The following is a 69,527-nucleotide window of genomic DNA, read 5'->3' as shown; positions in this document are numbered from 1 at the left end:
GAGTTCCGTAAGTGCGGGGCTGCTCGCTGTCCCGGTTCTGGGCCTGCACTCACAGGTGTCCTTGTTGCAGAGTGGCTTGGGGACATCATGTGTGTGGTGCAGGCGTATGAAACTTGCGCCTGGATGTAGCACTGACTTGGGGGACTTGGTAGGAGAGGTTCATAAATTATTTATGCATTTAAATTTTTTAAGTAAACTCAACATCATTGTAGCTTTTTATAAAAACGTAAGTCTTGACTTGTCCTGGGGTGTTTTCGGTAATTTCAGAGGAGATTTCCCACTTCATGGCGGGTGTTCTGTTTGAGTTACTGTGTTGGTATTGTGTTGGCAATAAGATTCATATCTTCTTCTTTTTCTCCTCTTGGTCCCAGTGTAATATGCAGAATAATTTGATGTTTTCTTAACCTTTTTTTTTTAATTATTTAAAAAATTTTTATTTTAAAATGTTTTGTTTTTTGAGAGAGAGAGAGTGCGGGTGGGAGAGGAACAGAGAGAGAAGGGGACGGAGGATGTGAAGTGGGCTCTGTGCTGACAGACTGACAGCAGTGAGCCCGACGCGGGGCTCGAACTCACAAACTGTGAGATCATGACCTCAGCCGAAGTCGGACGCTCAACCCACCGAGCCACCCAGGCGCCGCAGATACCTTCTTAACCCGTAAAAGCTGGCGTGCAGCAGTGGGGCCGGTGGTTCTGTCCTGGCCCAGGGCGCTCCGCCTGAGGGTTGCTTACGTGGGACGTGCAAACCAGAATCCACCCAGTAGGGCTGGCAGGGGCGGGACTCGGTGGAGAGGGAGCGCCTCGGGACGTCCGCACGTGTCAGGGAAAGCACTTGGACGCACTTCGCCTGCTCCCATTCCCAGTTTGTGGGCATCAGTGCTCGCCACTCCGGGATGCGGGTGTGATGCCAGTCCCCCGAAATATGGTAGGGCAGACCCTCGGGTACTTCACCCGAGTTTTCGTTCTGATCACCGGCCCTGAGGAATTCAGAGTGGGCCTTCGTGAACACTGCCCCTTCCAGGCGACTCTGGTGGCTCAGAGCCTGGGGCAGGCCACGGGTCACAGGTGGTCCCGGTCTTGGCCAAGCATGATGGTGTCTCCCCCATCCCTGTTGTGTTCCTGCCATGCCCAGTGGACCTGAGTTCAGCCAGCGAGGATGACTTTGACAGTGAGGACAGCGAGCAGGAGTTGAAGGGGTACGCCTGCCGCCACTGCTTCACCACCAGTAAGTGGGGGTCTGTGGGAAGGCGGGGGTGGGGGGCGGCGCTTTCGCTGAGGCAGGCCAGGTTCAGGCGCTTCCAGGTTCGGAACGTCTCGTGAGTCCAGTTGAAGACCTGCCAGGGAGTCACTGGCTTGACGTCCGCATTGCGCTTCAGGGTTACTACTTGAGAAAAAGCAGAAGTTCGTATTTGTTGTCACTCCCCTGTCGAGCAGTCAGTGTGGTCGGGGCGGAGGTGGCGGGTATTCCTGAAATCCTCTCCCGCCCTGGGAGAGAGCGGCGGGTGTCTGTCCGAGCCCACGGAGGGGCCCCCCCACCCGCACCCCTCTTGCCTCACGCAGCCTCCAAAGACTGGCACCACGGGGGCCGGGAGAACATCCTCCTGTGCACGGACTGCCGCATCCACTTCAAGAAGTACGGCGAGCTCCCCCCCATCGAGAAGCCTGTGGACCCCCCACCATTCATGTTCAAACCTGTCAAAGAGGAAGACGATGGGCTCAGTGGGAAGCATAGCATGAGGACACGGCGCAGTCGTGGCTCGGTGAGTCCTCGGGCAGGCGACCTGGGCCGCTTCGGGTTACTAGGACGCCCGGGCTTGTGCCTCCCGGGAGGCTGGGAGGTGACCGGTTTTATGTAGAGGACCAGCCTCCTTGAAGGAGTGATTGGCCCAAAAATACTAGTTCTGTCTGTGGGTCTGGGAAGAGCCTCTGTTCTCTCCTTCCCTCCCTCGTGTCGTCCTCGGGGAGTCAGTGGGGTGTGTGTCCTGAACTCAGCGTCAGTTTCTGGCTCAGTGCGTGCTCTCCAAGTCCCTCAGACCTGCCTCTGGCCCCTGAGCCTGACACCTGCAGTGGCCGTGTCTCTGCTGCCTAAACTTGCAGCTGCCTTTTTTTTTTTTTTTTTTAAATAAGTATTTGATCCAGTTTTGGAAACTTTCGGTACATTTTTGTCCTCACTATATAGCCCTTTTCATAAAGAGGTTTTGTTTTCTAGGTTGGAAATGTGTCAGCAGGGCCTTTGGGAGTGAGAGTTCTCACTAGGGATACCGCCAGAGTCTTCCCCCGTGGCCAGCCTCCCCAGCGGCCCTTGCAGGCCTGTAGAGGGCACCGTCCACCTTCCTCTGACCTTAGCATCTTGTCAAGGCTGCCGCGCCCTGGCCACCCAGCACATGGACTGGCGTGAATCATTGTATCCCCATCTCCTCTGAGTCCCATGGCTTTGCAGAAATGAACCGAAGTGCTTGGTGGTTTTAGGAGCTGAGCCACATTATTTGTCGGTTTATCTCTTTGGGTCATTTCCCATCCTGTCAGATGAAATCAGCAGGTGTTTGGTTTGGGCAAGGAAGTGGGCAGTTCCGTGGAACAAACAGGAAGGGTGGGGTGATTTAAAGCAGACCCTGTGTGTGATTGCCATTCTGGAGAACCTGGCGGAGTAAACGGCCCTCGCCAACTTCTGCCCCTCGGAAAACCTCGCTCGTTTCTACCGCACAGCATCCAGGACCATCCCTGGAGATGAGCATTTTAAGTTAAGAACTGCTGTCTCCTCCGTGTGAACCCACCCATTCACCCCTCGTTCCTCCCTTCAGTCCGCATTGACCCCCACACCGTGAGGAAAAGCTGCAGGTGCCTGTCGCTTGCCAGGCACCCTGGTCTGGGATTTGCCATAGGGCAGGTGTTTGGGTCTGCTCCCGAGGCTCCAGCATGTATGCTGGGCCCAGGTGGCCCACAGCAGAGCCTGGGGTCCAGTCTCACCAGCCTCTGGTCTGGGTGGGCAGATGTCTACACTGCGCAGCGGTCGTAAGAAGCAGCCAGCCAGCCCTGATGGTCGTGCCTCGCCGATCAATGAAGACATCCGCTCCAGTGGCCGGAACTCACCCAGCGCTGCCAGCACCTCCAGCAATGACAGTAAAGCAGAGACAGTGAAGAAGTCGGCCAAGGTGAGGTGCCTGTCACCCAGGGTAGCGGGGGCTGCTTGGGCCTGCCCCCTCATTAACACCCCAGGTTGCTGGAGTTGATGTTCAGCTCCCTCAGACATGGGGCTGCGGGTTGTTCCTGGAGCCGCCCTGGGCATCAGCATTGCCTGGCCTAGGGCCGTGGACTGGGGTCTGGGGTCTGGGGTCCGGGGTCCAGGGCCTGGACAAAGGTGGTCCGCTGCAGCTCCCAGCACTGACCTTCAGGAGCCGTCTCTGCCTCAAGTTTCCCAAGGCCTCGGAGGCAAAGGGTAGGGTGTGATTAGAAAGGCTCCCTCCCCCCAAAGCCAAGTTATTTCCACCCCCAGATACTTGTTTTCTTCCGGCCTCAGCTGGTCCCTTCCAGAACTTTCTTGCTTCTGGAGATGGAGCTCAGAATACAGGAGCAAGGTGTCAGCGAACCATTGTCGTCTCTCCCGGGGCTGAGGGACCCCCCTCCCTCGGCCTGATGCCCCTCATGGGCTTTCCCACTGCAGAAAGTGAAGGAGGAAGCCTCATCCCCCCTCAAGAGCACCAAGCGCCAGCGGGAGAAGGTGGCCTCCGATACAGAGGAGGCCGACAGGACCAGCTCCAAGAAGACAAAAACCCAGGTGAGCTGTGCAGCCTAGCCACAGGGACTGTAGCTCAGGGACTGCTAACACCCCCCGAGAAGCCCTGAGCCCAGGGTCTCCCTGGGGCACGGCAGGGCCCTGTCTCCTAGGGAGGGACCTAGAGCGGCCTCTGATGCCAGCCGGACCAAAGGAGGACCTGAGGTCCCCGGGGCCAGGCTCGCCGCCTCATCTGCACGAACCTTTGTTGTGCGCCCGGCACGAGGCAGAGAGAGCCCTTGCCCTCCGAGAGCTTCATCCCTCCCGTCTCCGGCCCTAGGAAATCAGCCGGCCCAACTCGCCATCCGAAGGCGAGGGAGAGAGTTCTGACAGCCGCAGCGTCAACGATGAGGGCAGCAGTGACCCCAAAGACATCGACCAGGACAATCGCAGCACGTCCCCCAGCATCCCCAGCCCCCAGGACAACGAGAGCGACTCGGACTCTTCGGCCCAGCAGCAGATGCTACAGGCCCAGCCACCGGCCTTGCAGGCTCCCAGTGCGGCCACTCCGGCTCCCTCCGCCGCCCCCCCAGGGGCCCCCCAGCTCCCCGCACCGGGACCCGTGCCCTCTGCCACTGCAGGCCCTCCCCAGGGCTCCCCCTCAGCCTCCCAGCCCCCCAGCCAGCCGCAGGCCCCAGCGGCTCCCGCTCCCCATGCGCACATCCAGCAGGCACCTGCCCTGCACCCACAGCGGCTGCCCTCACCCCATCCCCCGCTGCAGCCCCTGACTGCGCCAGCTGGCCAGCCCTCCGCCCCACCCCACGGCCAGCCCCCGCTGCATAGTCAGGGCCCGGGTGGCCCCCACAGCCTCCAGGCCGGGCCCCTGCTGCAGCACCCAGGCCCCCCTCAGCCCTTTGGCCTCCCTCCCCAGGCCCCTCAGGCGTCAGCTCTCCCTCATGCCTCCCTGCAGCCCCCAGCCTCGCAGTCAGCACTGCAGCCCCAGCAGCCTCCGCGGGAGCAGCCCCTGCCGCCGGCCCCCCTGGCCATGCCCCACATCAAGCCCCCACCCACCACGCCCATCCCCCAGCTGCCGGCCCCACAAGCCCACAAGCACCCGCCTCACCTCTCAGGGCCCTCGCCCTTCTCCATGAATGCCAACCTCCCGCCCCCACCGGCACTGAAGCCCCTGAGCTCGCTGTCCACGCATCACCCTCCCTCGGCCCACCCGCCTCCCCTGCAGCTCATGCCGCAGAGCCAGCCCCTGCCCTCCTCCCCTGCCCAGCCCCCAGTGCTGACCCAGAGCCAGAGCCTGCCCCCTGCCGCTCACCCCCCAGCAGGCCTCCACCAGGTGCCTCCCCAGCCCCCATTTGCTCAGCACCCCTTTGTCCCTGGGGGCCCCCCTCCCATCACTCCCCCCGCCTGCTCCTCCACTTCCACCCCACCCGCGGGGCCTGGCCCTTCAGCCCCGCCACCCTGCTCTGCCGCCGTTTCTTCGGGAGGCGGCGTACCCGGGGGGACAGCCTGCCCGCTCCCCACCGTCCAGATCAAGGAAGAGGCTCTGGATGATGCCGAGGAGCCCGAAAGCCCCCCGCCCCCGCCCAGGAGCCCGTCCCCTGAGCCCACTGTGGTGGACACCCCCAGCCATGCCAGCCAGTCGGCCAGGTACCGGCTTCCCCGGAGCGTGGGCACAGCCAGGGCAGGGACAGGCTGGGCGGCTGGGGCAGGCGGAGGCCCCGGCAGGCCCCATCGAGAGATGTGACCCTTCTTCAGGTTCTACAAACACCTGGACCGTGGGTACAACTCGTGTGCGCGGACGGACCTGTATTTCATGCCTCTGGCGGGATCCAAACTGGCCAAGAAGAGGGAGGAGGCCATCGAGAAGGCCAAACGGGAGGCTGAGCAGAAAGCACGCGAGGAACGAGAGCGCGAGAAGGAGAAGGAGAAGGAGCGCGAACGGGAGCGCGAGCGGGAGCGGGAGGCGGAGCGAGCGGCCGTAAGTTGGGGTCCACCGGGCTCGTGGGGTCCCTCTGCAGCCCCGCTCTGGGGCTCAGTGTCTCAGCTACACTCTCGGATGCCCGCGGGCGTTATCTTTTCTCTCAGAGGCACAGCCCCGGCTGGGGCACGAGGGAAGCTGAAAGCGCAGAGCAGGCTGTCCCGGCAGGGTCCAGGCCGCGTGCTTGCGGCCCAAGCCCGTCCCCGGCCGTGGTTGGGGCTGGCCCCTGGTGTTGCGGAGGAGGGACCAGGTTGGCTGGTTGGTACAGGCCGGCAGCTGGCCACCCGCCGCTCACACCCCCGCCCCCTTCCTTCAGCAGAAGGCGTCCAGCTCAGCCCACGAGGGCCGCCTCAGCGACCCCCAGCTCAGTGGTCCCGGCCACATGCGGCCATCCTTCGAGCCGCCACCAACCACCATTGCTGCGGTGCCTCCGTACATCGGGCCCGACACTCCCGCTCTTCGGACTCTGAGCGAGTACGCTCGGCCCCACGTCATGTCGCCCACCAACCGCAACCACCCCTTCTACATGCCCCTCAACCCTACCGACCCCCTGCTGGCCTACCACATGCCCGGCCTCTACAACGTGGACCCCACCATCCGCGAGCGGGAGCTCCGGGAGAGGGAGATCCGGGAGAGGGAGATCCGCGAGCGGGAGCTGCGGGAGAGGATGAAGCCGGGCTTCGAGGTGAAGCCCCCGGAGCTGGATCCCCTGCACCCAGCCACCAACCCCATGGAGCACTTCGCCCGGCACAGCGCCCTCACCATCCCCCCCACTGCGGGCCCCCACCCTTTTGCTTCTTTCCACCCGGGCCTGAACCCCCTGGAGCGGGAGAGACTGGCCCTGGCGGGCCCCCAGCTGCGGCCTGAGATGAGCTACCCTGATAGACTGGCGGCCGAGCGGATCCACGCTGAGCGCATGGCCTCGCTGACCAGCGACCCCCTGGCCCGCCTGCAGATGTTCAACGTGACTCCGCACCACCACCAGCACTCACACATCCACTCGCACCTTCACCTCCACCAGCAGGACCCCCTCCATCAAGGTGGGTGCCCCCCGGGCCGGGCTGTGACAGGGTGCTGTGGGCTGAGCTCTGGTTGACAAGGTACGGACCAGACGGGCAGAGCCGCTGTCCAGAGGCGGAGGCAGTTCTTTCCCGAAGGAATCCTCAATTCCTGACAGACCTGAGGACGTTCAGCATCTGTCTGGGAATCCTCACCTTGCGGTCTCCTGGTTAAAGCTTCGTTTCTTGGTCCTGTGCCTCCGGTGCCAGGGATAGCAGGAAGCAGCCTGTGCTCACTGAGGCGGGTTCAGGGCGGGAGGTGGGGCGTTGGAGCCCAGACGAGGCCATGGGACACCGGGAGGCTCTAGGGAATCTTTGAGTGAGAACTTAAAAAGAACATTCCTTCTGTTCCCTACTGAGGGGCGGGGCCTGGGCTTCTGCTGGCTCATCTGGTCAGGACCACCTGGCTCTCTCTGTCCACCCTGGGAATGAGAGCTCCCCCAGGCCCGCCGACCGGCCAGCTGGGGTGAGGGGAGCTGTGCCTGCACCGGGGCACCGGGGCCTGCCGTGGGCTCTTGTGGCACAGCCCACGTGCAGGACTCCCAAGCGGGTAGACCTGCCTCCGGACTAGGGAGGAGGGTGACAGATGGAGCAGGACCAGAGGTGGGGAGACCTGCACCTTCTTTCTACCTGTGCACCCAGCCCCGATGCAGGGAGCCCGGACTCCGTGCACGAGGATGGTTCTGGGGAAGCCGAGGAGCTGTCACGTTTACCCCATAGTCCTGACGTCTGGAACTTCATTGCCGCCCGGCATGGGCTAAGCTCCGTGGCCGGTGGATGTGTCCTAATGCCGCATGGGGACAGGCAGTCGTTTGTTCATACAGCATTCATCCACTTGGCAGATATTTGAGTGCCTGTGATGTGTCGGGCACAGTTGTCAGTGTTGACAACAGCCCTACGCGCGTTACCTTCCCAGCCTAGAAGCGGTCAGTCAGCGTATCTTGGAGTGTGAAAAGCAGTGCGTGTTCTGGAGGACGGCAGAGCAGGGACAGGGAACAGGGGAGCTGAGGGCAAGGTTGCTGTTAGAGAGGAAAGCTCGCCAAGATGGCAACTTTTGAGCGGGCTCGACGGTGGGCAGGGACGTCTGCAGGGACAGGGCGAGCAGGGGCACCTGGCCTGAGAGGAGAAAGCGGGGCTTAGTGAGTCTCACCCCGCCAGCTTCTGGGCAGAGTGCCAGGGAGGCAGCTCTGGGCAGCGTTGCCAGTCCGGCTGGCAGCTGGGCGAGAAACGCTGGCTGGACCCGAGCGGCCCTCAGGTTCCGGTGGACCTGACAGGTGCAGGGCAAGCCTGGGGTGTTGGGCTGGGTGGGCTCTGATGACATGGGGTCCTCGGCAAGACGGTGGCGGGGGTGGGGTGGGGGGGAGACTGTGCCTCTAGCCATGCTCAGGAGTGAGCGGAGGGGCTGTGTGTGAACAGCCGGCTCTTTACCTCCCTGTTGCTTTCTGGAACTTTACTGCGGGTGGGGGTGAGGGCAGCCACCGTGGGTCAGGACTTTTGGTGGCCCTGGTGGCCGGGAGCCGGCCGTGGTGAGGAGGAAGCCACCGGTAGTCACGGCCAAGGAGGGCAGACACGGAGAGAGCCCCGGCGCCCCGCACCGCCCGCATCTGGACTTCTGCCCCTCTTTTAGGTTCAGCAGGCCCGGTGCACCCGCTGGTTGACCCCCTGACCGCTGGCCCTCACCTGGCTCGCTTTCCCTACCCCCCCGGCACCCTCCCCAACCCTCTGCTTGGACAGCCCCCCCATGAGCACGAGATGCTTCGTCATCCAGTTTTTGGTAAGAACGCACCTGGGGAAGGAGGGGTCCAGGTCCAGTGCGAGAGTTGGGTTGGTATCTGACGTCCCGTTCGTTCATTCCCTCATCCACGTCTTCAGCAAATACCCGATGATGTTTCCCGAGAGCTGGTGGGGGGGGATGGGTAGAGATGCATAAGAGCCAGGACGAGGGCAGTGCGACGTGAAGGAACAACAGAGGCGCTGAATTCACATTGAGGGGTCAGAGCGGACCTCTGTGAAGAAGAGCCTGAGCCACGAGGCCGGAGGACGAGGGAGCGTGTATTCCGTCCGTGTTCCCCCAGCCTCCACCCCTGGGGTCAGGGGATCGCAGGGGCAGTACCTGCTCCCCGGGTCCCGGCGGAGTAAGCAGCCCTCCTGCTCCCCGCCTCGGGAGGCCGTCTCCTGACCTGACCTCCTCGCCAGCCGCGTCCCGGCCGCTCCCTTGGCCCCTCTGTCTCAAAGGCCGTTGTGTGTCTGGCAGGTACCCCCTACCCCCGAGACCTGCCTGGGGCCATCCCACCCCCCATGTCTGCGGCCCACCAGCTGCAGGCCATGCATGCCCAGTCAGCAGAGCTGCAGAGACTGGCCATGGAGCAGCAGTGGCTGCACGGACACCCCCACATGCACGGTGGCCACCTACCAAGTCAGGAAGATTATTACAGGTGAGGCGGGGAGGGGCCGGGAGGGAGGGAGGGCCTCACTGTCTGAGCCCAGGCTCCCACCTGTCCCACCTGTGGCCACTGACCCAGCCTGACGGTCACCCCTCCTGGCCGTGCCCACCGTGTGCTTCGCCCGTTTCCACAAAGGCCACGCTCCCCCGCCCCCCATGGCTCTGCGGGCCCCGGCCTCTTGGCCCTGGAGGGGACTCCCAAGGAGCCATCTTGACGGGAGGGAGACGAGGGGAAGGTCGGCTGCACGAGAGGCCACTCTGGTCACCTGGACCCTCGAGCTGCATGCCTGGTCGCACCTGCCCAGGCCTGGTGCTGAATACTTTCTCCCTTTTTTCCCTTTCTAGTCGACTGAAGAAAGAAGGTGACAAGCAGTTATAAGTTATTTATTTGTTAACGCTGGCTGTGGAAACCCCAATTCTTGGGGGGAGAAACAGGACTTTTTACATACAATACGAGCTACAGAAGCAAAAAGAATATCTTCTAAAGATTTCTTTATATATTTAAAAACCCCACAACTAAAAATGTTATCAGCATAATAGTGTTTGTTTGTAGAGAGAATACCTTGAGACTGGTTTGGGTCTCCCTGCATGACAGTCCCCCAGAAACTTAGTGAGTCCTGGACTGGACTGAACATTCAGAAAACTTTCCCTGCAATCTTGGGGTTTGGCTTTAGTTTTCTTTTCCTTCCTTGATTTCTTGGTAGGTGCTAGAATCCAGTTCACACCCTTCACTGTGTGTGCAGACACACTCAGCCACGTGTGTCCCAGAGCCCACGAGGTCTGCAGATAGGTGGCATAGGAGTTTGGAATCCAAGAGCTATAATTTTTAAAAAAACTTTTATTTTAATACATTGTAGGAAATCTTCATAATTTGAGAAAGTTCTGCAGCATGGCTTTTTACGTCTGTAAATAAATAATTTTAGAACGGCATTTTTTTTCTTCCACAAACTATTCTGATCTATTTTTTCCAGCCATGTCACTAATTGTGAATTCCTACCAGCTGTTGACAGAATACAGAGTTGATTTTTTAATAAAAAGTTATATATAATTATCCCTTTAATTAAAGGGAACAGATGGGCGTTACTAATTACAAACGGGCAGGAGCTTGGGATGAGGTTTGGTCGCAGCAGTGGGCATCCAGGGGTTTGCAGGGACGATGTTACAAACCGTTTCTTTGTTTTGCTGCCTTGATTTTCACTTCTGTCTGTTCCTAGCTTGTGCTTCGCCAGAGGTGCGGATATTTGTTAGATCGAACCTTTTTTATTTTGTACCAGGAGCGCCGGAGTTAAGTGTCCACCTTGTTCTGTCTCCATGGGATAGAAAGCACATGTTTCTGTGTGTCTGACTGTAGATTTCCTTATACATTTCTATGCACACACATTTGGCTGTTCTGGATGAACTGCCTTCTTAAATACTCTGACAATTTCATTAACATTCTGGAAAATTCAACAAGAAAACGATTCCCTACAAATAGCACACGCTTGCCAAAGGAATCTGTTAGAAACTTCCCCTGTTGTGTGTCATCACTAGGATCTTCCTGCACTGAGGCCAGGCCACCCCTGCCGCACGGCTTGAGGCCGCTTTTGCTTGAGGGAGGCCCGGAGTTGGCACGGTTATGGGTGGGGACGCCGTTTGAGTCCCACTCTTGCTCTCGTTCCTGGTCAGAATGGCTTCCTTCTGCCTGGGAGCTGCCCCTCTGAGGGCTCGGGCTGCTCTGCAGGGGGCCCGCCTCTCCTTCCTAGTTGTGGACGTGATGCACTTTCTCCAGAGCGGGGCCGGGCGTGGGGGGTGTCTGCGCCTGTTGATGAAGTGTTCTGTCAGGATGTGACCTTTCCCCGTTCCTCTCCCCTCAGGCTGGGGAGTCACATCCAAGAGCTGTGGGATGACAAGAGCACGTGTGGGTCGGTGGATGTGGGGCGTGTCTAGGGCTGGAGCCGAGTCGAGGGTAGGAAGAGAGGCTGGCGCTTTGACCCAGAAGCCAGCAGGTGTGAGCTCAGATCCAGGTTCCGGATTCAAGCCTGCATCAGGGCCATTTCCAGTTTCTGTTAAAACTACGTCTGGTTTCGGTCGGGACAGATAGAGGATTGTTTTGTCTGTTGGGAATGTTCGTGGTTCTCTCCTTTGATTTTTCTCTCATTCCATTTCTGCCTTAACTTTAGCTCCTTAGAGGGGAGGCGAGCTCAGATGAACCCTGTGTCATCAGACTTGGGGCCGCACGGGCACGAGGCACTTGTTTCCTCTGGGGGGCGGGCCGGCTCTCCTGCAGCCCCTGCCCCGCTGCCTCCACCTTCTCTGCCATCTTTGGTTTCCTCTTGGTGGCACACAGTGCCTGCCATTCAGTTAAACCTTTGCCGCCTCTCTGTGTCCTCCGTTTTTCCAAAGAAGAGACGGAGTGAAGTACTCGGAAGTCTCTACTTGAAAACTGTCTGCAGGCGTTTTCTTGTTCGGTTTTGGTTCTTTCCCCATATCCCAGGGTGAAGCACTGAGATTCTTCCACTTAAAAACCTGCAACCCGAAACCCTCACCTGGTCAGCTGCACTTGGTTTAGGAGGCCCCAGACCTTCACAGTGTCTTTGAAGCCCGACCCCTTGGTTTCCTTTTGGATTTTCCTTCCTTTTGTTTGAAGTTTGGTTTTGCTTTTCTGTGTTTTGTACGTATCTTGTTGAATGTTGTCAAGATTGAGCTTTGTTTCACTGCAGGAGCAGAGTGTACATTCTGATTTGCTACGTTTATATATATCTTGAAGCTAAATGTATATATGAGTAGTTTGCCATGAGATAACACAGTGTAAACAGAGTAGACACCCAGAAATCGTGACTTCTGTGTTCTCTCCATTTTGAGTCTTTTGTAATTTTTTTGAAATATTTGTGGACATAAATAAAACCGAGCTACACTACAACAGCTGGGTGTTGACCGGTGGACTGTGTCTCATTCCTGGGAGCGGGCGGGGAGATTGGCAGTCGCCCTCCACCTAGGTCCCCCAGGGCGGGCAAGGGGCGGAGGGGAGCACCCGGTTCCCCGCCGTTACTGGCACGCGGCTCGCCTGCCCTCCAGAGCAGCTTCCGGAAAGATTCCTGTCTGCCATGCCTGGTAGGAAGGGCAGGGTTTCTCTGGCTGAGTGCTGCCAGGGGCTTGCTTCAGCCTGACTGGCTGCAGTGAGCTCACCCAAGCAGCAGAATGGGTCTGGGGGTGATGGCCCTGGGACCAGGAGCAAGCACCCTCCCAGGTGAAGGGGCGTGTAGCTCCTTCCCCTGCTCAGAGGAGAGGTCTGAGCCACCCACCAGCGCGGTGGCCTCCTACTCCTGTCCCCTCTCCCCCTCTCCTGGAGGCCTGCCAGTGCCCTAGCCCACCCTCAGAGTTGCTCTCTGGGATCACCCCATCGCAGAGGGACGGACAGCAGATGGCCTGCAGGGTGTGGACGTGGCCGTGAGGAGGCAGCAGTCATCAGAATGGATTCGGGCCGGGCCGTGCTTTCAGCGACCGGCAAGGGCATTTTCTTGAAGCTTCCAGACTGTCCCTGGAAATTTATACGCTCACCTCTCCATCTGGAATATGGGTTTCTAGATGTCCTGGGAGATGGAGTGAGAGCAGCCCCGAGCACTTACTGTTGATAAACTGCCCTCAAACCAGGCAGACAGACTCCCGTGGTGGGGAAGGCCTGGGGAACGGCACGTGTCAGAACTACTGACCTTGGACGAGAAAACTTTGCCAACCAGAGGGTCCCGGGTGGCCTGCACATCGGTGGCCCTAGAGACACTTCTGTGTCCTCCCAACAGCAGGAGTCCCGCTCAGCAGCTTGGGTAGTCAGGGGGGACAAAGTTGCGGGGCCCGCAGAGGGGGCACAGGTGACTGTCGTTCCGGGTCAGGGACGAACAGGCAGGATGGGAGCGGCCAGGGGCGTAGAGGGAAGGGGGAAGCAGCTGGAACCCAGGTGCCTTCTTTGCTGGTCTTTTATCCACTGTATTTTATGGAAATACAGTGTTTCGTAGACCTGGATTTATGAATACCAATTTCAAGTAGCTTAAATGATCAGACTTGCGTGTCTGTGAACGGACGTGTGGATTTATGCTGCAGAAAGGACCCTCATCAGAGCTGCACAGGTTGTAGTAGTTTCTCCGGTGTGGACAACTGTGGCCACTGTCCCCACCCTGCCACGCACCCTTTCCGAGGCAGGGGGCCTGCGTCAATGGATTCACGTGAAGGAGAAAGGGTCTGCCGTCCGGCCACTGTGCCCCTGGCCATGCCCTCGTCACTAGCTACGCTCCTCAGATGAGCTGGCGCTGGGGCGCCCCTCTCTCTGCCCGTGGGTCCCTGTGAGTGGATCTTCAGCTTGGCCGTGGTGGCTCAGCAGCCCCTCCCATCCTGCTCCCAACCTGCTGCAAACTAAGGAAGTGATACTTTGTAGGGCTGGGCGCATGGTCGCTGTATCGATAAATGTCTCTGGTGAGCACAGGTGAACGGGGTGCCCCGCGTGGGCACCACCTATGTAAAATGGAGGTCGCTTGTCTGTAGGGTGAGGATGCACAACAGAGAGATGAGCAGTGACCTCCCACATACACATGAAGGTGACGCTCAAATACCAGGAACGCGGAGCTGAACGGTTGTGAATGCAGACGGCCGATGGGTGAGGGTCAGGGCTGGAGCGCTGTGTGGAAGCTCGAGAGACGTTTGGGGACACCCCTCGCCAGTCTCCGGAGACCACGCGGTGAGACCCTGAGCGCCTGAGTGTGATCTGGCACCGACACAGACCAGCTATCACCCTTGGCCTCTCCTGGCCAACCCGGTCGGCTCCGAACTCAAGACCTGTGGAATCCGAGCAGGACCAGTTACACCCGGCACGCGGGGTCAAGCTGACAGGCCCCGGGGCCAGTGGAGGTGTCTGTCCGGCCCTCGACCCCTGAGCAGATCCTTCCCGCTGGCCTGTGGAGACACCAAGGGGACGCTGGCCTCCCTGCCCCCTCCCAGGGAAAATCAGACAGACGAGCTTGCTTGGGGGAGGCGGGCCACAGCGTTGGCCGTGCAGTTGGATTCCTCAGGCTGCAGGAAAAAGCGAGCCTCTGGAGTCCTGGGGCTCCTGTGGAAGGCAGAGCCCGGCAGGAGTTGGGCCATCGGAGCTGCAGGTGCAATCGTGGCCGAAGCCCGTGGCTCAGGAGCGCATGCTTTACCGTGGGGCGCGTGAACCCTCACTGGCTTCTTTGTCCTGCGTTTTTGGTCCTTGGAGGTCTCCGTATCCGAGGTGTCCTTTCCCTGGGTTCTCACTGGGTTCCCAGCTGCCCTGGGGCGCTCTGGCAGCTTGAGTCCTGGGCCCCGGTGCTCTGACCCAAGGCAGCTGCTCCGGTAGCTGCGTTTGCCAGGAACAGCTTCCGAGTCGTAACTGTTTCCTTTTGGCACATCGGGGACCCAGGCTGCGGAAGCTGTGCTTGTGTCCCCCCACCCCAACCCGGCTCCCCTTACCTTGGGCACCTCGTTACCGGACCGGGTCCCAGTGGATGGGAGGCACTTGCTTTGCAAACCTTTGCTGAGTGAATCACCAGGGCCCCCTTGCAGAGGGAGACTCCGTGGTGCACACTGTCCAGATGCGCTGTGGAGCGGTTGGTGGAGGTGAGGTGCCCTTGGGCCCCCTCCGAGGAGCTGGTCGCTACTGTGGCACCTGAAGTGGCCCCCTTTCTCCCTCAAGCCGCTCTCAACCCCGCCTCCCCCTGACCAGCTGTGCCTGCTCTGGGACATCACAGCCCCTCCGGCTCCGGCCCTGGGATTCAGTTGGGGAGGGGGCATCCGCTGGTGGCCTCTGGGGAACCCCTAGGGTGTGGGCACTCAATGTAGTGACTTAATTAAAGATGGGACTTTAAGGCACGTCTTAGAAGACGCTTTCAATCTCATGAGGACAAGCTGTTTAAGGGCTGATGTCTTCTACGTGCCTGGCCACCACATGTCACTCCCAGGTCCCCTCTGCTCCCCTTCTTTGCACGGGCTCAGCTACACGGCAGGGCCACAGAATAGATTGGAAACTCGGTCCTCGCTACCACTCCCGGTCCTGACCGCCAGGTGGCGCCGTCTGTAAAGCCCTGACGCCGCTCATCTGCCGCTCTGGCTGCAGGGACCTGTCGAGGTCCCCGGCCCTGCGATGATGGGGAGAGATGTGTAGGAATGATGTCGAGTATTCTGGAAAAGAACAGACGTTTCCTGGAGTCCGGCAGCCAGGCTGGTGGGTCAGAGGTGAAGGGGCGGGGTGTTCTGGGCAAAGGGTCACCAGAAGAGGTCCCAGGAGCAGGGGCAAGATCTGGGGGCCAAGGGCCAGCATGGATGTTACGATGGGAGGACAGGGGCCGCTTCTCTTGTTCTCAGCCACAGTCCCCACGCTGGGTGTTCAGTAAACCCTCGCTGAGTGGCGATCACCCCGTGGGACGTCCCCAGCAGTGACGATTTCTGGCACGGTGGCCTCCGTAGCCCCCTGAAGAGTCCCCCTGAGCTGCCGCTGCCCCCGAGGGTCCCGTGCCCCAAATGTGCCCCATCTCTGGACGTCTCCTCTCCTCCCGAGTCTTCCAGGAAGAGGGTCCTCCGCTGCCCTCCGCCCTCACAGCCAGGACGGGGGCACGGCACGCACCTGCAGACCCCGTAAACACGACCGGGGGGCAGGAAGGAGCGGAGCGCCTCACCGCACCGCGGGGCCTGGCAGTTGTCAGTTCTGGCACATTCCAGGGAAGCCACCTCCGTTCCCTCGAGACTTGTGGCCCGGTGTGATGGGTGGCGGGGCTGCTGCCTCACCCAGTCCCCGTATCCCAGACCAGGGTCTAGCAGCCTGGGAAGGCAGACACCAGACGGGGAGGCTGTGGTTTCGTGACTGGCCCCTGGCCCCGCGGGCAGAGGCGGTGTGTTCATTCCCAAGCAGCAGCAAGCGACGAGAGTCGATGGCTCAGGTTTGCTGGCGAAGTCAGGAGTGCCTGGGCCTCAGCGGCTCGGACAGGGTCCGTCTCATCGCCGGCCCACAGAGCCAAGGCTTCCTCGCCCTTTCCTCTTACAGCCAGGCCGAGACAGGCTGGGGGGAGGGACCGCGGCGGCCCAACACTTGCTCCAGAAACATCAAGCGGTGTGAGGCCAGAGTCCGAGGCCCCTGGTACCAGGGTGGGACCCTGTGTGACCTGGACCAGGCAGTTAGTGTGCTTGTGTCGGGGTCCAGGTCGGTCTGCGAGACGGAGCGGAACTAGCCCCTGCCCCTCACTGGGGGAGCGGGGGTGGGGGGGGCGATGAAGCCAGAAGACTGAAGAAGCCGCCGAGCTCGCCACACGGCCTGGGCAGGACTCCGGGGCTCGTGAGCAGTGGCCACTGTCCTCGCCGTCCTCACGGCTCCTTTTCGAAGCGAAGAGAGCGATTCTCTGAGATGTGGAAACCCAGCGGGCGTGGCTCTCAGCGGGTCCGGGGCCTCCTCGAGGTTTGGATCCTGTGGCCGCTCCCACTGCCATCTGCTGGGAACAGACCCCAAGGTCAAGGGCAGCGATTCGGGTGCTGGCCTCAGGGCGGCCTGTGCTCTGTGCCGCCCACGGATTGGGGGCAGATTCCCACGTGTAAGAGCAAACCTCTGTTTACTTCGAAAGTTCTAGGAAGAAGGCCCGAGGCCTGGCCAGCCAGGAGTGGGAGGGGAGCCTCTCTGCTTCTCACTCACAGATGTGACCATTCGGGACAAAACCAGCCCAGACCACAGGACAGCCAACCGAAACCACCTATTTTAAAAAATCTAAAGGTCTGGTAAGCAATATAAACGTGGGGGAGGAGGAGTCTGGAGTCTCAGGAAAAGCATGGGACTAACAGGAGGCCCAAAGGAATTGTGTGACTTAGAAAAGTCACCCAGAGACGCCAGCGGGGCTCAGTCGGTTGAGCGTCCAGCTTCGGCTCAGGTCACGATCTCACGGTTTGTGAGTTCGAGCCCCGCGCGTCGGGCTCTGTGCTGACGGCTCAGCCTGGAGCCTGCTTCGGATTCTCTCTCCCTCTCTCTCTGCCCCTCCCCTGTTTGTGCTCTGTCTCTCAAAAAATAAATGCAAAGAAAGAGAAGAAGAAAAGAAAAGTTACCCAAATTCTGTCTGCTTCACCGACACACTGAACAGGGAGGATGAGACCTACCTCACTTAGCTTGTAACTACCAAGGCTAAAATGGCATGTCATGAAGGCACAGAGAGAGGACTCACTGATTCCAACCAGGGTGGGCTGCACAGAGGAGGTGGCGTTTTAGACGGAGCTAAGTCGACTCAGAAATTGATTGGCAGCAAAGAGGTAGAAAGACTTCACCTGCCGGGAGAGCGTGGGCACAGGCACAGAGGACCCCTGTGGCGGAGAGGGTTCTGGGGCCGCAGCACGGGAGGCTGGAGCCGGACAGAGGCGATGGGCTTGGGAAGACGGTCAGGGCCCAGGCGGGGCATGAGGAGTTTAGAGCTGGTTGCTGAGGCTCTGGGAAGCCAGAGAGAGGCAAGGGATACACTCGGGCATGTTTATGGCCCCCCCGGCTACAGGGTGGAGGTTGGGCGGGGAGGGTAGACTGGAGACAAGGAAGCGGGCAGAGATCCTGGGCCAGAACTGGGGCCACGGAGAGGAAGGGCCTGGACTTCTGGGACCCAGAGGAGCCTCCTCAACTCCAGGGGGCAGCAGGCAGGGCACTGAGGGAGGCCTGGGGGAGCCCACGGCCCTCATGGGGAGGTGGGGAAGGTGGCCCGCAGAAGGCTGGGGGTGTCACGCCTACTGTCCCTGCCTCGTCGGAAAGATGACGGGACGCGTTAGCTGCCAGTAAACCCCAGACCCTCCTTGGCTGCCGGCGACGGCCCCAGGACCCCGTTGCTTTGGGGGGACTTGTGGTCCGTGTCTCCTGTGTCCCCCAAACACAGGGAGCGTGCAGTGAGGGTGCGGGGGGGGGGGGGGCGGGCCCAGTTCTGGGGCAGCGGGCCGGTACCACAGGGACTGGCCACGAACCCCCCCCCCCCCGCCCCCGTCCCGGCGCACATAGCTAGCGCTCACGGCCTGGGGAGAAGAGCCCACCCGGCTGCGAAGGGAAGGGGCCCCGGCCGCAGCTGGGGGCGTCGCGTGGTGGAGTGACGGAAGCCACGTGGCGAAGGACCTCGACACTCACAAGAAGACAGATGCGTCCAGGTCCATCGGCTGGAAGACGGTGGGTGCAGGTGAATGCGTCGAGTCAGGGGCGTCTGCCGCTGCACCTTCCCGGGCCTCCCGCCTCACCCGGCATTTTACGGCCCGAGCGCTTTGGAGCCTACGGTCCCTCGAACGCATCAAGCAAGCTCCCACCTCGGATGTCGGATACCTTCCCCTCTTCTCCGGGGCGCTGCTCCCGCGGCATCGCCAGAGAGAACGGCCCCCTCTCCCTAGCTCGGCCCGCTCCCCGACCCCGTCACCCCACCCTCCTACCCTGCTTGCCTTGTCCACAGCACTCACCGCGATCCTGGGGCACAGACCTCAGTGTACGGTCTGCTTCTCTTCCCACATCAGCTCCGTGAGGGTGGAGACTCGCTCACAGCTGGCCCCCAGCACCTACCACTGCCTGAACACCCAGGGCACTCGATGGGCATCTGTAGGGTGGACGGATGGACGGATGGGCGGGTGGGTGGGAGAACGAATGAACGAATGAATGAACATGAGGCCTTCTGACCCGAAAGCATCTGTCCACTCCGACTCCACTCTGGGACGCCACGTAGTTAGATCAGGCTCTTTGCACCTCAGCACTACTGGCACGGGGGGCTGGAAAATTCTTCGTTGTGGGGGCTGTCCTGTGCCCCGTAGGGTGTTTGGGGCATCCCTGGACAGTGGCACCCACCTGGGTGGTGACAACAAAAAGACCTCGAGACAATGTTTTCGGGGGGCGGGGGGCCTGCCAAACCGCTGCCAGCTGAGAATCAGTTACGCCTTTACTGTCCGTGAGCGACTCTCACAGCTCCCTCCCCCAGAGTCCCCATGGAGAGTAGCCCGTCCCACCCCCCCCCCCGCCCCGCCCCGCCCCGGGCGACCTCTCCACCCCTGGGAGAGCCACAACTAGAAACTGTAGGCGTTCCTGCTGCCATTTATTGTTTTGTCACATATTTACATTCCGCAGGAAACCTGTCCCGCGTCCGTCCACCAAGGCCTTTTGGTTCCTCACTGGCCGGACTGCTCCAGACCCCCGGGCGCAGGCTTGAGGCCAAAGCCGGGGGCTTGGGGGTGTCAGACGTTCAGCAGGAGGGGCCGGTGCTCCTCCTCGGTGGCGTCGCTGGGAGGGATTTCGTAAATGACGAACAGGGAGGAGTACACGCAGCCCAGGAAGGACACCAGGCTAGAGAAATACATGACCCCGTTGGTGCTGCCCACGGCCGAGGTCAGCGGCCCCAGCACCAGGGACACCAGGATCTGGGCCAGGAAGTACTGGCAGCTCAGCAGGGAGATGTCCACGCCCATGCCCCGCCTGGTGCCGTCCGCACCGGACCCTGCAAACTGATCCAGAAGGAGAAACACGTCAGCGGGCCACCTGGACAGCAAGGGGACCTCAGCCCCACGTTTCCTGCAGGACAGGGGACCCAGCGGGCTCACATTTTCCAGCGCCGACGTGCGCAGGGAGTTCAGCCAAGAGTTTAATAATATTTGTGTTCAGAGAGATGACGGCAACGAAAAGAATCCGTGACTAACAGGAGTGGAAGGGCCGTGTTCCCACAGGCCCGGGCGGCACAGAGGCTCCCTCTGGCTTGGGGATCTGGCCTTCCCCGGCCTCTCCCTGGAGAGACGGGCACTCCACGTCCCTGCCCGGCCCCCTCCCCAACCTCTGGCCGCCACGATGCCTATGCCACGCTCGGAAACACCCTCTCACGGTCGCCGTGCCTGGTCCTTTGGCCCGGCGCTTAGAGGCCCCGTGGCCTCCACGGTGGGCACGTCTCCCTGCCTCCCACCCGTGCCCCCCCTCCCCTGCCCCGGTGCGGGGAAAACGCACTCCTTGAGCAGGTCTGCAAGGGTGACGGTGGGAGGGGACAGGGTGGGTCCCCCCGCTGCTCCCCCAGCACAGGCCACCCTCACCCACTGAGGGCAGATGACGCCCCCCCCCCCCCCACAGACCGCCGTGTGTGCACCGCCGGGGGGGGGGGGGGGGGGCGGGGCCAGCGTGCCGGGCCCGCCTCCTGATGCGGCCGTGGTTGCCTCTGGGATATTGCCAAGCCCCCTCCCCGGGCAAGGCTGTGTCCTCAAGGGGCTGTGGAGGGGCCCCTCGTGTGTCCTGGGGAAACTGTGGCTCCCCGTGGCTACACACGGTTGGCAAGGCCACCGTGGTGGGGAGGTCACGGGTTAGCTCCGAACCTGCAACGGAGCAGAGACTGACAGGACTGTGAGCATCTAGGAGACCCTAGAGCCAGAGTCCCAAGGCTTTGAGCAGCGCGAGGGTGGCCCGAGGCTCTGGGCATCCCTTGCCGCCGGGTGGGGCAGCCTGGCGCCGGCCCATCTGCCTTCCCAGTCAGGGGGTCTCCCTCCCCTCTTGGTCCCTTGGGTGCCATTGGCGCCGGCTGTGGCGGCTCTGCAGGTGCCGGCTGGATGTTCGGGTCGTGCACGGGGCTCACTCTCCAGCGGTCACAGCCTCAGCCCTGCCCTGGGGGAGAGTGCAGACGGGCCACTGCCTGTCCGCGTAGCTGGGAGTCCAGCTGCTGGCGGAGAAGGGGCTGGGAGGGGCCACCGCGGCTACCACCCAGAGGCCCCGGGTCTGGCCCCTTGTAGTGCCTGGGTCTCTGGGCCGATTGGACTTCTCACAAAAAATACTGTGCTCAGAGCCGGCCCCCACTGAGTTCATCAGAGACTTCAAACTCTTTACAACAACTCAGGATGCCTCCTGGGCCGGGCCTGGGGGAGGCGGCAGAGGCCCTGAATGAAAAGGGGGTGCGAAGAAACCCAGGTATCAAGGTGATCTTTTAATGCAGCATTTTAAAATCTCGAAGTTACCGCAAAAAAATCTTGGATGGGAGCATTGTCGGCCCTAAGAAGGAGTGACGGACACACTGACAGGCCACGCACCTTGAGAACCTGATGCTGAGTGACAGAAGCCAGACAGAGGCCCCGTGTGCGCGATTTCGTTTACATGAAACATCCCGGACAGGCGAGTGCACAGGGGGCACAAAGTCGACTTGTGGGCGGGGCGGGGCGGGGGGGGGGGGGTTGCCGTGGAAGGAACGGGGATGGCTAATGGGTGTGGGGTTTCTCTCGGGGGCGACGAAAATGTTCTGAATCGATTGTGGTGACATGGGTGGTACATGGTACATACGTGGGTACATGGTATGCCTGAAAGGGGCGGACTGTATTGTGTGGTGGGTTCTAGCTCAGTAAGGCTGTTAAAGGAAAATCCACGCTGAACACAACGTCAACATTTTATACAAAGGCAGGGCTCGGCTTCCTTCTTTATCCTTCTGCCTCAGACTCCACCGTGGCTCGGCACGGTGCCGCGACTTACCCAGTCTCTGCTTAAAGTCCTGCTACCGCGTTCAGTGCAGGGTTTTGGCACCAATTCCCGTCTTTTGAAATACTGCATTCTCCTATCATTGACCTTGATCCCTGAGTTTTGTGTGTCCAAGGCGAGCCCCTGCTTGCCTCACCTGAGGCCCCGGGCGAACGGGTGACCCCGAAGCCTGACACTGGAGGACACAAAGGGGCGGGCCTCCCCTTCCTCCCTCCATACCGCCCAAGTACCGCCACGAACAGGGCGGCTACGCGCTCAGGTCTGTGCCCTCTGCTGCCGGCCACTTGACATTCTCAACGTGTGAACAGGCCCCTCGCTTTCGTGGTGTAGCTGCTCTCAGGCTCATTTGTCGGGGTGTTCAGGGGGTTTCTCCAAGAAGCTGGGGGGTGGGGAGGGTGTGGAGGCCAGGCCCAGGCCGGCCTTTTCAGGACCCGAAGCAGAAAAATGGAAGCACTTACCTTTTTGTTCTGGTAGTAATCGCACAGAAGCGAGTAGGGCAGGGTGCACAGGGTGGAAAATAAAATCCCGTAGGTTATGCAGAGCGACAGGACCACGTACAGGTTCCTGGACAGGGTGGCGAGCCCGGTCCCCAGGCCAAAGGCCAGGTAGGCAATGAAGTACAGTGTGCGGATGCTGAGGTATTCTTCTAGCTTCTCGAGAATAGCTGCGGGCCAGAAAGGAGGGTGAGCAGGGGCACCGGCCGGTGGTCCCGGGGACTCCGCTTCCCTGGGCCACCTGCCCCCGGCTGGCCCTCCGGCTGGCAGGCAGCTTGCCCCAGGCCAGAAAGCCCGCGTAGGGGGCCAAGGTGTCAACAGGGTGGTCTCGAGCCCCCCAGCGCTGCTGCAGGGGCAGGGGTCTTGGGCCGAAGCCCCACGGGGGCCCGGGGTGCGGGACAGGGAAGTAAAACCATTCTGGGGACGAGCCCGGCCGGCGGCCCGCCTGGCACCGCCTGTAGCTAAGAATGGTTTTTGTATTTGCAAATGGTTTTAAAAACAATCGAAAGGAGACAGATATTTTGTGACACGTAAAAATCATATGAAATTCCAATTCCCGTGAGCGCAAAGGAAGTTTTACCGGATCTCGGCCGTGAACACTGGTGAGACAGAAACATCTCGTCTGAGGCGGCTCCGAGCCACAGGGGCGGAGCCCAGGGGCTCCCCAGGGGCCACGTGGCCCGCAAGGCTGACCTCGCCCACCATCTGGGCCTTGACGGAACACGTGGGCCCGCGTGGGCCGACGTTGAGATGGAATTCGCCCAGGCCCCCCGCTGGGATGGTACCCGGCACCCTGCAGGGACCCAACCTGGCTTCCTACGTCCCCTGTGTCCACCAACGCGAGCCTCGGGGTCATCTCGGCCTCTGGCCTCGGCTCTCCCCACCTGCCCTCTGTTCTCTCCTGCCTCTCCCCTCCCTCTGGACCGGTCGCCCCGAGACTCCACGTGGGAAGGGTGGGGGCGGCAGACAGCACGCCCGTCTGGGGGCGACGTCGATGTTGGGGCCTGGCCCCCACTCTGCCCTCGCTTGCGGGCCTGGCCTGTCCGCCCGCTGGCTTCCTCGGGTCTCGGTGGACACCCGGGCCCTGCCCCGCCGCCCGGCCGACCCCGACGGCTGTTCCACGACTGTGTCCCCCACACCCGGAAGCCACGCCTGCCGTTGCAAAGGCACCACCCTCCCTCCACTCGGCGGACGACCCCGCTAAAGCCATAACTCCCATGGGGGGGGCCCCCACCCCGCTTCTCCCCCCCCCCACACCGGGCGGCAGGTACCTGAGTAGAAGGCGGCGCTGAAGGCGTAAATGCACATCCCCCAGCAGCCCATGGTGACGCCGCTGTTGTATTTCTGATATTGTTCTGACGTGTGCGGGGCTTTGGGGTCTCCCTGAAACACCACCTCACCCATGAAGTCCGTGTAGAAGAGCAGCATTCCCTCGAACGACAGCCACCCTGGGAGGAGGGAGGGGCTCGTGACCACCGGCCCGGACGCTGGCGTGGCCCCATCTTTCCCCAACGGGGTTTTACTGATCGTCAAAGGAACACAGTGCCTTCATCGCTTGGAAACTTAAAGAAGAAATTACCTATAGCCTTGCCACCCAGAGGTCACTTGACCTCTGTTAAGATTTTATAAGTTCCCTTCTAGCCTTTTTGAAAGCAAATACGCATCCTTATAAAAACACAAGCTCTGGGGAGCCCGGGTGGCTCAGTCGGTTGAGCGTCTGGCTTCGGCTCAGGTCATGATCTTGCGGTTCATGGGATCGAGCCCCGCGTCGGGCTCTGTGCTGACAGCTCGGAGCCTAGAACCTGCTCAGGATTCTGTGTCTCCCTCTCTCTCTGCCCCTCCCCTGCTCACACTCTGTCTCTCTGTCTCTCTCTCAAAAATAAACATTAAAAAAAAATTTAATTATTAAAAAAACACAGCTCTGTTGCTTGAAAGATGCTAGTCTGTTCTTTCTCTAAACATTATTGCCACAAGGAAAGCGAGTCCCTCACTCCCTCTAAATGCCTCATCCTGTTCCCCACTCGCCTCTCTGCAAGGGAGACAAGAAAATGCCTGTGGAACCGCAGCCACAGGCATGCGAGGGGGGGCATTTCACTGAGAGAAACGCGTCAGGAAGCGCAAATGTCGATACGGGCCCACTATCGCCGAGGAGACTGAGGGCTCCTTCAGTTTCACCTTCAGTAGCACAAGGGGGGTGGCATTTATTGGACCTCTTGAACCCCAATAATTATCATGCACAACTTCCTATGCTATTAAAATTCTTCAATAGCCCCATATTAATGGCAGCAAAATATTGCACAAGGCGGACACGCCATTAATACATTTAACCCCTCTCCTCTCCTGTTGTTCGTTTATACTTCCCGCACTCCCTGCCCCTGCTTCCCAGCTTCTGACCATTATAAATCATGCTGTAATTAATACCTGGGACATAGATTATTTTTTTCTCAAGGAGACTTCACGCCCAGCACGGAGCCCAACGCAGGGCTCCAACCCACAACCCTGAGATCAAGACCTGGGCTGAGATCAAGAGTCAGACGCTTAACCAACCGAGTCACCCAGGTGCCCCTGGAACATACATTCTTGATAAAATTTCTGATGATGTTCGTGCAAAGAATACCAAGCAGGGCCACTGGGATAAAGGTTATGGGCATTCTCAACATTCTTGGCCGTTGCCGGGGCGCCTGGGTGGCTCAGTCGGTGAAGCGTCCGACTTCGGCTTAGGTCATGATCTCATGGTTTGCAGGTTCGAGCCCCGCGTCGGGCTCTGTGCTGACAGCTTGGAGCCTGGAGCCTGCTTCTGATTCTGTGTCTCCCTCTCTCTCTGCCCCTCCCCCACTTGGGTTCTGTCTCTGTCTCTCTCTCTCAAAAATAAACAAACATTAAAAAAAAAAAGATTCTTGCCTGATGCCAAATTGCCATCTAGAAAGTCATCCTGATTTATGGCCCACGATGTTTGAGAGCCTAGAGCATCTCAAATGCTTAATCAGCCTCAGAGGTTCAACGGCCCTACAGCAAGGAGGTACCACATGGAATGAGGTGAGAGCCAGGGCTTTTTCCGTGGCGATCGGAATGCCAAGGCCGGTGGGTTCAAGGCCGGTGCCGGGCACAGGCGGGCACGTGTGAGTGTCGGCACACATGTCCATCCCGGCTCTAAGAGCAGGACAGCAGTGAGGCTCAAACGGGCATAAGACACAAGTCCCTCCAGTGGCTCCACTTCACTGTGAATTGTCCCAGGAGCTTTTGGTAACGAGAATCCGGGCTCCGTGGAGACCCCGCGTCCCGCTCGGGGGAAGGGGTGCGCCTCGATTCGGGGCTACCTGGCCCTTCCTGGAGAAAAGCCCTCTCGGGCAGCCCCACACCACGTCCTGCCCTTGGTGGGGTCTCAGGAGTCCCTGAACTCATGGGAGATGACCCCCAGCCCGGGACGTGGCTCTCTGGGAGGCCGGCGGGGGAGGGAGCGGCCCGGGTCAGAGGGCCGCGTCCCCGCCGCAGAGCGAGGCGGGGACACGGAGGCACCGGGAGGTTTGCCAAGAGCTCACCCAGGAAGTGGTTGACGCAGAGATTGCGAAGCGCCTTGGGCATGTTGCAGATGGTGACACACAGGTGCCTCATGGACAGAGGCTGCCCCGACGGCTCGCTGGAGCCCGCCAGCTCACTCTCGTACTTGACGCCGTTCAGTAAAATATTTGCCACCTGTGGAGGAAGCCACACAAACCTCCTCAACGGAGCAGCAAGTCGCGGCCGCCACGCCGAGGCGCGGATGTCGCCGCGACGAGAAAGTGAACGAGAGAGACACGCGCGCGGGGGCCACGAAGGTCCGCCTTCCCGGGCGGGGCCAGCCGAGCGCCGAGCGCCGCCCTGAACGACAGGGCCCACGTCAGGTCATCTCTTCTGGGACGTGGCGCAGCTGGGAACAGAGCCCCGTGTCGGGCGTGCCCCCGCCTAGGCCCCAGGGCGGGAGATCCGTGCCACGGAGCGCGAGGGAACACCTCGTCGGACGTGAAACACACTTGAAATACAAGAAATATGGGTCAGTTCAAATCCAGATGGTACAGAAGTCCCTTCTCTTCCGCAACAGCGGGGGGTAGAAGACTTCGTGCCCGGTGACCGGGGAATCTGTTTAAAACTCTCTATCCACACGGAGGCCAAGTGAGCAGGTGCAGGGAGCGGACACGCTTACCTCGGCCCTCGGGGGGGCGGGGTGGGGGGTGGTCTAGATTTCTCTCTGGGGCCCGGGAGCACCGCTCCCCCCGGCAAACGGCAAACGCGCTCGCTGATCCGGTTTGCGAAGTCCTCCTGGGACGAGAAGGTGTCAACGCCACGGTCACCCTGCCTGGGCCGCTGGTGTAGACACCAGCCGGGTGACCTAACGGTTGTGCGAGCAGTGAGGGGCAGGAAGAGACGCCCCCCCCCCCCCGGCTCCGGGCGGGACCTCGTGCTGCGGTCAGCTCCCGGACATTCCAAGTGGGGACGCCGAGGAGGCCAACAGCCCATGGCACCGGCCCCCCGGGCAGCCATGCCCACCGAGCTTGTCACCCGTTTCTGCCGGAGGAAGACCACTCACATCACACTCGTGCCCGCTTGAGGCTGGGCGTGTTTATATTTAGCTCAGGATTCTTCCTCTCCTCAAAGAGCTGACTCACAAATTGTACTACACCGAGCACGGAAATAGAAGGGACTCAAGTGAGATTTTCAACCATAACTAAAGAGCTGTATCTAGAAGGCGGTTTGAATTTTTTTGTTTTGGAACAGCATAGGCTGGTCGGGATCGACAAAAGGTCTGACCGATTGCTCCGATGTCATCATTGAACGAAGAGAATGCCCTTGACCTGAGCGATTAGAGAAATCTCTCTCTTCTGACAATAAGGGGATGTCCTGACTTCGGGTTCTTCAAACCTTTCCCAGATCTGGACCCTGGAGATGTGCTCGGTGCTGCCCACGGGGGAGCCTCGAGACCTCCCCTCAAGGAGGCCACGCACCTGCCCAGCACCCTGCCTCGGGGCGAGAGGACGGTCGCCCTTACGAGACGATGGAGACCCACGAAGACTGACTAAGCCCTAGCGCCCCGGAGAAAAGCAGACCAGACCCACAGGCGCACTCGAGGACAGAACAACGAAGAGAAAAGGAACAGCCGCCTCGACACATGTCTCCAGTCCACCTCCCCCCGAGTCAGGGAGTCCGTCGGTCCTCCCGGGCGCACAGAGGGGCCGCCTGGCCGGGGGACAGCCCCGTGTGGGTGCACTTCACGGGGACATGCAGCCCTGCCGTCAGGCAGACATGTCAGCAGGCCACGCTTCCGAGCCACCCGGCCTTCAGGACGGCCCGCCTCCCGTGCGCCCGTGCGGGCTGAACACGGTTGTACGGGGCTCCTGCCCGGGAAACTCCGAGTTCTTACTGACATTCTCGCTCACCCTTGGCACAGGCGGGCCGCGGAACTATTATGGGTCCTGCAACTGACGAAATACCTTCCTGATATTTCAAGCAGCCTCCTCAAGACAACGGAGTCCGACGGCGGTTAAAATCCCGCCTTATCAGCCGGTGGCCCTGCAGCCGATCCGACGTGTACTGAGTACAACGCAAACAGCCTTCCGGAAGGTTCTCGGCCTGCACAGACCCTGCCGTGCGCTGCCTTTTAGAATGCAGAGTCCTGAGAGCTTCTGGGGTGGCCGGCGGAGGCCGGACGCCGGGAGAGGGACGCGGGGAGGGCCCGGAAACGCCTGCCAGATTTTCCGTTCGGTGTCCACCTTTGCGGGAGACTGGCGGGCAGCAGGTTCGCGCTGCCAAGGTGGGGGGTGGGTGTGGGGCGGGGAGCGGGAGGGGCTGCAAATGCAGATGCTTGCAACAGGCTCGCTGCAGCCTCGTCCTGGCCTGGGTGGCCTTCGGGCAAACGTGGCCGCATCTCAAAGGAGTGTCCCTTTAATGGTGGCCCATGTATTAAGCCATCGATGGGCCCGTGACAGACACCCTGAACTCCCTCATGGGGGGGGGGGGGGCGGTCTCTTCACCGACGCGTGGGGCTTGTCTATTTAGATCCGCAGACCTTCTGATCCCCCCCAGCAGGAAGGGCTCCGGATGTCTTTCCAGAGCGACAAGCCCTCTCCATCTAACTGGGGGCTGGGGGGTGGTGGACAACACACAGTGGCAACACACGCTGACCCGTGGTCCCCCTCACCCTGACTTTTACCTGCTGACTGAAGGTCACGTTCCTCCTCCGGCTGGTTTCGGGGCCCCCTCCTCCGGCCGCATCCGGGATGGCCAGGGTCTGGGGTCTCTTCAGGATCCCGGCCGATCGCGGTTTGGGGGCGTCCAGGGAGCCCACCCTCAGCGTGTCCCCGTCGGGGCCGGCGGCCAGCGCCACCTCCCGCCTGTCCCCGAGGCCGCGGTCCTGGCGGTAGAAGCCGTCGGGGGCCCGGGGGAAGCTGAGGCTAATGGCCTGTGGCGGGGCGCTGCTGGGGATGGCCAGGTAGTTGTCGTGGCCGCCCGTGAAGCAGTCGATGAGCACGCTGTCGATGTTGGAGGTGGCGAAGGACGAGGCGAACTCGTTGATGCCGGTCAGGGAGCCGTCCCTGCTGGTGAAGCTGCCGTACTTGGGCGTCAGGGGGCTGAGCGGGGAGATGGGGCTGGAGAAGCTGGCGTACAGGCTGGTGGCCGGGTGGCAGGGGAGGGGCTCGCCGGCCCCCTCCTCGCACAGCATGGGAGGGGAGGGCGGTAGGGGGAGGCTGGGGCTCTTCATGGTGGCCTTCTTCTCGCCGGGGGGCCGCAGGGGTCTCTCGGGGATGCTGACCAGTGTGAGGACGGTGGTGATGCTCAGGGTGACCGCCGTGAAGATGTAAATGACCCTCAGCTGCCCGCCCAGGGCTCTCCCGAAGCTGGTTTTGTCCCAGTGGATGCCCCCGACCACGTACCCGAATCCTCCTCCGAGGCCTGCGGAGAGAAGCGGGGTTAGGTCCCCGGGGCCGGGAAGGCCCTCAACGGTCACGGTTCCAGACCATCATTCTGGAAGAGTAAGGACCGTGGTTCTTACTCAGGTTGCTTACTCAAGTGTGTGTGTGTGTGTGTGTGTGTGTGTGGTGGGGGAGGGGGGACCAGGTGGCCACCCTGTGTCTTGCTCGCCCGATGCCAGCATCCTCATACACGGCCACCATTGAGTCACCCCTAATGGTGACCGAGGACGGCCACCCTGGTGACTAGCTCTCCGGGTCAGCGGGCCACCGGGACACAACAGGGCTGCGGGAATCCGGTCCTTTCCTCTGCTTGCTGTATCCCAAGGCCTCCAGGAACAGGTAAAGGGCAAACTGATTTGTGCAGCACAACGTTAAAATGCAGGCAATGCCGCGTTGCAGCCGGCCCCCGGCACAACATATACTCACCTCCAGAAAGTGCTGCTCCCCCTACCCCCCAGCTCCCCCCACGTCCCAGCGCCCCCCCACCCCAGGCCCCTTCGCCGCTACACTGTGGGTCTCGTGTGTTATCTGGAGCCCGTCTACTGGTTGGGAGGCGAGTCTGTTTACTTCTGCTGCTGAAGAGGAACCTGCTTCCCCGAAGCGTGTGGGCTCTCTGGCTGCCCTCCGCTTTGGGGGCAAGCAGCCACTGTTAAATAGTAACTCTTTTTTAAAAAAAAAATTATTGGGGCGCCTGGGTGGCGCAGTCGGTTAAGCGTCCGACTTCAGCCAGGTCACGATCTCGCGGTCTGTGAGTTCGAGCCCCGCGTCGGGCTCTGGGCTGATGGCTCGGAGCCTGGAGCCTGTTTCCGATTCTGTGTCTCCCTCTCTCTCTGCCCCTCCCCCGTTCATGCTCTGTCTCTGTCTCAAACATAAATAAACGTTAAAAAAAAATTTTTTTTTAAATAAAAAAAATTATTAATTTTTCAGAGAGAGCAGGGGAGGGGCAGACAGAGACAGGGACAGAGGATCCGAAGCGGGCTCTGTGCTGACAGCTCAGAGCCTGGAGCCTGCTTCTGATTCTGCCTCCCCCAGTCACGTTCTGTCTCTCTCAAAAATAAACATTAAAAAGAAATTAAAAAAAAGAAGAAACACAGAGAAGGAACTATTAAAAAACTGGACAAAGGACTCGCATGTCTATTTAATGTCTGTTTCTCCAAAGAAGACATACAAATGGCCAATAAGCACATGGAAGGACGCTCAACTTCACGAGCGTTTAGGGGAATGCAGATCAAAACACAACGAGATTCCACTTTGCACCCATCAGGATGGGTCGTATCAGAAAAAAAAAAGAAAAGAAAAAAAACAGAACATGACAAGGGCTGGCCGGGAGATGTGGTGACATCGGAGCCTTTGTGCTTTGCTGGTAGGAGGCAAAATGATACAGCTGCCACGGGGCACAGTGTGGAGGTTCCTCAAGAAATTTAAAAGAGAAATACCGTAAGATCCAGTAATTCTACTTCCGGGTTCATACCCCAAAGAATCGAAAGCAGGGTCTTGGAGAGTTATCTGCACACCCGTGTTCGTGGCAGCAATATTCACAGCAGCCGAAACGTGGAAGCTACCCCTGTGTCCATCAACGGGTGAGCGGATAAGCGAGATACGATCTGTACGCACAACGGGATGTTATTCAGCCTGAAACAGGAAGGAAATTCTGACACCCGCTACGACATGGATGGACATTACCGGAAGTGAGATAAGCCCACACCCCGCACTGGTCCTGCCGAGACCCCTCCAGAAGTTCCCTGGACCCACAGCCACACGGGAGTATGAATAGAGTCCGGCAGTGGCATTTTCTAGAAGAAGCGACAGAGGCCCGGACAGCCTGAGCCGTCTGCCCCCGTGTCGCACAACAAACAGAAGGACACCGATTCAGGCCTCCCGCCCCTCCGTCCGGGTCCCGCACGACCCCGTCTTGTCACGTCTTTCCCTTGACGTTGACAAACACCTTCCACCTCTATTTTAAGTGGGATTGTCTTAGTCCGTTTTATGTTGTAACAGGATACAAGTTTTATACTGAGAAAGTTGGGAGTCCTGATTGGTATGGGATAGTTTGATAACCAAAGAGCACCCTGAATTCTCTTACTGCTCTGCGGTGAGTTCTCTGGAAGTTTTCACCCGCCCCGTCGCTGAGCCCATTGGTGATAACCCTCAAAGCAACAACTTTGAGTGGCTGGACCCACCAAGGTCCCAGCTGAGGCTGAACAAGGCGAAACTCCGCCTTCTTATTTCAACCCTCAGGTGTGAACAACCGACCTTTTTGTAGTCTAGATGGTGTCATGATTTTGCAGGGTTTTTTGCTCTGTTTTGTGTGTGTGTGTGTGTGTGTGAGAGAGAGAGAGAGAGAGACGTCACCATTTAAAATGGCCCCCACGTGTAGCGTTGATGTACTGCTGTCTCTTGTTGGTAAGTTCGAGAAAGCTGTGATGTATCTTATGAAGATGTGAGATGAGCTTTGTTCAGGGACGTGTTACAGGGCTGTCGGCCATGCGCTCAACGGCACTGAATCTGTAATATACATTCCAAGGGTGTATTTAAATAGAAACACATAAAACAAGTTTAGGTATTGATTGGTCGATGAAAATGTGACCAGAGGTTCACAGGGAGCTAACCCTGTACTTTTCCTTGGGGCAGTGACTCGGTATTGGCTAATTCAGGCTTCCTGGCGACTCTGTAGAACGTAACTACTCGAACGATGAGAATAAACTATACATAAGGCTATATACACAGTTACGCACACACATTTATAGCTACATCTATAGTTCATACACATATACGCATGTATCAGCATTATATATTATTACTAAAATATATCATCTGAGATATATATTTTCTTCTTTTTAAGTATACTTTATTTTATTTTTGAGAGAGAGAAAGAAGGAGTGGGGGAGGGCCAGAGAGAGAAGGAGGGAGGGAATCCCAAGCGGGCTCCGTGCTGTCAGCATAGAACCCGATGCGGATTCGAACCCACGAACCGTGAGATCGTGACCGGAGCCGAAACCAAGAGTCGGCCTCGTAACCCACTGGGCCCCCAGGCGCCTCTGAGACATAGTCACCTCAGTGGTCATCTGTATGTGCGAGTTCAGCCCCCCGTGCCCCCGCGCTGTGGACACCTACCCGCCAGGAGGGCGTGGATGTTGAGGCCGCGGTCCTGGTCGGCGGGGCCGCACACGTCCATCATGTAGGCGTGGCTGGGGTTGTCTGCCGAGTCCGCACTGAAGTCCACCAGCACGACCCCGCACACCGTGAGCAGGAGGCCCCACTTGTGGTTGTCAGCCGAGTCGGCCAGCGCCGCGCCCAGGTCCCTGCCGTTGAGCAGGAGCGAGAGGCCCAGCAGCGCCCCTGCGGACAGAGAACCGACGTGACCGGAGGAAACGCGGAGCAGCCCGGGGCTTGAGTCGAGCATCTTTAGGGCCCCGGAGAATTCCTCTGTAATCAAACTTCAAGCAGAGCCCATCGGAAAAGTCACCCGCAGACTCACCATATACATATATATATATATACTTTTTTTTTCAGCTTGGGTCGGGGTTTTTTATTTTGTCAAGCAGAGCAGGAACGACATACACGTTATTAACTCACTCTTAAAAAATCAAAGTGATGTATTCTCACAGTGACCTCGGGCCAGGCTAGGGGTGCGCCCTGCCCCCACACCCGAGAAATGATCTGTATATCCCTGCTTCGGTCACCAATGGTCTAGGTTTTGCTAAGAGGAAGCATTTGGGGCCTTTTTTCCTTTCCTTTCCTTTTTCTTTCTTTCTTTTTTTTTTTTTTCCACTTTATTTCAATTCCAAAACGACAGACCTATAGCCAGGACAAGAATGAAAGGGCGTCTCCTTCCAAACCTTGAGGTACATCGGTCACTCCAAGCACCCAACAGTGGCTGCAGTAGGAATCCTGAAACAGAGCAGGCCAGTGGTCATTGCGGGGATCCCCACGGCACCCTGGGCTGGACAGTGAGGGAGACTCATCACATCCCTCAAACACCTGCACCCCTGCGTCCCGGGGCAGCAAAAGAACAGACAGTAAAACTCAGAGTACACAGTCCTAAGCTCGGAAAACAAAAGACAGAGTCTTGGGAAAGCTCAGCTTCCCCCCCTACATTTTCTAGTCAGGCCCCCCCTAAGGCCCTAAGCAGCCATGACCTTCCTTGGGAATCCAAGAAATTCCAGGACCTCCCAGCCCCAAACCACAGGAAGCTTTATCGCTTGGATCCTCCAATGACAGCTCCGTGTAAGATGGTGGGAATCCTCGGGGTCTGCGAAATTCCTGTTCTGTAGTCTGGTTTCGACAGAGTCCCTTAAAATATGGGGTGTGACGACGACCATACCTGTGTTTTCCCACAGACCCAAACTAACGAGTGGAACTTAACTCTCGTTCCTCCCTTGGCCCCTGGGGCCCCTCTAGCTGCTTCGACTCAGGCTTCCGGAAGCTTCCAGAGGTTTCCGGAGGCCATCCGCCATCGGGGCTGAGCTGGGGCTCACCGAGGATGGGGCTGATGAACCACACCAGACTGTAGAGCTGGTCGGGCAAGCCCATCTGTAGGAGCACGGGGGTCACATACGCTGTCTCCATGGCATAGCTGAACTCGATGCCGAAGAGAATACAGCCATTGAAAAGCAGCTCCCGGAAGGACCTCTGAGGGTGCAGGTCCCCAAAGTCCACCAGCTCGATGGGACATGGGGTGTTGGGGGGCGGGGGCGGGGAGGGACGAATGTACTTCCTCCTCTTGGGGTGTCGTTTGAAGTTGTTGGCTCGGTGGCTGATGTGCCGGGTCACGGACCCCGTGTAGCCGGAGATCTGAGACCTCCAGAAGTCCTGAGGAGCCAAAGTGGGGAGCAGAGCCTCTCCCGGAGGGGTGCCGCTCGCCGGGGGGATCATCGTAGGGGGGGCCGGTGCGAGTGCCTGCGGGGAAAGCCCGTTTGGGGGCGACGGTGACTCACCAGGGCCTCCACCACGAGAGTTGATTTTTCCAGGTGGATCCCTCCCACCACCGCCCCCCCCCCCCAAGCTGGCACCTGCTCGTCCTTCTCATTTGAGAACGGATGAGTTCACGGTGCAGAACCCTTAGAGTCAAACGCTGTGCCCCCCAAAGTAGAGCCTACTGCTTGTGGGTGATGTCACCGGGCCTCAGTTTTGACTCAGTGCAGCTCCTGCTCAGGAGACCAAAGCTGACGCTGTCCCCCTGCCCAGAGGGAGGACCCCAGCCCTCAGGTCCCTGCGCTGAAGTTCAAGGGGACCGACCCCGCCCCCTTGGCTCCACGAGGAGGAGTGGAAGCAGCCAGGCTATTTTAGGACCTGCAGCCCATTCTGGGAACTATTTTTGCCTTTCCCTGCAGGTCTCAGGGGAGCCCCGCGGCAGGGACAGGCTTGGGGCAGGACCCACCGACACACACCCTGAGTGCACGGTCAGGGGACAGTCCTTCCTTCGTGCGATGGAAAGTCGCAGCGGTCACCTTGCCTAACGCTTACGTCTACTCTCCCCAGGAGGCTGGGGCCCTTGCCTAAAAGCAGATGCATGAATTTAATTCAAGGCCTTTCCTTACAGCACCAACGGGTGAGTGAATTTGTAGTCAAGTCAGGAGAATGGAGACTTTTAGCGTGTTTGAAAATGCTCTCTTTAAAGAAATAAACCAAACGCCCTGAATAGGAATACCATTTACAAAAAAAAAAAGTGAGGAACAAAAAGAAGCAGGGGGGTGAGAAATGGATCCCCACCCCCCGCCGCCCCCACCCATCCTCAAATCACTTTTTGGAGCAATCTTCACAACGCCCAAGCCCCAGGTAGGAAGTTAGCAAGGGCGCAGCCTTCTTCCCGCTCCCTGGGGTCAGTAGCAATCTGCCACGCGGACACCTGCTCCTGGTCATGCAACTGCCCTTCACTGCTTTGGGATAAATCTAGATTGTCCTTGAAAGAATGGATTCCAGTATGTTGACCTGCGCATTTTGGCCAACGTCGATTTTACTAAGCCTAGGGAGAGGAAGGCTACCAAGGTCGGAGGGAAAGAGGCAGATAAAAACACAAGAGGGGCACCTTCTAGGATTACGCCTGGCCTCTGGGACAGCTCACCCCATCTGCCTCGCAGAAGAGCAACTGCCTACATTTCCTTTGAAGTCCTTCCTGAGAAGCAGGTCCCAAACTCAAGACAACACCCCCCAACATTGGCCAACTTCCCGCCAAGGACACTTGTTATTTACCAAGATAAATATTATAAGCTTTTTTTTTTCAAAATTACTTTTTAAAAAATGTTTTTATTCATTTGAGAAAGAGAGAGAGAGAGAGAGAGAGAATGAGCAAGGGAGGGGCACAGAGAGAGGGACAGAGGATCCAAAACAGACTCTGGGCTGTCATCACAGAGCCTGACACGGGATTCGATCTCACCAACAATGAGATCATGACCTGAGCCAAAATCAAGAGTCGGACACTTGACTGAGTCACCCAGGCACCCCTTTCAAAATTACTCTTAAGCTTTAAAAATGAGGCCCTTATTTCTGACGTTAACTCACCGCCTTCCATCACACCGTCACTAATCCAGAACTTCCTTAGGAACCTCTTCAAAATGCCTCATCACTCCAGATTTGTATCCTAGACTCCACCCCCTACCCCACCTGCTCAGGGATTATCTCCCTTCTGTTCAGAAGACACGAACAGCGGAAGTGATTTTCTTTAGAGACACCCTGGCAGGAGCCAGAGCACCGTGTTAACCCACCAACCCATCCACCCACCTACTTTTCCACCCAACCATCCACATGCACACCACACATCCACCCCATGATCTTCTAATCCACGCACCCACCTTTCCAACATGCATGCATGCATGCATCCACCCTTCCAAACATCCACTCTGATCCATCCATCCGTCCAAGCATCCATCCATGCATCCATCTACCCACCCCTCTACCCATCCCCCACTCATCTACTACCCATCCATTCATTCACCAACCTACCCGTCTTCCCATTTGGCTGGGTACTAAGTACCAAGACACTGAGATCAGAGAGACAAAAGAAAGACAAAGTTCCTGCCCCTGAGTTGGGTGGGAAGTGGAGGGAAGGGGTTCTAAGCAGTGGGAACCACCTGTGTAAAGGAGAAGTGTGTGCAACAGTTGGGCACCGTGTCAGCATGGTGGGAGATGAGGCCACCGGGAAGGGATCAGCTGACGATGCGGGGCCTTGTGGCCCTGCTAGGAGATGCATTTCACACCGGGATGACGGGGACAGATATACCCAGAGACCCAGTCTACTCTTGCCTCTGTGGCTTATCTTATGGCCTCAGAAAAATCCCACACTATGTCCAAAACAAAAGCAGATATACCTAAGAACTATGTAGGCAGGTAGTACTTCATTAAAAACACGATCCACTTGTGACGATTAAGTCAAGCTTTTTTTGTTTTTAAAGCCAAACTTCTTGATTGTGCTCTTCCTATTCTAGCTCAGGCCCTTGGACATAGTAAATATTCCAGAAAAATCTGTCCTTTGGCCAGTCTTGCCTTTAAAAACCCGGGTGGCCGTTAGCATTCTCCGGAGCGTCACCCTCTCGTTAAAACCACAGAAACCAAGAGCCCATTGGAACACCACTTAATCAGACCATCTCCTTGAAAGTCAGAAGGAAGACCTTTGGCACAAGTGTGTGGGGAGCTTGACCTGACCCCACCCGCCCGGTCATAGCCCCACATCCACGGCAGTGACTAACTCCCTCTCTGCCTCTCCGCCATTGCTCTTTCCTATAAGCATGTTACCCCCATAGAGTGAACTTAAGTGCACGGGCATTAGAAACCTTGCCTTTCATTTTGGAATGAAGAACCATGGGCCACCCTGGAAGAATTTCAGATTCAAACCGCATATAGTGGAAGCATATTTTTGAAAAGCGGAGACTGTTCAACCTTCCTTAGAATGAACTCTGTGGATAACCCATGTCTCTACCTGTGATGTGACCACTTCACCATCACCTGCCCGCCACCCCCAGCTTTAAAACACAGCCTGCAGCCTGTCCTAGTGAAAGGCACACCCTAACACCCCTGCCTTACTGCCCACCCCCCGGCATCTAAACCAGAAATGAAACCTGGACTTGAAGAAGTCTTCCCTGATTTTCAAATTTTGGGGCCAACGTTACTATTTTCCTTTCAAAAATACATTTACTAAACGCTGTCCACGAAAGTTCATTCTAAGAAGAATGTTTGAAATTAATTTTTGAATGTTATAAGAAATGAAAGTGAAATTTAAAATAATGAAATAGAATTCTGATACACGAATACCAATATTTCCAATCTTGCCATGTTGATCACATTATATGAGCATTCAGTCCAAAAAAAATCTATATGTCTATACTTATATCTATATGTCTATGTCTATATCTCTATCTGTATCTCTGTCTATATCTATATCTATATCATCTCCCTGGACCCACAAAAGTTATATGCTGGGCCCACTGTGCTTCTAGAATACAAAGGATGTTTCAAGTAATGAATCCCTCAAACTGTGAAATGGGAAGATTAAGTGGCAAATGATTCATAAACATAAAAATGCCCATGCCATTTGAATGCTCAAAGTTACCCTACTATGAGCCAAATGATTTCCTCATTTCTTTCTCCTCTTCTTTATATGACACAGGTTTCCCGCCTGGGGTCACACGGGGCCACATCCCTTCCCCGCTCTCCCTTCCGCCAGTTCTCAAAGTTAATACTTGAAGGAACCATCCCCAGGCCAGCAAAGGGCTGCGGGGACCGAGGGGGTGTATTTAACGAGCTGGTTACTGAATTGCGGCCATTCCTCACTTTTGCTCTCTGGAATTCGGCCCCTCCCTGACAACCACCTGATCCAGAAACCCCTGGTCAGGTGCACACCGAACTTGGGTTTCGTTAGCACCTGATTCTCCTTCCCTATAAAGGCTGAAAAACATAAACATTATGGTAACCCCAGAAATAACCCGAGAAGTTTATTGATGAGGTTGGAATGAACTGAATTGCTGTAAGCCTCCTGTTTCAACCGTGGCAAGAAAGCAGAAACCCTGGGCCGTAAACTCATCATAAACTCAATCCTGGGATGCTGACAGAGGTCCTACCACAACCCCCTGCCAGCAGGAGGGTTCAGCCTCAGGCGGGAGGCAAACCGGAAGCTGATGACACCTGCCCAGGTGACCCGGGATCAGGCCTCCGGCACCAATAGGCACCGCGCAAGCCTGGGGCAGGTCCCAGTGTGTGCCAGGGTGGAATCAATCCTGTCACCCGGCGGCCGCCCTCCTCTGGGCCGAGGGTTCCGCACCCAGGGCGGGGGCGAGGCCGGGACTCCCTTTACAGGTCAATCAATTAGGCATCAAGGAAGAACAAAGGTCTCCGTGCCAACCTCCAGCCCCAGTCGTGGCACTGTGACTACCCGGGGGTCGGGGGGGAGGGGGTGGCCTACGCCGCGGTCGCTCCGGCGCAAAGCCCGGCAGCTGTGCGGGGGGGGGGGGGGGGGGGGGGGGGCGCGGGAGGAGATGGGGGTACCTGCGGCTCGAGACAGGAGGCATCCCCTTCCGAGGCCGGGCTCCCGCCTGGCCCGCGCGCAGCTCGGGTCCCCGCCCGGCAGCCCCCGGCCCGCCGCTGCGGCTGCAGCATCACCCCGCGGGGCGGGGCCGTGACGTCACCCTGCATCCCGCGCCGCCCGCGGCCCCGGTACCCGCAGCGCATCCTTAAAGCGGCACCGCCCCGCCTCGGCCCGCACCCCTCCCGCCGCCGGGAAAGCCCCCGGCCCTCCACGCGGGAGAGTACGATTTCAGTTTAGGAACGGGTTGGTGGAAGACGGAGATGTTAACACGATGTGCTGCAATATCTTCCTAGGCCCACGAGGTCTCCTTTTTATTATCATTACTGTTACTCATTATTATTTTATAAAACACACACTCATGTTGGCTGATCCTTGAAACCACCGGGTGCTCCAGGCACTGTGCCCACTGCACAGAACGGGTAAGTCGGTCCCGCCTACAACTTCTGTACTGCATTCCCCTAGGCCCTTAACTTGTACCAGGGCCTTCTCCGCGTCGCTGTTCTAGGGACTGGGGTCATAGCAATGGCCAAAACAGACCAAAGTTCCTGCCCCTGTGGCGCAACATCGTAGACAGGGAGGGCCACATCAGTCAAGACAAATATCACACGTCCGTGATGTGCCAGAAGATGGTTGCTCCCCAGAGAAGGAGCGGGGACTGTGGGGCTGGGGAGGGGGCCCTGTTGCGGTTTGCTTTTGTTTTAAGTTTTACATATAATTGGCCGTCAAGTTAGCTAACATGCAGGGTATACAGTGTGCTCTTGGCTTCGGAGTAGACTCTCCCGACTCACTGCTGACATAACACCCAGTGCTCATTCCAGCAAGTACCCTCCTCAGTGCTCTTCCCCCATTTTCCCCGCCCCCCCAAACCCCGCCCCCCCATCAACCCTCAGTTTGCTCTCTGTGTTAAAGAGTCTCTTATGGTTTGCCTCCCCCTCTGTTTGTAACTGTCTTCCCCCGCCCCCCCCCCCCTTTCCTTTCCTCCATGGTTTTCCGTTAAGTTTCTCAAATTCCACATATGAGTGAAAATATATGATATCTTTCTGTGACTCACTTTTTTTGCTTAGCATGACACCCTCCAGTTCCATCCACATCGTTGCAAGTGGCAACATTTTTTTTCATCGCCGAGTAGTATTCCACTATATATATATAATATATATATATATATATATATATATATATCATCTTATTTTTTAAAAAATTTTTAACGTTTATTTTTGAGAGGCAAAGAGAGACAGATCATGAGCGGGGTAGGGGCAGCGAGAGAGGGGGACCCAGAATCCGAAGCAGGTTCCGGGCTCTGAGCTCTCAGCACAGAACCTGATGCAGGGCCCGAACTCACAAACCGTGAGATCATGACCTGAGCCGAAGTCAGACGCTTAACCGACTAAGCCACCCAGGTGCCCCTTTATACCACATCTTCTTTATCCACTCATCAGCTGATGGACATTTGGGCTCTTTCCATAATTTGGCTATTATTGATAGCGCTGGGGTTTTATATAAGGTTGTTCATGAGTCCTTACCTAGAAAGTGACATTTGAGGGGAGACCAGGAGGAAGCAAAGGGGATATTAATGCTGGCATCTGGGGAGAAGGTCATGCCAGGCAGAGGAAAGAGCGGGTGCAAAGGGCCTGGGGTAGAAGCGAGGTAGGCTGAGTCAAATAATGAGAGAGCAAATAATTACACAGCCTGTAGTGAAATTATAACCACAGAAAATACTATAAGGGGAAGCATGTGGCCCTATGAAAGTTTTTAATAGGGAGAATTTGACCTCATTGGGAGGCTCGGGTCTTCCTTGAGGACAAGTGACACTTGGGACGCACGTTAAAGCCGAGTAAAGAGGGCAGCGTGTTCCAGGCAGAGGGGTCAGCCTGTGCTGAGCTCTTGTGACAGGAGAGGGCATGGTGACTGAAGGAACCGGCGGGGCTGGAACGCAGAGGCCAGGGTTGATGGGGGCTGGAGAGGCAGACTGGGCCCAGCCTGTGGGCCCCGTGGGCTGCCGTCCTATTTTAAGAACAAGGAGAAGCTTAGAAGTGTTTGATGCAGGGAAGTGGATGGCCTCAACCGTGCTCATATTTTGCGCAGATCATAGAGCTCGGATTGGAAAGTGGGTCAGAGGGGACCCGGAGACCAGGGGGGAGGTTCTAGAATGGTCCAGGTGGGAGAGGATGGGGTTGACGGCAGAGGGACCGAGGTGTGGGTTGGTTGGGCACTTGGGAGGTAAAACAACGGGCAGACTGATAGATTGAGGGGAGGGAGTGCGGGAAGGAGGGAGGGAGGTGCCGGGAAGTTTCCGGCTCAAGCATCTGGACCAACTGCAGGTTGGCGGGTGGGGTGAGAGTCGCGGGTTGGCCTTGGGACAGAATGAGTGGGAGGCATCCAAGCCGCTAGAGGTAGGGGGTCTGGAGCTCAGAGACGGGTCCTTGGAGAGTCACCTGCCTACCAGCCGTGGACCATAACTGGCTCTACCTTTTTTTCCCCCTCTAAGTGGGAGTAATGGTTTGGAAAAACACCACCGTGTTTTGCTAGCTTGCATTTACACCCAAATGACCCGCTCTCTCATTAGCAGAAAGCTCACAGCTGCGACTGACAAACCTCAACGTCTCAGGGGCTTTGCCCGACAGACGCTTAGGTGGGGCTCATGTGAAGGCCACAGGGGTGTTCCTGATGGGTGGGGGACGTCCACGCCGTCATTCAGGGACCCAGGCTCCTTCCATCTTGGCTCTGCCCGAGACAGGCTTGCAAGAGGGCCACATTCCATTCACATGCCGTTGTCAGCCACTCAGTCAGTGATGGGACACACCCACCAGCGCGGGAGGCCAGGATGCGTGGCCCCTGCCGGGGTGGGGAGGAAGTGGGTGTGGGGGGAAGCTGGCAGGCAGCTGCTTTTCTGGCCTTTTATCAGCTGGAGGAGGGTGGGGGAGAGGGGAGGAGGCGGGAGGAGAGAGGAGGGAGGAGGGGGAGGGCGGGGCCGCTAGGAGAACAAAAGTTGATGGCTCGTTTCTGAGGTTCAAAATAGGGATTTTGCGGCAAGAGAAAAGGCTTGGAATCTAGGCATTGTGGAGGGGAGAAAAGACTTTAAGAATATCCCTTTGACCATTTTTAACCTTCCAAAGTTAGAACCTTCCAAGATTAGAACCCTCCTTCCTTACCCCTCCAAGGGCCAGACTGAACTGTGGTGTTTCTCCCCTTGCGTGGATGAGAAGCCCCCTCTTGTCAGGAGGTCAAGACGGGAGGCCAGAGAGGCAGGAGAGGGGGGCGGGAGGGGGGTGGTTGGAGGAAGCACAGAAGCCCACCCCCTGGTCCCTGGGCAGAGCCAGGAGGCCTTGTGTCTAGGGGACCCCGAGGGTAAAGCCTGGATCCTACCCCGTCCCGGGAGGAGCTTGTTCTGGGCTGAGCTGCCCCACAGCGACGTGGTGGCCACAGCCTGGCTGGGGTGGGGTAGGAAGTGGGGGGACTGCCAAGCAGGGCACCCGCCCCCCCCCCCGGACTGCCAGGGAAATCCGGGGTCCCTGGAGTGCACAGGGGTGACGGCCAGTGGCCGCGAGCCCCGCCCACCAGCCCAGGAGGTCACGTGCGCCCCGCCCCTACCCCAGCAGCATCCTAGACGGGATTCGGGATTAGGACGGACCCGAAAAGGCTGTCGGTATCCTAAAAAGACCAACCAAGTCAGACCCAAAGGGGACTGTTCCAACGAGCCCACTGGATTCAACGTTATACCAGGTCTGACCAAGTTCGTGCCTGCCTGTCACGCCCAACCCTCCAAGGCGCACGACCGGTGGGTGACGGCTCTTGAAAAAGCCCCCCGATCAGTAACATAAATCAGTGAACGCGGGTTCCTCTGCCCTCCTGACAGGGGTGTGAACAACTGCGCAGACCTACCGTTCAGCCAGTAGAGGAGGCTGGTGAGCCGACCTCAGGTGGCTGCGGGACCCGCGGCTCACCTGCCATGCCCGGGGGGTCCACCAGGCGGTGGAAGAGCCCCACCTTGGAGACTCAGCCACCGCCGGGAGCGCCCGGAACCGGGACCGGTATAAATCCGGCGCTTTTCTGGCACAAAAGGGACGAAGAGATGGTCCTTTTCAAGCATTTTCTGACGCTTCAAGGATTCGCGGTTCCAAGACTGGATTGTTCTTTTTACTTTGTGAACGCGTTTTTGCTGCAAAGCGCACCGCCACGCGGTTTTTGGTGAATAACATCATTTTTCACACCAGATCTCGTGCCGGGCCCTGCGTTAAGGCTTTTGGGTATTTTAAACCTCTTTTACTCACATCCTACCTTTCTGAAACGGGTATTGTAGCCACCGTGTGTTTTTTTTGATCCGGAAACCCGAGGCTCCCTGAGAAGGCCTCGCCACAGTCAGGGTGGGAGCAGGGACTGGAACCCCGGACCGGGTGATCCCAGGCCCACCGTGTGCCTCGGGCCTCAACAGAAGGGCCCCGGATGCAGTTTGCAGTCTTGGTCAGGGGCATTCATGTGGGTTCCCAGTGACTGTTTTGTTGGGCACCTGCCTTCCACCGGCACAGGGACGGGAGGCAGGGAGTCCACAAAACCAGCCCGGCTACTCCCCCTTCCCTGTCCCCCAGGGCTGCGGCGTCCGTCCTCTCTGACCACCCCGCCCCCCTGCCCACCCACAAACGGCTTGCCAGGAGAGCTGCTCTCTGGCTCCCAGTTCAAAAGATCTAGGTAGTTTCAGAGCCTCAGGCGTGCGTGCGCTCGCACACATGCGTGAACAGGAACGTTGGAGAGGAAGGTGTCTGCTCTTAAATTCTGTGTCCGTAACTTGGGATTCGTGTCCTCCGGTCAATATCGGTTTTCACTCTTCAGGGAAGCTGCTACTGACCCGCCGTGCCCTACGCTCACCCACACGCACACACATACACATGTAGGCACACACTTGCCTGCACACACACCTACACAATTTGCGTGCGGGCACACTCAGTGCGCGCTGATAAGCACACCGGTGCGTGAACGTGCGCACGCGATTCCAATTGCTGGAGCTCCTCTGGCTGGGGGACCAGCAGCCACCCCGAGACTCTGCATTTGAACCTAGCACGTAGGTTTCCGTAAAGAAAAAGTCACAAAATTACGGTCCTCTAATTACACGGCGTAGCAAACGCTAGGAGTACGGGACAACTCAATCCCTTGTTGTCCTGTCCCCAAACGACTGGCAGAAGGCCACACACAGGCTTGCAAACGTATTTATTTGAGCTACGTACAACGGGATCGATTGCAGTTGTGTTGTTGAACCTGTGTCCACAAGGGTATATTATGGGCTAAAACAGATTGATGTGGGGGGGCTCCTGGGAGGCTCGGTTGAGCATCCAACTCTTGGCTGAGGTCATGATCTCACCACGGTGGGATCGAGCCCTGCGTCAGGCTCCGTGCTGGGCATAGAGTCGGCCTGGGATTCTCTCTCTCCCTCTCCTTCTGCCCCTCTCCCCCACTTGCAAACACTCTCTCAAAAAAAAAAAAAAAAAAAGGTGTGGGGAGAGAACCAGATTGTTACTGGCTGGCTTGGGCACTTGATTATACTGTTTCTGGAGGAAAATGAATTCTTATTTGTAAACATATGCCCTCCTTGTAGAGCCTGTAGAACCGGACCCTGCCCGTGGGACCGTCCAAATTGCAGCGATGGGACTACAGGATTATAGTTGGAGGCCCAGCTGAGCCAGAACAAGAACCCGGGGTCTGGATACCAGGCAGTGCTAGAGTGGAGGGTGTTGGACCCGGCAAGGCAGTGGGACCGGGGTGGCTGCGGACTCCTTGTCTGTGAGCCGGGATCAGAGGCTCATCTGGACACAGGGCAAATGCAGGATGCCCGGTTAAATTCGAATTTCAGATAAATGTAATTTTTACATATAAACACGTCCCAGGCAATATTTGGCATCCTGCATTTTGGTACGTGTATTTTTAATAGGCTCCATCCACAGCGCTGCCGGGACAGCTCCTGGAACCCGGCAGAAGAGGCCACCCTGGGAGCCCGAGGCCCCGCCAGTGAGACCGCCCGGTGATCTGGACCCCCAGCCTCCAGCCGCTTGCTGGTGCCTGGGAAACTTCCTCTGCCAGGCTCAGCTTTGATGTGCTGTTTCCCTGAGAGAAGAGTGAGCCCAGCATTCATCGAGAAGTCCCAGCCGACCTCTGGATGGTTCTTGAGGGAAGAAACTTCTGGATAGTACATCTCTGGGATTTTTTAAGTTCCAGTGGTTTTTGTGTTTTATCGCTTTGTCTAGTTGTCCAATTTATTACAGTCCTGAATAGTTGAATACAGTCTGCTGAATAGAAATTTCTGACATGTAACCACTGTATCTACAACGAATATATGTAAAACATAAACATTTCAAATTATTTAATTAATTTATTTTATTTGTTTATTTTTTTTGAGAGAGAGAGACAGAGTGTGAGCAGGAGAGGGGCCGAGAGAGAGGGAGACAGAATCTGAAGCAGGTTCCAGGCTCCGAGCCATCAGCACAGAGCCCTATGCGGGGCTCGAACCCACAGACTGTGAGATCATGACCTGAGCCGAAGTCGAAATCCCAACCGACTGAGCCACCCAGGCGCCCCCCAAAATTTCAGATTATTTTAACCTTTTATTTCAAGAATGCCCACGAACTAGTAAACTTCTATATCATAAAATCTAACGCAGAAAAACGCATGAAACAAAATGAACAGCTCAGTGATTTATCACACACATGTAACCATAGGCAGGTCTAGAGCAGGCTCTTTGCCAGAAATCCTTCTCCTGCCTTCTGTGTCACTGCCCCCTTCTCCTCTGAACTCCTGCCAAGAGATAATCACCATTTCAACATTTTTTTTATCTATTTATTTTGAGAGAGAGCGAGAGAGAGAGAGAGAGAGAACACAGGCAGGGAGGAGAGAGGGAGAGAGAGGGAGAGAGAGAATCCCAAGCAGGCTCCTTGTTATCAGCACAGAGCCCAACACAGGGCTTGAACTCACGGACCGTGAGATCATGACCTGTGCTGAAATCAAGAGTCGGACGCTTACCAACTGAGCCACCCAGGTGCCCCCATTTTGACTTCTGTGTTCATTGCTTTCTGGCTTATTTCTGTAGCTGTAACATCTACACATGGGTCATTTTTTGTTCCCCCAAAGCCGGTAGTCTACTGGGGAGGTGGTCCCAGCAAGCAGGAACGAGATGAGAGGGGGAGAAAAACTAATACCAAAGATGTGAATGACCGGGGAGGTCACCGACGTAGGCGACTGGGGCTCAGTCCCGTTGGGGCCTCTGGGAAGCCCTGTGGTCGTCCTCCTGGAGGATGGGAGCTGGGACATTTATTTACCCATTCCCTGTCCCCCCCGTTTGCGGGATGCTCCGCTTGGGGGCATTAACTGCCCTGCACGGTGGCTGCACCTTTTGGAGGAAAAGCAAGTCCTCAGGAAATCCCAGCAGCTTGAGCTGGGAGCTGTCTGCTTGGCTACACGCGAACCCAGGTGAGCCTAGGAGATGCACAGCCGGGCTGTTGTGGAGCTGGCTGAGGTCAGCCTGAAGTCAAGGCCCTGCCTCCTCAGCTGGACGTCTTTCTACCAAAAAAAAAAAAAAAAAAAAAAAAAAAAAAAAGGCAGCTGAACTAAGCCACGCATTTAGTGACACCCCGGTGCAATCTCCTTGACCTTGGTGGGCTGGAAACAGCTTGTAGACCAGCACCCCTGAGTAGCTCCGTGCTGCAGCGCCCATCTGTAGGAGCTACAGTTTCGCTCAGTCTTTCCGTTTGTCTGGTTTTGTGTGTTAGAATCAGAAGCGTGTGCCCTTTCGTGTCTGGCTTTTGCTGTTCACTCTGATTTTGAGAGACGTCTGTGTTTTGCATGTGGTTCTGGCTCCTTTTCAGAGCTGTATGTGTCGAATGAATGCCTCCGAAGAGACTCGTCCGTCCTTCTGTTGACATTTGGGCTGTTTCTGTTTCAGGGTTGTCATAATAATGCCACTATGGACGTCGTAATGCTTGTTTTTGGTATATGTCCGTGGACATTTCTGTTGAGTATATATCCAGAAGTGGCATTTTGGGGGGTGGAAATATATGGTTGCTTTGGTAGATGGTTTTAAACGGTTTTCCAAAAGGTTGCACAGACTTACCCTCCTCCTAACAGCAGTGTGTGTTGTTCACACAGTGGGGTGTGATTTGCCTTTTAGTTTTTTGCCATCTGATAGGTGTATACACGTGTCTAATGGTAGTGATAATTTACCTTTTTCCTGCGGCTAATGAGGGTGGGCATCTCTTTGTATGTGCGTCAGTCATCTTGGGATCTCCTTTGTCAAGTGCCCGATGGAGACTTTTCCCGACGTTTCTGTTGGGTCATCTGTCTTTCTTACTGACGTCCACTTAGATCGCCCATGTTTTGGCCACTCCTCTTGCCCAAGGTAAGCGTTCAAAGTTACACGCTTTTCTTGGAGCATGACTTCCGATGCACGCCAAATTTTGATACGGTCTTTTCATTATTTGAATGAGACATTTTGGCAAGATATCCAAGTGACAAAAATATGACCCATGGGCTTGGGGCTTCTCCATGCTTGGAGATGGATTTTGAGTAAGGGGACAGGAATACTTCCCGGTTCCAGTCGGCCGCTAACCAGTGGGACCGGAGCAGGGCAGGCTGATCAGGTCCCTTGATGCACTAAGTGCCATGTAACTACTGTCCGTTCACCCATGAGCCCTTGGTTGTATCTCCCTCTTCTCTAGACTATACCCCACTGCCCACCTTATCTCTCCACTCAGACGCACAACTAAATAGGCATCTCAAACTTTCCAAGTCCAAAACCCAAACTTCCTCCCGTAGCTCTGCTTGTTGCCTGATTAACTACCACGGAAACCTTAGAAGGCATTGAGGAGCCCACCGAGATCTGGGACAGAAGTGTTACTTGCTTTCGCAGGGGCGCCCCTCAGTCAGAAGACGATCTGTTCCCCACAGCACAGGTGGACTCACACGTCTAAAGACCCGTGGCCATTTGCCACATTGCGAAGCCTCAACTTTCTGCCTAATTTTCCGGGCCCTCCCTCGTCTCTCTCCTCGACCTGCACTCCCTTAACCCTGGCCTACGCTTGTCTGCAAATATCCCGAGCTGTTTCCCAGCTCCCTGCCAGTGGCCAAATGCTACCGATCCTTGATGTTTTGCCTTATCCCTCTCGCATCTGTCTCCTCCGGGTTTGCTGTCTATCCCACCTGACTTAGTGCCTCGTAACACCATGGCTTCCGCTGCTCCACAAAGCTTTAGTTCTGCTTGTCTTTTGTCCCTGAGCAAATCTGTTGGTCCCGTGACCCTTAGCACATGCTCATTCTGCCCTCGGTCAATACTCTTTGCTTGTTAAGCGACAGGGACTGATTTACAACATCAAAAAATGAGTTGTTCTGGCTCCAGAAATCCTCACGTCCTGTGCAGGGGAGGCCTCGTCCCTGCACGTGGTTTCTGTGTGTGTGCCGTGGCTGGCCAAGGCCATGAGACCTCCCGTCCTTTGGTCTACGTGTCTTCTTTGCCACGGGCTGCCTTGAAATAAGCCCCAGGGAACAGAGACAGGCTTATTTCTGTCTTCTTCTCTTCTGTGCCCTTGGACAGTGGTTTCCACACTGTGGCGTGACTAACGTCTTACCTGGGGTGCCCTTAAAAATGCTTGTTATGGGGGCACCTGCGTGGCTCAGTCGGCGAAGCGCCCAACCCTTGACTTTGGCTCAGGTCACGAATTCACAGTTCATGGGTTCGAGCCCTGTGTTGTGCTCTGCACTGACTGCTTGGAGCCTGCTTGGAATTCTCTCTCTCTCTCTCTCTCTCCTTCTCTTTCTGCTCGCCCCCCCCCACCCCAATCAATAAGCTTAAATTTTTCTTCTTAAAAAAAAAAAATGCTTGTTATGATTCCCCCAGAGATTCTGACCCGGCAGGCCTGGGGTGGCAAGTTGGACAAACATCCTGGTGCTTCTGGGCAGATAGAGCTGTGACCCCACCCGAGAAACCAAGCTCCTGCGAGTTTTGAATGGGCTTGACGACTAAACCTTCTTTGATTCTTTTCACACGCAGTGTCTTCTGCCCGAGTTGTAAATGAACTTGCTGCGCTGTATTTCCTTATAAGTTTCCCGCAAACATCATCAAAAGCTTGACCTGGTTTGGAACAGCCACGTCTGTGCTCCCGGGCCCGCCCTGCAGGGGCGAGTCAGCACCTACGACCCAGGCCTACCTGGGCTCCTGGAGACCATGCGTGCTTTCTCTCCGTGGCTGATCCGGCTACGAGATTCCAACCAGGTTGGGGTCCTGGCTGTGTAGCCACGATGACCTCCACAGCTGTGGGGCTGAAAAGAAGCTCAAACGTGGCTCCAACCCCGGGCCCTGGCATTCGGCACAGTACTTCCCCACGGGAGGAAGCGTTCTGGTTTAGATCATGGTTCACACCAGCACTCAGTTATCAAATGGAGCTCAAGAGAAAAGAGTGCTTTAATGTTGGCCTTAGATTTATATCTAGAAGCTTCGGGGAAGAAAGAGGTACACGTTTACACAGTTTGTGTATGTAAAGAAAAGGTCTGGAATGACACCCTCTGAACTACTCTAGTGTCGACCCTTCGCAGTGGTATCCGTGTGGGACAGGTAGCATTGACCTTTTAATTCGGCCACCTCGCTACTCCTCGTGGGCGCCGCCATTATTCCTCAGTGGGCACGTGCTACTCTTCAATGATAATAAGTTAAAGAGCAGAAAATCCAGCAGTCTCCTTCCATAAATATCCAACAGAAATCCTTGATGTTCTGCATAACACAGCGTATCAGACACTCTCTCTTTGAGTTACTGCACTCACCAATGACTGGGGTGTCTTCAAAAGGGGCTGTGACTCAGAACCGAGTCCCAAATCCCCTCATGTTGGAGGAAGGATCTTGGAAGTAGTTATGAGCGTGGGAGGGTCCTACCAAATGATTCTGGTTGTCCAGGAAGGGACTCCTGCAGTGACTTATAGGGCAGTCGCATTCAAAGACTTCTGGGTGACTCTGGGCTCTTACTACTTTTTTTGCACACGTTTAAGGCATTGTCTCCTCCTGACTTCTCATTTTCCCAACAACCTCACATCGGTGCTTTTGAACTTGGGTGGGACAGAAGGTGGAGCTCTCGCTGGCTCAGTCTGAACGCCGAGGGTTTTGTCTTCGTTTATACTTGACCAGCGAGGTCATGGGGAGACTCCCGCCCCCAGATCACCACTCTGCCCTCCCACCACGATGTTCCTTCTGTCCGTGAGGCGTTTGGTATTAATTAACCCGCTTTGTCTTCCCCTCAGCGAATCCGCCTCCTACCATACTCACTGGCCCTCACTCGGCCGACAGTTCAGTTGCCAACAGACAGACACCTCATTATTTACCGGGCTTGAATCGGGACTCTTTTTCTGTTTCTTGGAAACCTCCCTCAAGAACTCCATAATCTTTTCTCTGATGAAAACAGTTGCTCCTGCTGAGCGAAATTCCGCTTACGGCCCCAACACAGCCTACGTTGTTCTCTTTCTTGAAGAGATTTTTTTTTACTCCATTTAACTTGTTTTTCAACTAAGCTCAATGGATCAGACTCACCCATTCAGGAGGGACCTGGTCAACAGCACTTGTCTCTTTCAAATAAAATCAGATTCTTGACACAAGGGCCTACATTTTGGAAGCTGCCAACTTAATAACCTTGACGTTGCCCTTGGCCACCTATGGGGTGTTGATGAGTCCCGCTCAGTTTGGGTGGGTTCCCCACACAGGCCAAGGCTCTATATGCTTCACGGAGCCCTGAGGACACTGCCCCCTGTCACTTCCTCTAACAAATACCTCTGGGGACAGTGTGACACAATTTGCTGGCTCCTTTGCAGCTAGAGAAGACACCAGAAACCTCTGAAGGTGGTGAGGACTTTTGTTAAATGATCTGGGGAGCTGAGGGGACTCACCTTGTCAGGCAGGAGGGGAGAGAGGATTCTTTGTCACGCAAACAATTAGATTTGTCATCTCAGGGTAATTCTACAGGTGTAAATATTCTTCAAACACTCTGCTCATTTATTGTGAAAAGTCTTTCTCTCTTGGGAGACAAAGAGCATTCTAGGCCTTTGGTGAAAAACTGAGAACGTGAACTTATCGGGAATATTTCTCAAGAGCTCCGGGGTGCCTAGGGGGCTCAGTCGGTTGAGCCTCTGACTTCCGCTCAGGTCACGGTCTCACAGTTCGTGAGTTCGAGTTCAAACCCCGCATCGGGCTATGTGCTGTCAGCCTGTCAGCACAGAGCCCGCTTTGGGTCCTCTGCCCCCCTGTGTCTGCCCCTCCCCTGCTGGCACTCTCCCCAAAATAAATGCATATTTTTGCAAAAGAGGGCTGGCTGATGCATCATATTTAACATTTTTCATTGCTTCCGGGTCCACTTGTAACTATATTCCAATCGTGATCGAGGGCTTTGGGGCTTGTAGGGAACCTCGCCTGTCCCAAATGGGAAGATTCCACACGATGTAGAAAAATCTTGACGCTTCACAACAAGGACACCGAGGCATGGGGAGAGGCAGAGTCACTAGCCCAGAGTCACTCAGCTATTTTTTTTTTAATTTTTTTTTTTCAACGTTTATTTATTTTTGGGATAGAGAGAGACAGAGCATGAACGGGGGAGGGGCAGAGAGAGAGGGAGACACAGAATCGGAAACAGGCTCCAGGCTCCGAGCCATCAGCCCAGAGCCTGACGCGGGGCTCGAACTCACGGACCGCGAGATCATGACCTGGCTGAAGTCGGACGCTTAACCGACTGCGCCACCCAGGCGCCCCCAGAGTCACTCAGCTATTAAATAGCAAGGCCAGTAAGACTCGCCGAGCCGTCTTCGACCTCTGTTCCAGGCCACCAGTGATCCTCAGCCTCTCAACCCAAACAGACCCAATGTCACTTTATTCTGATGATACATATGGATAATAGAACTAATACCAAGCAGTCAGCATAATACCCTAATTCTACCATAGTCATACAGCATGTACTATAGGGGGGGAACGAAACAAGGCCATTTCCTCAACCATCAAGTCCCTAGTCACAAAATCACCACGACGCCATCCCTAAGCATATCCGGGTGTCCCTGGCACCGGGTCCCTCTCTCCCATGAGCTCAGGGGATTATGTGTGCTTTGCTACATCTGTACTGAAAAACGTTCTCCCAGCCTACCAAGCGCATTTACAGGTGCAGTAATGTCTGCCTCGCGTGCAAAGACCCCCCCAGGACACAGCACCCTCACCGAGAGCGCCCCAGGGCACCTTGCCTGCTGCTGGATTCTCTCCTAAAACTGGATGGGTCTCTATACACATGATTGCTGGAACCAGGGGGACCAGCCCAGTGAATTGACCTGACTTCTGCATTCAGGGCACAGGAATACCATCCGCTGGTTGGGCTGTGACCACGTCCTCCTTCCAAACTCTTATCTTCTCCTGTGTAAGTACCTGCAGCCAGCCCCCAGTTCTTTCCCTGGTATAAAAAATATTTGGCTAAATGAATCATCTTTGTAGGAGTTTATGCAAATCTCTCGCTTCACTTGCCACCAGCCCTTTCCTTCCGTCAACTGTGCTTTGAGATTAAATGGTGAGCTCACGATGTCATAAATGTGCCAACGTTTTAACATAATTGGCATGATTTTGTGGACCAAGTATTGAGTGATGCTTGTATTGAGTGTTGTATTGAGTGATGTTTTTATTTTATTTTTTTTTTGTTTATTAAAAAAAATTTTTTTTTACTGTTTATTTATTTTTGAGAGAGACAGAGACAGAGTGCGAGCAGGGGAGGGACAGAGAGAAAGGGAAACAGAATCCGGAACAGGCTCCAGGCTCTGAGCTGTCGGCACAGAGCCTGACGCAGGGCTCGAACTCACAAGTCGCGAGATTATGACCTGAGCGGAAGTTGGACACCCAACCGACTGAGCCACCCGGGCGCCCTTTACTTTTTATTTTTTAAAGTTTATTTGTTTTGAGAGAGAGAGAGTAGGGGAAGGGCAGAGAGAGGGAGAGAGAGAGAATCCCAAGCAGGCTCCGCGCTGTCAGGGCAGAGCCTGATGCAGGGCTTGAACCCACAAACCGTGAGATCACGGCCTGAGCCGAAATCAAGAGTTGGACGCTTAACAGACTGAGCCACCCAGGCGCCCCATTTTCTTCTCCAGCTTCAGGCCCCTCCAGGGAGCAGAGAAGTGTGCACATGTGCATGCGTGCACACACACACACACACACACACACACACATGCTCTGGGGCCAGGTTTATGACTATCAATCAGCATAATCCCATCAATGAACAAATACTTTCATTCCAAGGGTGCGTTTTCATTAAGCATGTGTTTTTTTTTATAATTTTTTTTTTTAACGTTTATTTATTTTTTTGGGACAGAGAGAGACAGAGCATGAACGGGGGAGGGGCAGAGAGAGAGGGAGACACAGAATCAGAAACAGGCTCCAGGCTCTGAGCCATCAGCCCAGAGCCCGACGCGGGGCTCGAACTCACAGACCGCGAGATCGTGACCTGGCTGAAGTCGGACGCTTAACCGACTGCGCCACCCAGGCGCCCCAAGCATGTGTTTTTTTTAATGTTTATTTATTTTTGAGAGAGACAGAGACAGAATGCGAGTGGGTTAGGGGCAGAGAGAGAGGGAGACACAGAATCGGAAGCAGGCTCCAGGCTCCGAGCCGTCAGCACAGAGCCCAACATGGGGCTTGAACTCACGAACCGTGAGATCCTGACCTGAGCGGAAGTAGGACGCTCCACCGACTGAGCCCCCCAGGTGCCCCAAGCATGCGTTTTTATTGCAGGGTATTTGTTTAGACATTTGTAAGAATTAGCAGAATTTACAGAATTTTTTTTTTCTGTATCCAACTTCCAAGCTTTATAGGGCAGTTAATTACTGCAAACATTCTGCTTCTTCGGGGCGCTGGGGAACCCCTTGTGGCACGCGCTCCCCCGTTCCCTTAGCCAGTGGGATGTCCACGTATACACGTGCAAGTCACAGCGCCCCCTCTGCTGCTCGTGGTCCTGTAAACACAGTCTTGAGTCATTTGTACCTGTGTGGGACCAAACCTCTTGCTCTGGGTCAGACTTAGAAAGAGGCAATTGTGTAAGCAGAGGACTGGTTAGTGGAAAGTTTTCATCCACAAAGGATCCAGGCTTCTTCTTGAGCAGACTTGTCTTATGGTGCAAAGCGAGTTGATCCTACAAAGGTTTGTGTGTCTCCTGATCGGTCTTAGTACAATTAAATACTAACATGACTGTTTTCTACATACATGGAGCCTAGAGAATGTTTTCCATATATATATTTAAATGTTTTTTAAAAGTTTACTCATTTGTTTATTTATTTATTTATTTTTTAATGTTTATTTTTGACAGAGAGAGAGAGAGAGAGAGAGAGAGAGAGCATGAGTGGGGGAGGGGCAGAGAGAGAGAGAGGGAAACACAGAATCCGAAGCAAGCTCCAGGCTCCGAGCCATCAGCACAGAGCCCGATGAGGGGCTCCAGCTCACAGACCAAGAGATCATGACCTGAGCCGAAGTCAGACGCTTAACCAACTGAGCCACCCAGGCGCCCCTTCATTTACTTTTGAGAGAGAGAGAGAGAGAGAGAGAGAGAATGAGTGGGGAGGGGCAGAGAAAGAGAGAGAGAAAACCCAAGCGGGCTCTGCTCTGTCAGCACAGACCCTGACATGGGGCTCGAACCCACAAACTGTGGGGTCATGACCTGAGCCAAAGTCAGACGCTTAACCGACTGAGCCACCCAGACACCCCTATATTTTTTAAAGTTTATTTATTTATTTTGAGAGAGAGAAAGGGTGAGAGTAGGGGAGGGGCAGAGAGAGAGTGAATCCCTAGTAGGCTTTGCACTGTCTGCACAGAGCCCGATGCAGGGCTTGATGCAGGGCTCGAACTCACAAACCACGCGATCATGACCTGAGCCAACATCAGGAGAGGGACGTGTAACCCACTGAGCCACCCAGGCCCTCCTAGAGAATGTTTTCTACTCACTACACCACTTCCTCTTACTGGGCGCCTACGAAGACTGGGGTTTGAGGCACCCCTTGGGTTAGGGTGGGGTCATGTGACTGCGTTCTTGCTGATGGGCCTGTGGGTGGGAGGGGTTGGCCGCTACCAGTTCAAAGCTGTTAAGAGCAGATGTGAGCTCCCCACACTCTTGTGCTCTCATTCAAGGGCTGTCAGCAAAGAACTTCTGGATGGCAGAGATACAAGACGGAAGCAGATGAGATCCCTGAGTCACAGTTGGAGGAGAGCCACCCAGCTGTCTGGCCTGTTTCTTCATTGTCGTGCTTGACCCCTGAGCTCTGGGAGTTACTGGCGACCTTAGCCTACACTACTCTAACGTCTCACACTTTCAAGATTAATACATCCAGAGGGGTTAAAGGGACCTTAGATGTCTGAGCCTTGAGTTATATCACTAGAGACCTATTCTAGATTGTCATCAGGCTATAGTAACCAATAACCAATGAGTGCAATCATTCTTGGAGCCCTTGCGCTAGCGTGTGTGGTTAGGATCCATTTCTTGGTTGGTTAAGAGCTCTCCCTGTGACTCGGTCAGTAGGCAGGCACTGAGGACCCGTCTTTGCCAGCGCACGGAGCTCATTTCAGATCTGAACGGGGGTGAGAGGGAAGATCGAGTTCTACCACACTTCGAGCGCCAAAAACAATGAAGAGACCTTGCTTTCCACCGTGCTTGAGAAGTTTTGAGCCCTATGTGACTAATCAGCCCTTTTTTGTTATATGGCACGGACCAAAGCAAGAGAGGCTCAGGTGAACATACCATTCCTTCTCCAAACACACTAATCAAGAACTCACCCCTTGCCCTGTGGGGCCATCCTATGTTCTGTCCCCAAATACCAGGTTGCTGCTCTCCCGGGGGAGCTTCAGGACCACTGGAGAGTCCTGAGATCTACTGCAGGAGATCTGGCCTTGGCAGACTCAGACTCTCGCACTCAGAAGGTGGCATTATAGATAGACACTCTTGCCATTTTGTAGAGTGTAGACATTTGAAACATTTTGCAGAGTGTAGACGTTTGAAACGGTGGCACCACCATACACAGTGAGACAGTGTCTTCTCCCCCACAGTCAATAATAATTTCTTAGGCCTTTGTAGGAGGAGCCTCCTCTCCTCGACATGGCGTAGGGCCCATGCAGCTCAACCCACCCACTTGGAGGGCCTCTTTGGGCCGTCGCCCCCAGCTCAGTTATTCCTCCCCGCAGAGTGGGCCCCCATTTCCCCATCCATCCACCTGGATGAGCTCCTTGAACTTTAGGAGCAGATCTGGTGCACCTGTGTCCCCAGGACTCAGAACGGTGTGCTCGACGTGCGGTGAATGAATGAGCCCGCCTGAAGTGATTCAGCTCCCTTGTTTCCTGGTCCTCATGTCCTTGCCCCACGAAACCAGCTCTAAGTGGGGGAAGGGCTACCCCTCCGTCCTTACTACACTCCAGCCTCCTCTCTCCGTCTTCACTGTTCCGTGACCTGGACTGGTCCAATCCATCCTGCCTCCTTCATCCGCTGTCCCCACACTTCCTATAAATTCTGTCACTTTCTCATACCAGACTTTTCTGGAAAAGGACAAAGCAGGGGAACCGCTGCTTTGGAAGTAAAGTGGTATGAGAAGGCAAGGCAACCAAATCATGATAGACTTCAAGTCCAGGGGCGCCTGGGTGGCTCAGTTGGTTGGGTGTCCGACTCTTGATTTCGGCTCAGGTCATGATCCCAGGGTGATGAGATCGAGCCCCGAGTCAGGCTCTGTGCTGACAGTGTGGAGCCTGCTTGGGATTCTCTCTTCCTCTCTCTTTGCCCGCCCCCCTCCCAAATAAATAAACTTAAGACAAAGAATTCCCGTCCACCTGCCCCCCCCCAGAATGCTGGCTTCTCTCATCGAACTTCATGTCTTGCCAGCTGAGAGCGCTGTTATTCCCTGTAGGAAGGACCGGGGAGAACCTCTGTGACGAGATTTTATCTGTTACTACGGTCAGAATTCCAGTGTGGAGCCAACCAAACCCCGCTCCGGCCCTGTCGCTCTCTCTAGACAAACTTGTAAACACCCCTCGTCTTCAGAAGGGCCCTGTTGCCAGCCTGACACAGACTTTCTGACTCCCTTCTAAGCCACATCGCTGCCAATTTCCAGCTTAAAAAGAGGGGGCATGATGAAAGGCTTCATTTCCATGTGCCCTGTGGAGGAGGATGGAACATGCGGTGAGTCGGAAGCCATGAACAAAATAAGTTCATAAAAATTCCAAACAGAGCAGCACCTCAGGCCTAACGTGGCCAAGCTGCCAGCCCTGCGTGGGCTGCTGTGACAGGAAAAGGCTCGGCTGGGACGACGGCAGGACAAGGCTGGGGACACACGTGGACACAGGAGAGGATGCTCTGGGGCACGAGAGAGCAGAGCCTCCAAACGATTAAAGGGGGAGAGCTCAGCACGCCATCGCCCTACTCCCCTCTGCTGTCCACACACCGGGAACAATCAAGAAAGTGGATGCAAACGGGTCATTTCTATTTCCATTCCATCTTGTATATTGTTAGAAGGCATTCAGGACACACCCCCCCCCCGAAATGTGCCACGTTGGGACAGTGACTATTTGGGGCTGTAGGCACTTGACAAGCAGCAACCGCAGGGAGAGGCTTTCTCTGAGCCACCCTCACCCCCACCCGGCCTGAAGACAGGTCCTCCTAAGGGACTCGGCCGTCGCGTCCCCTCCGGGAGCCCATCAACCGGGGAGGATGGACTCTTGTCCCAGGAGAGAGGAGACCTGACGTGGACACCAGACAGACCCTGTCACAAACCATCCCACCTCCCATCTAGTCTCCCAAGGGCCCCTTCATCTTTCCTGAAAATCATTTATTCCCTCCTGAAAGGCCTACGTCCCTGCTCCCCCTTCCCTACTAAGATGCTGTACACACTTTTGCATCTTACCTCCTATTTGGGTATTTACTTTTTTTTCTGTGATGCCCTGTGTGCATAATATTAAAAGTTAATAAATTTACATGCCTTTTCTCCTGTTAATCTGCCTGTCGTCTGTTTATTTCACAGATCCCAGCTCTGGAGCTTTGGAGGGGAGCGGGAGGGTCGTTTCTCCCCTCCATTACCTACATGTGGGATTTACACGCACACGCACGCACACACACACACACACACACACAAGACAACCGATTTTATAAAAGAAGATTAGAGGCCCGTCTCACATATAAATGAATATACAGAAACCCTAAATAAAATCAACTGACACAATAATGTATTGAAAATATCCAAGGAATGTAAGGGTTTTTCTCTTCAAAATTTTCAGTTGAGATGTAATTCACAGACCACGAAAGTCACCTATGGGTGGCTCAGTTGATTGTCTGACTCTTGGTTTCGGCTCAGGTCATGATCCTTGGGTCGTGGGATTGAGCCCCGTGTTGGGCTCTGTGCTGATCATGGAGCCTGCTTGGGATTCTCTCTCTCTCTGTCTCTCTCTCTCTCTCTCTCTCTCTCTCTCTCTCTCTCGTTACTGGAGGGGTTGTGGGAGAGGGGGATGGGCTAAATGCGTAAGGGGCATTAAGGAATCTACTCCCGAAATCATTGTTGCACTATATGCTAACTAATTTGGGTGTACATTTTTTTAAAAAATTAAAGAAGAAAAAAAGATTCTCTTTCTCTCCCCCCCAACTCTGTTCCTCCCCCCCCCGCTCATGCTCTTTCTCTCTAAAATGAAAAAGAAACACAATAAAGTGTATAATTCAGTGGTTTTAGTGTATTTGCAAGGTTGTGCAATCCACAACCACTATCTAATTACAGAAAACGTTCTTTTTTTAATGCATTTTTTAAATATTTATTTTTGAGAGAGAAAGAGAGGGAGCATGGGGGAGGGGCAGAGAGGGAAGGGGACAGAGGATCTGAAGCAGACTCTGTGCTGACAGCAGAGAGCCAGATGCGGGGCTCCAGCTCACGAGCTGTGAGATCATGACCCGAGCTGAAGTCAGATGCTTAACTGACTGAGCCTCCCAGGCGCCCCCAAAACATTTTCATCGTCCCCCAAAGAAATCCCATCCCCATTAGCAGTCCCTCCTCCTTCTTCGTTCTCCTCACCCCCTGGCGACCACTAATCTGCCCTTTGTCTCTAAGGATTTGCCTAGTCTGAACATTTTGTATCAGTGTAATCATAGCACGCGTGGCCTTTTGTGGCTGGCTTCTTTCACTTAGTGTAATGTTTCCAAAACTCATCCACGTGTGGTCCACATTTCTGCTCTGTGGCTGCTACAATAATGCTGCTGTGAACATTTGTGTACGAGTTTTTGTGCGGACGTACGTTTTCAGTTCTCTTGGCTGTGCACTCAAGGGTGGAATCGATGGGCCGTGTGGCAACTCTTAACTTTTGACTCCTAAATGGAGCAGACTCCCTTCTAAAGGGGCTGCACCATTTAACATTCCCACCAGCGGTGTGTGAGGGTCCCAATTTCTCCACGTTCTCATCGATACTTCGGAGTTGTTTTCTGTTTTAAAAATTATAGCCATCCTTGGGGCACCTGGGTGGCTCAGTCGGTTGAGCATCCAAATTCTGCTCAGGTCACGATCTCGCAGTTCGTGGGTTCGAGCCCCGCGTCGGGCTCTGTGCTGACAGCTCGGAGCCTGGAGCCTGTTTCAGATTCCGTGTCTCCCCCTCTCTCTGCCCCTCCCCTGCTTGTGCTCTCTTTCTGCCTCTCAAAAATAAATAAGTGTTAAAAAAAAAAAGTAACAGTAATAATACCAGTAACATTACTAATGACAGTAAACAGGGACGTTGAATTTATTTATTTACTTTCTAATGTTTATTTATTTTGAGGGGGGAGGGGCAGAGAGAGAGAGAGAATCTAACTAGAAAAAGTTAGAAAAAGAATAAAATATTACCCCCCCCCAAAGACGTAAATAATAAATGTAAGGACAAACATTAATGAAATAGAATCAGCAAATCTCAAGCTGATTCTTGAAAAGATTCACGTGGGAGGAATTATCGAGAAGAAAAGAGAGAATGACCAAGTAACCAACATCTGGAAGGAAACAGAGGCCATCACTATAGTTTCTACAGATGTCGAAAAGATAAAAATATACAACTTTGTGCCAAAAACTTGGAAATTCAGATAAAAATTCCTAGGGAAAGAAAATACCCCAAATAAAGGTAGTCTACAGCTCTCAGAGAAAGTGAGCCCATCATTTTAAATCTTCCCACAGAAAAACTTCAGGCCCAGATGGCTTCATCAGTAAATTCTTCTGAACATTTGGGGAAGGCGAAACACCAACAGAAAAAGAAAGAACATTGCCCAACTCATTTTTCCAGCATCAACTCAATGCTACAGCCTGACAAGGGTGTTAAAAGAAAGAAAAATCTCTCTTGTGATTATTGTTCATAAAGTCCTAAACAATGATCCTAAACCAAAACTAATTTCAGTGATTATACATAAAGGTTAATATACTACGATCTGGGGCGCCTGGGTGGCTCAGTCACTTAAGTGTCTGACTCCGGCTCAGGTCATGATCTCAGGGTCCGTGAGTTTGAGCCCCACATTGAGTTCTGTGCTGAGCCAGCTCAGAGCCTGGAGCTTGCTTAGGATTCTGTGTCTCCCTCCCTTTCTGCCCCTTTCCCGCTCACACTTTGTCTGTCTCTCTCTCAAAAATAAATAAAAACAAACAAACAAAATTATACCATGACCAAACTGGACTTGTTTCAGGAATTCGGTGTTAGTTTGCTATTCAAATTCACTGCCTTATCAGAATAGGAAAAATCATAGGATCATCTCAATATATGCAGGAAAATCATTTGATAAAATTTAATGCCCACTCATGATGAACGTTTTTAGCAAATTAGTAACAGAAGGGAAACTTACTTAATATTATAAATGGTATATACTTAACACAAATACAAATATTTTGTATAATACTTAATACAAAAACTCTACAGTAAATGTTATAGATCCTAGCCAGTTCAGTAAACCAAGGAAAAAGAGATACGAAGAGTCAAAAGCAGAAAATAGAGTGTCATTCATTATTCACAGACCTCATGATTGGTTGGGTAGAAAAAATTTTTTAATTTCTTTTTTTTTTAATTTCTATTTAGTTTTGAGGGAGAGAGAGAGAGACAGAGTGCAAGCAGGGGAGGGGCAGAGAGCGAGGGAGACACAGAATCGGAAGCAGGCTCCAGTCTCCGAGCTGTCCGCACAGAGCCTGACGCGGGGCTTGAACCCATGAATCGCTAGATCATGACCTGAGCCGAAGTCGGTCGCTTAACCGACTGAGCCACCCAGGCGCCCTAGAAAAAAAAAATTTTAAATACACCAATAAACTGGATTTAGCCAGGGCACTGAATGCAAGATCAGGGTAAAAAGTCATATTTCTCTTAAGCCCCTCGCAACTAGAAAGTGAAATTTAAAAATAAGATCGCATTTACGAGGTTTCAAAGAACATCAAAAATACAGGTTGGGGCGCCTGGGTGGCGCAGTCGGTTAAGCGTCCGACTTCAGCTCAGGTCACGATCTCGCGGTCTGTGAGTTTGAGCCCTGCGTCAGGCTCTGGGCTGATGGCTCAGAGCCTGGAGCCTGTTTCCGATTCTGTGTCTCCCTCTCTCTCTGCCCCTCCCCCATTCATGCTCTGTCTCTCTCTGTCCCAAAAATAAATAAACGTTGAAAAAAAAAATTTTTAAAAAAATACAGGAGAAAATCTGATGAAAGAAGTTCATGATCTCCATACAGAAAACTACAGAATGTTATCAAGATTAATGAAAGAAGACCTAACTAAATAAATGTTCATGGATGAGGGACACAATTTTGTAAAGATGTCAGTTCTGCCCAAATTGATCTGCAGATTCAGTGTCATCCCAATGCAAATCTCAGCGTGCGCACACACACACACACACACACACACACACACTTGTGCAAACTGAAAAACAGGTTAAAAGATGTATATAGGCGTGCCTGGGTGGTTTTCTTAGCTAAGGGTCCAACTCTTGATTTCGGCTGAGGTCATGATCTCACAGTTCGTGGGTGGAGCCCTGCATCAGGCTCTGTGGTAGTGGCTCAGAGCCGGCTCAGGATTCCCTCTCTCTTTCTGCCCCTATCCTGCTTGAGCTCTCTCTCTTCTCTCAAAATAAATACACAAATAAACATTGTTTAAAAAATGTGTATAAAAATGCGAAGATCTAAGAATCTTCGACATAATTCCGGAACAAAAAAGTTGGAGGACTTTATCACATATTGAGATACTTGAGTTTTTCCAGTCCTTGAGTTTTTCCAGTCTTTTGCTATTACACAGAGTACTGTATTGAATTGGTCCCACATCTATCATTTTGACATCTTGGCAGTGTTATCTCTGCAGGGATACAGGGAAGCCTGAGTGTCTTTTCCTGTGGCTAAAAGCCACGTGCATTTTAGTTTGTCAATTGTGTGTCCATATCTCTAGTGGCTCTTCTATGTGGATAGTGCCCATTTTCTGTATAGAAGTTTTTTACATATTAGGTATTGAATTGAACTATATGAAATTGCTATGTTGTCGGGTCAAAATGGTTAAATACCAGTGATTTCAGATGGCTTAACCTGGATGTATTCATCCAGTTGTCTGCAGTAAAAATTGTAAATGTTTCCTCCACTTTGTTGTTTGTGTTTTTACTTGGCTGATGGTGCTTTTGGCCATGCAAATTTTATAACTTTTGTGTAAACACATTAATCAATGTTTTTCCTTATTGCTTCTGGGATTTGAGTCAGTTAGGAAAGTTTCTTGGTTATAGCTCCTAGTTTATAAAGAAACTTCCCCATGTTTTCTTCATTTTACATCTAAATTGAAAAAAATTCTTAATGTTTATTTATTTTGGAGAGAGAAAGAGAGACAGAGCACAAGCAGGGGAGGGGCAGAGAGGGAGGGAGACACAGCATCCGAAGCAGGCTCCGGGCTCCAAGCTGTCAGCACAGAGCCCGATGTGGGGCTTGAACTCACGAAGCGTGAGATGACCTGAGCAGAAGTCGGTCACTTAACCGACTGAGCCACCCCAGCGCCCTTCATTTTATATGTAAATCTGTGGTCCATTTGGAATATATTTTGGTGTATGGTGCAAGACCAGGCTCAATTATATATTTTTTCCATGTTCTTCTGGTATCTCAACAACACACATTAAATTCTTCCACTGGTTTGAGATGCCATCTTAATCTATGCTAAATGTCTATATTCTATTGGGTCTATTTCTAGATTTTCTATTCAGTTTTTCTATATATATATGCTCATACTGACACCATATTGTTTTCATCACAGAGGCTCTGTAATGTGCTTTCGTATGTGGATATGCTGGTCAAACTGCCAACATTGCATTTCTTTTCCTGGCTTTTCTTTGCTCGTTTATTCCTTTTCATGACATTATAATCAACAGCTCCAGAAACCAACAAGATGATATTCTCACTGGGATTGTGCCACAAATCAACTTACAGAGAATTACATATTCTATTTCCCCTCTAGTCAGTTTTGACAAGTTATATACTTTTCCAGGAATTTGCCCATTTAATCTCAGTATTCTTCTTCAATGGTATGAAGTTTTTATAATACTTTCTTTCCATAGTTTACTTTTATTTTTTCAGTTTATTTATTTATTTTGAGAGAGAGAGAGAGACAGAGAGGCACAGAGAGAGAGAACCCCAAGCAAGCTCCATGCGATCAATGTCGAGCCTACCTTGGGGCTCGAACTCATGAACTATGAGATCACCTGAGCTGAAATCGAGTCAGACGCTTAACCAACTGAGCCACCCAGGTGCCCCTGTTTTGCATTTCTGCTGATCTGTTATTTTTTTTCCATCCTTCATGTTGTTTATTTTTTCCTTTATCTTTTTTTTCCCTGTGAGCAAACTTTCCAGTGGGTGGGTTGTTGATTTTCTTTGAATTTTCAAAAGGCAAACTTTTGTCCTGTCTTGTATGTCTGTCTCTTATTTTTCAGTGGGTATTTCACTCATTCCTTTTCATCTTTTCATATTTACTGTGACAGGTGTTAGTTGTTATAACTTTGTTCTGAGTTTTAGCTCTCTGTCACAGACACTTTGATATGTTGAGTTTTCTCCGTAGTCATTTTCAAGACATCCTGTGATTTCATTTCATGCTTCTTCATTGACTTGAGTTATTAGAAATGTTTACATTTCCAGGTGAGAGGTCCTTTCATTTTTTTATTGGTCATTAATTTCTACTTTTATTGTATTCAGGTCATTTCACAAATAAGGCTCCGAGAGGTTAAGTGACTTGCCCAAGGTCACATAGTTAGTAAAAGGTGGGGCTGGAATGGAAGCTCAAAGTCTATCTCTCTTCCACTGCCCTTCCCTGCCCCTATGGCTCACGGGTAGATATGCTATTTAATCATTACCAGTACAACTCCAGCAGGTGTCATTATGAGACAGTGAAGCTTAATTGATAAGGCTGTAATGGACTATTACAGTTTAATGTCTGTGGGCAGGAAATTAAAATGCTGTAAGCAGTAACAATTCAATGTGTGTGGGGTTTTTTTCTTGATACAAACTCAAGATACTCTTGATCCGGCTTCCCTCAAAAGCAAAGCCCGAGAAATGTTTACTTGGGAGTGTAAGCCCAGGAAGCAGAGGTGAGGGTCAGGGAAGCAGACATAAAAGGGAGGAAAGCCAATTCAAGGATGTGTTACTGAGTTGGTCAGGTGGTTCCATTTGGTGGGACCCTCTGGGAAGACTTATGAAACCAGTCTCGGAACTTCCCTCCTGGGGAAACATGGGGGAGGAAGGCACCCACCAGTTCCTGCCCACCGTTAGTCAGGGGTAGACCACAGCTCTGTCTCCCCACACCTCTGGGCTGGACGGGGGTCAGTGCTAATAGCCTCCCCCCCGCCTCACCTGCTACCAGACACCCCACGTGGGCTTAAGACCGGGCTGCCCAGCCCCCGACCCACAAAGCTGATAAGACTCAGCTCAGAACCAAACAGCTGGAGTAGGAGGGGAGGTGGAGAGGATCTGAAGTGAAGCCAGAAGGGCCTGATACAAGTCGACCCTTAAAAAAAAAAACATACTTTGATGCAAATCTTCAAAATTGTCCACCTAGTGGAAAGTACAGATCCCTATTTTGAAAGGAATGACCACTGTCATAATGGATACGGGGAGCTTAGAATGCCTTACGACCAGGGAATATGTCATGTTGAACTAAGTTTTGTTTTGGCTTCTGAGTGTGCGTCTCTCAGGGGTGAGCAGTTCGGACTACCGGCAAAGACTTGGTCACAAAAGAAGACTCGATACAATGAACGGAATACAATCCATCTTGATGGTGCCCGTCTTGAAAAGTAGGAGCTAAGCCATCACTGTTTCTATAAACGTGCTCATTTCCCCTAAACTACTTTATCCTGTTAACCACACGTAAAGACTCCCCTAAACAGCAGACTCAGCGACATCTACGTCTAAAACAGAATCTCTCATTCTATACCTTTATCCTAAGGCTAATTACTCCAACTTTCAAATTCTAAGTTAATGTTTAAAAACCTACCCATATCTCTGCGGTATTTATGACTCATTTGTACTGTCAATGCAGGCAAGGAAATAAATAATGTCCGGCAAATAGCTTAATCCACACTCCGTTGACACACGTTTTCCGTTCTCTCCTCGGAGACTTGATGCAATCTGCCTGGTTCTCCCCAAGAAATAAACACCCAGGGGTCATTTCATCCATAGTAAAACGGCGAAAGTTATTTTTTTCCCCCTGACCCAGCTCTCTCTCCGGTGCTGTGGCACCATGTTGAGATGCTGCTACTATATAAACACAGGGTGCTGTGCTCGTCAGCAAATGGCCCACTGAGAATAAGGGGAAGCTGGGAGCTTGGTAAGACCCGTGGGTTACCCGCCCAGGGGCCCCCGGTGTACCAGCTTCTCTGGGGCTCGCAGAGGATCATTGTCCCTCTTGGCTGACACTTTGACGGTTTGCGTCCTACCATATTGCACAAGACAACGTTCTTGCTGTTCTGAGCCTTTCGAGGAAGAACTCCCACCTACACAGCACGGGCTTGAATTCAGGAGCATACGTGGACTCCAGAATCCATTTAATAGCAGGTGGGAATTTTCCTTCTCCCTGACTAGTGTCCCCGTGGAAAATCACAGAAGCCCCGACTGGGAACATCACTTGGAGGAAAAATGTCATCACTGTTATTATTATTACTGTAATGATCACTTCTCAAGAACTCAGTCTCTCATGGAAACCGGATGAGTAAATGAGATGCTCACAGGGGAAAGTGAAAATCTTCGGGCTGCATTGAGCCTGCAGCTTTTGGACTTGGTGAGGTCAGAGAGGAGAGCAACCTATGGAAGAACCCGTTGCCTCCCCCTTCCTTAAGCAGTTACCCTTCATCCGGAGATGGTCAAAACAGCACAACCAACCTCAAAACACCCCTGGAAGTGACCATCCTAGAACAGAAAGGGCACCAGTGCCTCATTAAGTCTCTGGGTGACACTTGCTCATTGACTCATGTGTGTCATAGTTCATACGAATAAGATTTTCCTGGATTAACTCAGTTATAACTCAATTGCCTGGCGAGGAGGAGCAGTTTTCATTTACAGAAAACTATTAGGGCCCATAAAACTCTTTCCCCGTGACGCTCACCAATTACCGGTGACCCAGGACAGGCAGTCACATCCTTCCTGTGTGCCCCACGCCGCAGGGGCGGCCGGCAAGCTGGGTATTGCTCATCTCTCAACAACTTTCTGAACGCAACGAAGACTGTCTCTTTTTGTCACACTAACGGATGATGCCTGTCGTTCGGAAGATGTGTGCATCCGTTTCAAGGGTCTGAGTAATAACAAATGGAAGGTTAACTTTCTGGAAGTGTTGATTCTCACTGGTCCTGTTGCCTAGGTCTAGGATTGCAAAAACAGCGTGCTTTTCTGTGCCGCGTTCTAGAAGACTCATTAAAATGAGTATGTGATCATTTGAATGAAGGCGTCCTCATTTCTTTCCTCCATGTGAACTTGGACTGGAGAAGCCCCATTATCTGCTTTCTGGAAACCTGTACCTGATTTGCCTAGCACCCCTGTCGGAGAAATCCCCCAGCCACCAAGATTGGGGTTCCACTCATCAATTTCACCTACACTCTCTGTCCTGCCAAGCGATCGCACCAAGTTCACCTGGTCGGCCCTCCCAGCAAGGACTATTTCTGTCTCCCTGTCTCTCAAACACCCAGCCGCCCTCCTTCCCACTCAATTGTAGCAGGAGACTTGGTTTCCTGTTTTACACAGAAAATGGCAGCCAGCATGCTCTCTGCACCAGCCATCAATCCCACAAACCTCTTTGTATTTTCTCTTATCCTTCCCTCCTTTCTTTTTTTTTTTTTTTTTTTTTTTTTACCATTTACCCTTTCCATGGTCCTATCCAAGGCCAATTTCTCCATCTGTGCACTGACCTGTGTCCCCTCCTTCTTCGAGCTCTCCCTCTCTTATCATCCCCTTTCCTTGTACCATCAACATCTCTCTCTACTGCCCCCGTGGGACTGGGTGGGACTCAGTACCCCCCCCACCCCAGCTACGTCCCAATCTCTTTCCTTCACAGCCTGACTGCCTGCCACAGCTGTCTATACAGCAGTGATTTCTACTGGCTCCTTATTGTCCATTTCCAGGTTTTCTTTTGGAAATAAGCCTCCCCTCCCAGGCTGGACTGGCCACAGGCTGGTGACCCTATGGCCAGTCTCTCCCTCTAGCAGAGGTGGCCACGCCACTGAGTTCCAGCCTGTGGGTCTGAAGGGGAGGTGTAGGCAGCTCCCGGGGTGTGCCTCTCAAGGAAGTGGCTTGGCCTGGGCCTCCCCTCTCTCCTTCTTGAAGACTGGAAGTAGGATATGAGGGTATGACCTGACTTTGGTTAGATGGACATAAACAATGCCCCAGGGACAGCAGAGCAACTTGTAAGAGGAGCTTGGTCAGAGGATGGCCTCGTGGAAAAGAGTCACCCACCTAACCCACGCTGGGCTTCCCACGGGGGAGAATTACACCTCCCGTCTGGTTGGAGCCACTGCGATCCATATGCAAAAGCCCAACCTATATCTTGACTAAGATATTGTCTACCCTCACTTCCGGACCTCTCAGCCCATGGCAAGCAAGCGTTGCCCGCTGTCATCTACTGAAACCATCAGTAAAGGCAGTGGGCACATATCAGTCCTTGGCCTTCCAGCGGGTTCTGACCCCGTCGCCCAGAGTCTCCCACTGGCCGTCGTCCCTCCCTTGGCTCCATCCTGGACCCTCTGCATCTTCTTCCAGCCTCCGGGCTGTCCCTCACTGCTCCCTGCTCCTGTCTCCCCTGCTTCTCTCCTGTCCTCACCGCACATCCTCCCAGGGAGCGAGTTCTACTGCAGAGACAATGGCTCTGGCCAGTTTACGTTACGACGGGATTTATTAGAAGGATACGGAGGAGCTCACAGGATCAAAATGAGAGGCGCAGAACAGACTCATAACTAGAGAGGAACAAAGTGACCATTTCATCAGGCTGTTCCCTCTGGGATAACACAGCTCTGGCCATTTGTAGCTTTGGCGTAATTCTGCTAAGGATTCCAATTTCAGGGAGAGATCATTTGACTGATCTGACTTATGTCATGCACCCAGCCCTTGGCAGGGGAAGGAGGAACATTTCACTTGACAGTTCTTTTCAAGAATGTATCCGATAGGAGAGGGCTAAGTTCCCAACCAATACTGGCGTGCTGTTTCGGCAGGGGGAGGCATGGAGGTCAGGACAGCAGCGATGACAGATAAGCCTTCCAGTCCCCTCCCTGACTGCTCAACACCCAAACATTCTGCTTTATGTACAAATAATTCCAGAAGCGCCTGGAATAGAACACAGCTACCAGATACGCAAATGAAAAGCATCCAGCACCCAATAACTCAAACACAAACGCCTCCAGCTTCAGGCTCAGGGTCTGGAGGAAAGTCCTGCTCTTCCTCTGGTTCTACCACGATCTCACGTGGGTATAATGCAAACTGTAAAAGGCCACTAAAACACATACCACACGTAATCGTGAAGTAAAGAGAAAAAGAGGTCAACTAATTACAGACCAGCACACACTCACATATGTGCACATCTACACTCCTGTTCTTCCTTTCACGGGCACCTTTCGCTGGATCCCCGGTCCGAGACGGGTGAGGTGACTCAGACCTTCACGGTGGCAGATCTGATCCTGCGGTCATGTCGTCCTTCCAGATGGACCAAGGTATTTCTTCCACTAGGCCCTCCAGGCACACAACGCTTTGAGCCTACAAACCTTCCAAGCGTCTTTGGACGTGATTGAGTTTCGAAAGGAATATTGGTCACAAAAAGAGACGGAGGCGGCGGGACATCAAATGAATGATGATGCTAAAAGCGACATGGTGAAACGCTCTTCAGAAACGTAATAGTGAGTATACGTGATGCAGGATGGGTGCCTGTTGATGTGATGTGATGGTGGGAGGCAGCGGGGCCTCCGGTGGCAGGAGTGTGGGGGCTGTCCTCTGCAGGGCTGTGGGCGCCCCCCGCCCCCCATCAGCCTTTGCCTCTGGCAGGGCAGGACTAGGAGGCCCCTCAGCTTTGCAGACTCAGGGCCACATGTCCCACCACGCAACAGCAACCTGTTTCCCCTCAGGAGTGTCGATCATTTCAGCCCATATTAGAACCTGTCCCCCTCGGGAGGGGGGAAATCTGTTCATCGGATGTCAGATATAACCTGGGGGCGCCTGGATGGCTCAGTTGGTTGAGCGTCTGATTTCCGCTCAGGTCAAGATCCCAAGGTTCGTGAGTTCGAGCCCCGCATCGGGCTCTGTGCTGATGGCTCGGAACCTGGAGCCTGCTTGGGATTCGGTGTCTCCCTCTCTCTCTCTGCCCCTCTGCTGCTTGCACGCTCTCTGAAAAATGAAACAACATAAAAAAAAAAAAAGATACCAAAAATAACGTGGCAGAGTCTCAGGGGAGAACCATTACTGTGTCCGGAAGCTAAAA

General features: G+C 54.5%; 2 protein-coding genes across 12 annotated transcripts in view; one reads left to right on the top strand and one right to left on the bottom strand.

Moving 5' to 3' along the window:
- Positions 1-12,104, top strand: part of RERE (arginine-glutamic acid dipeptide repeats) — a 423,431-nt gene extending 411,327 nt beyond the window's left edge. For 6 of the 7 annotated variants that reach the window (XM_086715575.1, XM_086715568.1, XM_086715573.1 and 3 more), the window contains 11 exons: positions 1-7; positions 1,130-1,222; positions 1,558-1,757; positions 2,988-3,149; positions 3,659-3,772; positions 4,050-5,371; positions 5,480-5,702; positions 6,019-6,742; positions 8,388-8,534; positions 9,015-9,195; positions 9,549-12,104. The exon at positions 1-7 is cut by the window's left edge and continues 156 nt beyond it. In XM_086715575.1, the coding sequence (XP_086571701.1) occupies positions 1-7; positions 1,130-1,222; positions 1,558-1,757; positions 2,988-3,149; positions 3,659-3,772; positions 4,050-5,371; positions 5,480-5,702; positions 6,019-6,742; positions 8,388-8,534; positions 9,015-9,195; positions 9,549-9,582 (3,207 nt within the window). In that variant the 3' untranslated portion in view covers positions 9,583-12,104. The remainder of the gene's footprint in view (positions 8-1,129; positions 1,223-1,557; positions 1,758-2,987; positions 3,150-3,658; positions 3,773-4,049; positions 5,372-5,479; positions 5,703-6,018; positions 6,743-8,387; positions 8,535-9,014; positions 9,196-9,548) is intronic. The other variant, XM_086715574.1, reaches the window with a different exon arrangement.
- Positions 12,105-13,988: 1,884 nt separating this feature from the next.
- Positions 13,989-38,719, bottom strand: SLC45A1 (solute carrier family 45 member 1). Of its 5 annotated transcripts, none has more exons than XM_086715578.1 (9): positions 38,573-38,719; positions 33,574-33,994; positions 32,894-32,986; positions 32,210-32,434; positions 28,336-29,075; positions 25,691-25,844; positions 23,423-23,599; positions 22,116-22,321; positions 13,989-16,663 (listed from the first exon to the last, which is right to left on the bottom strand). In XM_086715578.1, the coding sequence occupies exons 1-9, from the start codon at positions 38,717-38,719 to the stop codon at positions 16,079-16,081; spliced, it is 2,748 nt and encodes a 915-aa protein (XP_086571704.1). In that variant the 3' UTR covers positions 13,989-16,078. The 5 variants fall into 5 exon arrangements, with proteins under 5 accessions (XP_086571704.1, XP_086571705.1, XP_086571706.1 ...); XM_086715579.1 differs by lacking the exon at positions 38,573-38,719 and adding an exon at positions 34,486-34,510; XM_086715580.1 differs by lacking the exon at positions 13,989-16,663 and adding an exon at positions 19,242-19,664.
- Positions 38,720-69,527: the final 30,808 nt, after the last annotated feature.

The sequence above is a fragment of the Puma concolor genome, chromosome C1 (genome assembly GCF_028749965.1).
Source record: "Puma concolor isolate L17-30 chromosome C1, mPumCon1.1.hap2, whole genome shotgun sequence".
Taxonomy (NCBI): Eukaryota; Metazoa; Chordata; class Mammalia; order Carnivora; family Felidae; genus Puma; species Puma concolor.
This window is presented reverse-complemented; position numbering and strand designations above follow the sequence as displayed.

Excerpts from the sequence above, each read along its gene's own strand:
- SLC45A1 (XM_086715578.1), bottom strand. The coding sequence starts at position 38,719 with ATGCAGGGTGACGTCACGGCCCCGCCCCGCGGGGTGATGCTGCAGCCG. Across the intron at positions 33,995-38,572 it reads CCTCCTGTCTCGAGCCGCAG|GCACTCGCACCGGCCCCCCC; the intron begins GTACCCCCATCT and ends CTTTCCCCGCAG. Across the intron at positions 25,845-28,335 it reads ACGTGACCTTCAGTCAGCAG|GTGGCAAATATTTTACTGAA; the intron begins GTAAAAGTCAGG and ends CTTCCTCCACAG.